We start from the raw sequence: 54,606 nt of genomic DNA, 5'->3' as shown, positions 1-54,606 counted from the left end.
CCAAACACTGCATCAACAGATCTTTACCAAATAACCTGTTAAGTGGGCAATTCTAAATTGGGATTGGAACCCATCATTAATATATATCTATTGATAAGATTAAACGTTGACACTGTCTCCAACACATTTTGACCATGATGACAGTGTCCCACAGGAGATGTTTAACAAGGTCCCGAGTAGCTATCTATAACCTTTCCCCACTCTCATGCTGTGCGGCTTTTCACTCTTCCTCATAGACCTGTGGCAGGCAGCCCTCGCGGTGATCTCCCCTGTCAATGTGTCTTTGTTAGATACTGTGTAGAAGACATGAATAACAATTATTTTTAGCTAGCAAATATAGCTAGCAATCATAATTTAACCAAGCTAACGTAAATACACACATTCTCAGGTAGATTCTGTCAATGTTACATCATTTTACGAAGTAACTAGCTAGCTATAGTTAAATTAGCTAGCTAATGATTGTAGCTAGCTAACTTTATATCTGTATCTGTATATCTGACTTGGTACTCACCTTCATAGTTGTCTATGTAGCTTCCTATATACATCTTGAACCCCTTTTCATTCTTGCTAGCTGGAGTCTTGGGGGCTGATTTAACAGTACATCAATATTAATTTGAGGCAAGTCCTGAAGACACCTAGTAAAAAACTGCAAGAGTGGTTGTAACGTTATATTGTCGATAACAACTAGACTGACCAGAAATTGCCACACCGATAGGAAGTGTGTTTAGAACGTTCGATCATGGAATGTGCATAAGGGCTATTGAGGTTGGGTTTGGATTACAATTATGTCAACAAATCTGCACCAGTCTGCACCAGTAACGCAAGCTTGGTGTGCAACGACCGGTGGTGGTGAGTATAACCAGATACTGGAAAATAATGACCTCTGGTATAACTTAGCTAACGACGTTAGCTACCTACATAACCAGCAATAACGTTATCTTTTGATAAAGTGAGGCAGGCTAGCTAACGTCAGTGTAGCAAGCAAGATAACTTGTCACCTCATTACAACGTAGTTAGGTCCTAGCTAATACACGTTTATTGTGTATTGTCTAGAAACTGATGGTTATGTAACGTTATCATTTGATAATGCTAGCAAGTCGGATTTGCAAATCAGTTCAAAACTCATACACGTGTATTCTGTATTGTCTAGGGCAAAACGAAATATGTGAAAAGTTGTATTAAAAAAAGTACCTGGTTTGATAAACTAGTAGGTGGTTAATTACACAACCAAGCAGATATAAATACAACAATTTCAATGATTTTACTGAGTTGCAGTTCATTTAAGGAAATCAGTCAATTGAAATTAATTCATTAGGCTCTAATCTATGGATTTCACATGACTGGTCAGGGGTGCAGCCATGGGTGAGCCTGGGAGGGCATAGGCCCACCCATTGGCTGGGCCTGGCTCCCAAATCAGAATAATTTTTCCCCCACAAAGGAGCTTTATTTCTGACCAGAAATACTCCACAGTTTCATCAGCTGTCCGGGTGGCTGGTCTCAGACGATCCCACAGGTGAAGAAGCCGGATGTGGAGGTCCTGTGCTGGCGTGGTTACACGTGGTCTGCGGTTGTGAGGCTGGTTGGACATACTTCCAAATTCTCTGGTGGACATTCCTGCAGTCAGCATGCTAACTAAACACTCCCTCAAAACTTGGGACATATGTGGCATTGTGTTGTGACAACTTCACATTTTAGAGAGGCCTTTTATTGTCCCCGGCACAAGGTGCACCTGTGTAATGATCATGCTGTTCAATTAGTCAGGTGGATAGATTATTTTGGCAAAGGAGAAATGCTCACTATCATTGATGTAAACAAATTTGTGAAAACATTTGAGAGAAATAATCTTTGATGCGTATGGAACATTTCTGGGATCTTTTATTTCAGTTCATGAAACATGGGACCAACACTTTACATGTTGCGTTTATATTTTTGTTCAGTATAGTAGTCATTTTGGTTGTGAAGTGCATTATCAAAAAGCGTTGTCCTTATAACAAAATGCAAATTCCCACTTGGCTGTCTATTGTATCACCCTGTCACAGGCCCTACCATCTTATGGAACAGCGGGGACTGTGAAGAGACATACGCGCACACACGCACTCTACACACACGTACAGTCGTGGCCAAAGGTTTTGAGAATGACACAAATATTAATTTTCACAAAGTCTGCTGCCTCAGTTTGTATGATGGCAATTTGCATATACTCCAGAATCTTATGAAGAGTCAGATGAATTGCAAAGTCCCTCTTTGCCATGCAAATGAACTGAATCCCCCAAAAAACATTTACACTGCATTTCAGCCCTGCCACAAAAGGACCAGCTGACATGTCAGTGAATCTCGCGTTAACACAGGTGTGAGTGTTGACGAGAACAAGGCTGACGATCACTCTGTCATGCTGATTGAGTTCAAATAACAGACTGGAAGCTTTAAAAGGAGGGTGGTGCTTGGAATCATTGTTCTTCCTCAGTCAACCATGGTTACCTGCAAGGAAACATGTGCCGTCATCATTGTTTTGCACAAAAAGGGCTTCACAGGCAAGGATATTGCTGCCAGTAAGATTTCACCTAAATCAACCATTTATCGGATCATCGAGAACTTCAAGGAGAGCTGTTCAATTGTTGTGAAGAAGGATTCAGGGCGCCCAAGAAAGTCCAGCAAGCGCCAGGACCGTCTCCTAAAGTTGATTCAGCTGCGGGATCGGGGCACCACCAGTACAGATCTTGCTCAGGAATGGCAGCAGGCAGGTGTGAGTGCATCTGCACGCACAGTGAGGCGAAGACTTTTGGAGGATGGCCTGGTGTCAAGAAGGGCAGCAAAGAAGCCACTTCTCTCCAGGAAAAACATCAGAGACAGACTGATATTCTGCAAAAGGTACAGGGATTGGACTGCTGAGGACTGGGGTAAAGTAATTTTCTCTGATGAATCCCTTTTCTGATTGTTTGGGCATCCGGAAAAAAGCTTGTCCGGAGAAGACAAGGTGAGCGCTACCATCAGTCCTGTGTCACGCCAACAGTAAAGCATCCTGAGACCATTCATGTGTGGGGTTGCTTCTCAGCTGAGGAAGTGGGCTCACTCACAATTTTGCCTAAGAACACAGCCATGAATAAAGAATGGTACCAACACATCCTCCGAGAGCAACTTCTCCCAACCATCCAGGAACAGTTTGGTGACGAACAATGCCTTTTCCAGCATGATGGAGCACCTTGCCATAAGGCAAAAGTGATAACTAAGTAGCTCGGTGAACAAAACATTGATGTTTTGGGTCCATGGCCAGGAAACTCCCCAGACCTTAATCCCATTGAGAACTTGTGGTCAAGAGGTGGGTGAACAAACAAAAACCCACAAATTCTGACAAACTCCAAGCATTGATTATGCAAGAATGGGCTGCCATCAGTCAGGATGTGGCCCAGAAGTGAATTGACAGCATGCCAGGGCGGATTGCAGAGGTCTTGGAAAAAGAAGGGTTAACACTGCAAATATTCACTCTTTACATCAACTTCATGTAATTGTCAATAGAAGCCTTTGACACTTATGAAATGCTTGTAATTATACTTCAGTATTCCATAGTAACATCTGACAAAAATATCTAAAGACACTGAAGCAGCAAACTTTGTGAAAATTAATATTTGTCATTCTCAAAACTTTTGGCCACGACTGTACATTGTAATATTGTTGTATGGTGGTAGTACAATATACATGTTGTATTGTAGATATGTAGTGGTGTAATAATGTTATATGATGTACTGTTTTATCTTTGGTTTGTGTAATGTGCCAGCATCCCAGAGTCGCCTCTTCACTGTTGACGTTGAGACTGGTGTTTTGCGGGTACTATTTAATGAAGCTGCCAGTTGAGGACTTGTGAGGCGTTTGTTTCTCAAACTAAACACTCTAATGTACTTGTCCTCTTGCTCAGTTGTGCACGGGACCTCCCACTCTTTCTATTCTGGTTAGCTAATTTGCGCTGTTCTGTGAAGGGAGTAGTACAAGGTGTTGTATGAGCTCTTCAGTTTCTTGGCAATTTCTCGCATGGAATAGCCATCATTTCTCAGAACAAGTATAGGCTGACGAGTTTCAGAAGAAAGTCTTTGTTTCTGGCCATTTTGAGCCTGTAATCGAACCCACAAATGCTGATGCTCCAGATACTCAACTAATCTAAAGAAGGACAGTTTTATTGTTCTTTAATCAGAACAACAGTTTTCAGCTGTGCTAACATAATTGCAAAAGGGTTTTCTAATGATCAATTAGCTAACACAACATGCCATTGGAACACAGGAGTGATGGTTGCTGATAATGGGCCTCTGTAGATATTCCATTAAAAATCAGTTGTTTCTAGCTAAACTCAGCAAAAAAAGAAACATCCCTTTTTCAGGACCCTGTCTTTAAAAGATAGTTAGTAAATATCCACACTGCATAGTACCTAGGTCAACCTGCAGAGACTCAACTAATCATGTTCCTGCTTCACTGTGGTACTCCCTCCATCCCAAATGGCAACCTATTCCCTATAAAGTGCACTACTTTTGACCAGAGCGGGGCACCATTTTGGATGCTCTGAGTTCACTTCTGTTCTTTTCCAAGGGGAATAGAACACAGAAGTTAGAAAAATGAGGTACAAAATGGAAGAGTAAGGCCTATGAGCACAAAGGCATGTCTAAGGCAGGTTTTTTTTCTTACTCTCATGCCGCCCTGGAAATAAAAGGTGCACACTTTGCTATTGTGCAAATGCTTCATACAACTGGCACTAGTATGGTAGCTTGAGAGATTTGAACAGATTACCCGGAATATAATATTTGAGATTGCCTTAGTTATTTATTTTGATTTAATCATCAGTCGGTTTGTCTGTCCATGGTAATATAAACTCAGCAAAAAAAAGATGTCTCTTTTTCAGGACCCTGTCTTTCAAAGAGAATTCGTAAGAATCCAAATAACTTTACAGATCTTCAATGTAAAGGGTTTAACCTGTTGGGGCTAGGGGGCAGTATTTGCATGGCCGGATAAAAAACTACTCTTGCCCAGAAACGAGAATATGCATATAATTAGTAGATTTGGATAGAAAACACTAAAGTTTCTAAACCTTTTTGAATGGTGTCTGTGAGTATAACAGAATTCATATGGCAGGCCAAAACCTGAGAAGATTCCATACAGGAAGTGCCCTGTCTGACAAATTTTTGTCCTTCTGTTGCATCTCTATCGAAAATACAGCATCTGTGCTGTAACTTGACATTTTCTAAGACTTCCATTGGCTCTCTAAAGCCGCCAGAAAGTGGAATGGGGTGTCTGCTGTCTCTGGGCAAAGAACAGCAGCAGAATTTGGAAGTGGTCAGCCTGGGGACATTGACACTGAGATGCGCGTTCACGAGACTACTCCATTTTTTTCTTTCAGCCTTTGAATGAATACAACGTTTCCCGGTTGGAATATTATCGCTATTTTACGAGAAAAATAGCATAAAAATTGATTTTCAACAGCGTATGAGATGCTAACATACGGTAATGGAATATTTTGACATTTTTTGTCACGAAATGCGCTCGCGCGTCACCCTGTCAAAATAGCTAGCCGTGATGGCCGAGCTATGTACTCAGAATATTGCAAAATGTGCTTTCGCCGAAAAGCTATTTTAAAATCTGACACCGCGATTGCATAAAGGAGTTCTGTATCTATAATTCTTTAAATAATTTATGTATTTTTTCAATGTTTTATCATGAGTAATTTAGTAAATTCACCGGAAGTTTTCGGTGGGTATGCTAGTTCTGAACATCACATGCTAATGTAAAAAGCTGTTTTTTGATATAAATATTAACTTGATTGAAAACAAACATGCATGTATTGTATAACATAATGTCCTAGGAGTGTCATCTGATGAAGATCAAAGGTTAGTGCTGCATTTAGCTGTGGTTTTGGTTTTTGTGACATATATGCTTGCTTTGAAAATGGCTGTGTGATTATTTTTGGCAGGGTACTCTCCTGACAATCTAATGTTTTGCTTTCGCTGTAAAGCCGGACAATGTGGTTAGATTAACGAGAGTCTTGTCTTTTTAAAATGGTGTAAAATAGTCATATGTTTGTGAAATTGAAGTTATAGCATTGAGGTATTTGGATTTCGCGCCACGCGATTCCACTGGCTGTTGACTAGGGTCAAGCGTCCCACCTAGCCCATAGAAGTTAAACACTGTTTCCCATGCTTGTTCAATGAACCATAAACAATTAATGAACATTCACCTGTGGAACGGTCGTTAAGACACTAACAGCTTAGAGATGGTAGGCAATTAAGGTCACAGTTATGAAAACTTAGGACACTAAAGAGGCCTTTCTACTGACTTTGGAAAAACACCAAAAGAAAGATGCCCAGGGTCCCTGCTCATCTGAGTGAACGTGCCTTAGGCATGCTGAAAGGAGGCATGAGGACTGCAGATGTGGCCAGGGCAATAAATTGCAATGTCCGTACTGTGAGACGCCTAAGACAGCGCTACAGGGAGACAGGACGGACAGCCGATCGTCCTCGCAGTGGCAGACCACGTGTAACAACACCTGCACAGGATCGGTACATCCGAACATCACACCTGCGGGACAGGTACAGGATGGCAGCAACAACCGAGTTACACCAGGAACGCACAATCCCTCCATCAGTGCTCAGACTGTCCGCAATAGGCTGAGAGAGGGTGGACTGAGGGCTTGTATGCCTGTTGTAAGGAAGGTCCTCACCAGACATCACCAGCAACATCGATTTTGTCTCATCAGGGGTGATGGTCGGATTTGCGTTTATCGTCGAAGGAATGAGTATCACACCGAGGCCTGCACTCTGGAGCGGGATCCATTTGGAGGGTGCGGTACTTAATGCAGCTGGTGGCCACACCAGATACTGACTGTTACTTTTGATTTTGACCCCCCCCCCCCCTTTGTTCAGCGACACATTATTCCATTTCTGTTAGTCACATCTCTGTGGAACTTGTTCAGTTTATGTCTCAGTTGTTGAGTCTTAAGTTCATACAAATATTTACACATGTTAAGTTTGCTGAAAACAAATGCAGTTGACAGTGAGAGGACGTTTATTTTTTTACAACATTAACAATGTCTACACTGTATTTCGGATCAATTTGATGTTATTTTAATGGACAAAAAAAATGTGCTTTTCTTTCAAAAACAAGGACATTTCTAAGTGACCCCAAACTTTTGAACCTGTGTGTGTGTGTGTGTGTGTGTGTGTGTGTGTACACACACAGTTGAAGTCGGAAGTTTACAAACACTTAGGTTGGAGTCAATAACTCGTTTTTCAACCACTCCACAAATTTCTTGTTAACTAACTAGTTTTGGCAAGTCGGTTAGGACATCTACTTTGTGCATGACAAGTAATTTTTCCAACAATTGTTTACAGACAGATTAATTCACTGTATCACAATTCCAGTGGGTCAGAAGTTTACATACACTAAGTTGACTGGGCCTTTAAACAGCTTGGAAAATTCCAGAAAATTATGGTATGGCTTTAGAAGCTTTTGATAGGCTAATTGACATTTGAGCCAATTGGAGGTGTACTTGTGGATGTATTTCAAGGCCTACCTTCAAACTCAGTGCCTTTTTCCTTGACATCATGGGATAATCAAAAGAAATCAGCCAAGACCTCAGAAAAAAAATTGTAGACCTCCGCAAGTCTGGTTCATCCTTGGGAGAAATTTCCAAACGCCTGAAGGTACCACGTTCATTTGTAGAAACAATAGAACGCAAGTATAAACTCCATGGGACCATGCAGCCGTCATACCGCTCAGGAAGGAGACGCGTTCTGTCTCCTAGAGATGAACGTGCTTTGGTGCGAAAAGTGCAAATCAATCCCAGAACAACAGCAAAGGACCTTGTGAAGTTGCTGGAGGAAATGGGTACAAAAGTATCTATATCCACAGTAAAACGAGTCCTATATCGACATAACCTGAAAGGCCGCTCAGCAAGGAAGAAGCCACTGCTCCAAAACCGCCATAAAAAAGCCAGACTACGGTTTGCAACTGCACATGGGGACAAATATCGTACTTTTTGGAGAAATGTCCTCTGTTCTGATGAAACAAAAATAGAACTGTTTAGCCATAATGACCATCGTTATGTTTGGAAGAAAAAGGGTGAGGCTTGTAAACCGAAGAATACCATCTCAGCCGTGAAGCACGGGTTGGCAGCATCATGTTGTGGGGGTGCTTTGCTGCATGGGGGGACTGGTGCACTTCACAAAATAGATGGCGTCATGAGAAAGGAAAATTATGTGGATATATTGAAGCAACACCTCAAGACATCAGTCAAGAAGTTAAAGCTTGGTTGTGTAACAGTTGGTAGGTTCCGTCCCTCTCTTCGCCCTTACCTGGGCTCGAACCAGGGACCCTTGCACACATCAACAACTGACACCCACGAAGCATCGTTACCCATCGCGCCACAAAAGCCGCGGCCCTTGCAACGCAAGGGGAAACCTTACTTCCAGTCTCAGAGCGAGTGACGTCACTGATTGAAACGCTATTAGCGCGCACCACCGCTAACTAACTAGCCATTTTACATCGGTTACACTCACCCCCCTTTTGACCTCCTCCTTTTTCCGCAGCAACCAATGATCCGGGTCAACAGCATCAATGTAACAGTTGGTAGGTTCCGTCCCTCTCTTCGCCCCAACCTGCACTCGAACCAGGGACCCTTGCACACATCAACAACTGACACCCAAGAAGCATCGTTACCCATCGCGCCACAAAAGCCACAGCCCTTGCAATGCAAGGGGAAACCCTACTTCAAGACTCAGAGCGAGTGACGTCACTGAAAATTTGTGGGCAGAACTGAAAAAGCGTGTGCGAGCAAGGAGGCCTACAAACCTGACTCAGTTACACCAGCTCTGTCAGGAGGAATGGGCCAAAATTCACCCAACTTATTGTGGGAAGCTTGTGGAAGGCTACCCGAAATTGTTTAACTTGGGTCAAACATTAAAAGGCAACGCTACCAAATACTAATTGAGTATATGTAAACTTCTGACCCACTGGGAATGTGATGAAAGAAATAAAAGCTGAAATAAATAATTCTCTACTATTATTCTGACATTTCACATTCTTAAAATAAAGTGGTGATCCTAACTGACCTAAGACAGGGAATTTTTACTAGGATTAAATGTCAGGAATTGTGAAAAACTGAGTTTAAATGTATTTGGCTGAGGTCTATGTTAACTTCGGACTTCAACACACATATTTATTTAAGACAATACAAGTAAACGTTTAAGCCGAGTGCCTGGTCTCGCTCTATTTAGAGACGTCAGTATCAAGCCTCTCTGTCAGTCTGGACTTCATCACATCATTTTGCAAGTCTCCATGTAATTCCTCCTGACAGAGCTGGTGTAACTGAGTCAGGTTTGTAGGCCTCCTTGCTCGCACACGCTTTTTCAGTTCTGCCCACAAATTTTCTATAGGATTGAGGTCAGGGCTTTGTGATGTCCACTCCAATACCTTGACTTTGTTGTCCTTAAGCCATTTTGCAAGTATGCTTGGGGCCATTGTCCATTTTGAAGACCCATTTGCGACTGTAACCGATGTGAAATGGCTAGTTAGTTAGCGGTGGTGCGCGCTAATAGCGTTTCAATCACATGTTTCTGTGAACACAGTCGAGGTTATATTACCAATGGCAGTTAGGATCGGTGTTACCTGTTCAAACGTCAACATACTATGTTTGTTAGATAAGACTAAACCTACCTAATTCTGGGGTACCCCATCGACCGTTGGTGAGCAGGCAAGAGGTGAGGCTGGAGGTAAGGTTTTTGCCAGCTCCCCATTGATGGGCATGGTAGATCAGCTCCTGGCCCCTCAAAGATACTGGTCGGTCACACACACACACAGAGCACTGATTACATTATCAATGGTGGATATTATCAGCATGGTGGAACCAACCTGATAGCTGCATTCACCTTTCTATTTCACTTCAGGTATCATGATATGTGAAGTGAAATAGAATGGCAAACGCAGTGATCAGGCTGGTTCCACCAGGCTAGGTTATGACGGTGAATTGGGACAAAACTCCAAACTGTTTTGACCAGGTCAAATGTCCTCCCTGTTCCATTTATAGGAATGCTCACAGTGAGGGCATGTCTGTGTGACGCGAGAGTCCCCTTGCTGGTCTTCTCTATGTTGCATGTTCGGCTGCAAACTGGACATCTCTCGAACAACTGCAGTAGGCAATCCTAAACAATGTACTTCCTCAGCTTTTGAGGTGGCATTGGCTGGTATTTGTATTTATTAGGGATCCCCATTCGCTGCTGCAGCTACTCTTCCTGGGGTCCAAACACATTATATACTGTACATTACCCATAAAACAAAAGATAAAACAATACATCATATTATTACACCATTACTTATCTACAATACAAAATGTATAATACCAGCATACAACAATATTACTATGTGTGTAGAGTGCTAGCAATTGTATGTGTGTCTGTACCTTTTGTGTCTCTTCACAGTCCCCACTTTGTATTTAAAATAATAATAATCTGATTCTACTGCTTGCATCAGTTACCTGATGTGGAATACAGTTCCATGTAGTCATGACTCTGTAGTACTGTGCCCCTCTCATAGTCTGTTCTGGACTTGCGGATTGTGAAGAGACCTCTGGTGGCATGTCTTGTGGGGTATGCATGGGTCTCCGAGCTGTGTGCTAGTAGTTTAAGCTCTGTACATTCAGCTTGTCAACACTTTTTTCAAAATCAAGTAGTGATGAAGTCAATCTCTCTTCCACTTTGAACCAGGAGAGATTGACATGCATATCATTTAAAGTTAGCTTTCTATGTACTTTTAAGGGCCAGGAGTGCTGCCCTGTTCTGAGCCAATTGTAATTTTCCTGAGTCCCTTTTTGTGAGACCTGACCACACTACTGAACAGTAGTTTAGGTACGACAAAACTAGGGCCTGTAGGACTTGCCTTGTTGATAGTGTTGTTAAGAAGGCAGAGCAGGGCTTTATTATGGACAGACTTCTCCCCATCTTAGCTACTGTTATGTCTATGTTTTGACCATGACAGTTTACAATCCAGGGTTACTCCAAGCAGTTTAGTCACCTCAACTTGCTCAATTTCCATATTATTCATTACAAGATGTAGTTGAGGTTTAGGGAATGAGTTGTCCCAAATATAATGCTTTTGGTTTTGGAAATATTTAGGACTAACTTATTCTATTCTGAAACTAACTGCAGCACTTTAAGTGTTTCAGTCATTTCAGTTGCTGTAGTAGCTGACGTGTATAGTGTTGTCATCCGCATACATAGACATACTATACTATACTCATGTCATTAGTAAAGATTGAAAAAAGTAAGGGGCCTAGACAGCTACCCTGGGGAATTCCTGATTTATACCTGGATTATGTTGCAGAGGCTTCCATTAAAGAACAGTGTTCTTCCTCTGTGTTTTGTTTGACAAGTAAATATTTATCCACATATAGCAAGTTTTTCCAGCAGCAGACTATGATCGATAATGTCAAAAGCTGCACTAAAGTCTAAGAAAACAGCCCCCCACAATCTTTTTATCAATTTCTCTCAGCCAATCATCAGTCATTTGTGTAAGTGCTGTGCTTGTTGAATGTCCTTCCCTATAAGTGTGCTGAAAGTCTGTTGTCAATTTGTTTACTGTAAAATAGCATTGTATCTGGTCCAACACCATTTTTTCCCCCAGAAGTTGGTAACAAGCTGATTGGTCGGCTACATGACCCAATAAAGGGGGCTTTACTATTATTGGGTAGCGGAATGACTTTTGCTTCCCTCCAGGTCTGAGGGCACACACTTTCTAGTAGTACCCTCTAATTTTTTGGGGCACTGAGAAAATGTTTGGTCTTGTGAGCGGAAACTTGAACGTTGTGAGTAATTTGCAACTTCCAGTGCGCGTTTACAGTGAACACTGAGGCTGTACCCATACAATGTTAGCCTATTGGCTAATATCTATTTGAGCATAATGTAAGTCTACCAACAAAACCATTGGCACAAATCCGATAACATTCACATGGAAATAGCTTTTGAGTTCTATGATATAGCCTACAGTAGCCTATATGTGGTGTTCATTGTAGGCCTACATTGCATGATACTTTTAAACGTTTTTACATTATGAAGGGCTTGACATTAATTCATAGTTAAAAAAAAAAGAATACTTGGTCTAACACCATGGGCCAAATAGGAGACTGTAAATTGCAAGAAACCACTTTAAAAAAATACAATTAATTGTTATTACCAACATAGAATTAGACAATGTAGGCTACCCCTCTGTTGGTTTATTTGCATATTCAAGCCTACACGTTGTGCGCTCTTGTAGGAAGCTGTACTGACCTATACTCATAACTGGGCAAATAACTTGCTAACTAGCAAAGAATATCAACAAATGTGCACACGCGGCAAATTTGATAACAAGGCTACCTAAATTCTATCAGCATATTGATTGTTGTACTCGCGCTGGCAAAACGCTGGATCATTGCTACTCTAACTTCCGTAATGCATACAAGGTCCTCCCTTTGGCAAATCCAACCACGACTCCATTTTACTCCTCCCTTCCTATAGGCAGAAACTCAAACAGGATGTACCCATGGCAAGGACTATTCAACACTGGTCTGACCTATCGGAATCCATGCTTCAACATTGTTTTGATCACGCGGACTGGGACATGTTCCGGGTAGCCTCAGAATAATATCGATTTTATGGAAGTGCATAGATGTTGTACCCGTGACTTTAAAATCTATCCTAACCAGAAACCATGGATAGATGGCGGCATTTGCGCAAACCAACGCATTTAACCATGTAAAGTTGACTGGGAATATGGCAGAATACAAAGTGTAGTTATTCCCTCCGCAAGGCAATCAAACAAGCGAAATGTTAGTATAGAGACAAAGTGGAGTCGCAATTCAACGGCTCAGACACATGGCGGGGTCTACAGTAAATCACCGACTACAAAAAGAAAACCAGCCACATCACTGACATCTTGCTTCAAGACAAACACCCATCCACTTGGGAGCCAAATGAGAGAAGCTTTTTGTGCGTATGAAATATGGGACCAGCACTTTACGTGTAGCGTTTTATATTTTTGTTCAGTGTATGTCTGCTTCAGAATACAAACCCTGCAACACCTCCAGTTGGTTTAATTTAAGATTAGTCATATTCAGGCACTGGATGGACTACCTGGAAATTGTTAATTTTCAGTTGAAAAATGTTTTACTATTGTGCCCTAATGAATGCTAATATGGTGTAGTGACCAGCAATAGCTGTTTTTAGGTTCTTCCCTCTTTTTATTAAAAAACAGTACTTTACAATAATTGTGATGAAGGCTTATTCAGTAGTGTGTCACCTTTTGAATCATAAGTCTGGGGTAGCTGACTGGTTCCATGGGCAAGATGAACATCCAGCATCACATCTGGCCATGATTAGGAGTCCCATAGGGCGGTGCAAATAAGACTAGTTACATAAGTGGTGAAATTGTGATAGCTTGTTTCCACTACTAAATACTAGCCTTCTTTGCACAAATTAATACAGTAAGACTAAGCGTTGAATTTAAAAATGACTGATTCTCTCCATATGCCTTCGGTAAATTGACTTTTTAAATGAAGGGCTTGTGATGCACTACATACCTAACGTGTTGACTTTACACTAGATAACTTGAAGTTTATAAAATGTTAATCGTTTGAAACTGTATATAAATTCAAGCAGTATCGCTACAAATAGACCTTTTGCCAATAAAGATTACTTGAGTCATGAATGCAATTTGGTTTACAGGTGTCACTTAAATACAAAGTAGGTACGAACAATTTGATGATTGTGACAAATGCAATGTGTTAAAGGGTAATCCATTTATTGTACATTCCAAAAATCCACACAACCGTTTGCCATGCGTGGCTTTACTGTAATGCAATTGGCAGAAACACTTGTAATGTACATATCCCACTTCACATATGGAACATTAAAACTAACATTGTTACTGTTTACAGTAAAATCTTGATTTAATATTGCCAGACCATGAGTAGATTTAAGGAATTATGAACTCTAGCATTGATATACCATATAAAATTCCAATAAACATTGAAGGTTTTAACCATATGAGATGACAGTATTTTATGGGAGAAATGTCCAGCTTCTTGCATTCTGCAGCAGTTTTTCCCCCAGAGGTGCCTCAAACCTTTCAAGGTAGAATGGCATCTTATGTGAGGCTGGAAAATAAAATGAAATATTATAAAAATGGACCCACAGTATAGGCTTTTATCTGCACTGGTAATTGTATGTCTTTTCTGCGCATTCAAAAAAATAACCACCCCAAAAGGTGATAACAAATCACAAAGGTGATTTGTTATGTCATTGGCCGTAACTTCTCCTAGTAGGGCAGGGGTTCCCAAACTTTAGGCTCAAGACATCACCATGTGAAAAAAGTGATGTAATAAACAGCCAATGTTTACTTTCTTTGGGGCTATTAGTCGTTTATAAATCAGTCACAGCATTTCATAGGGTTGGGCAGTTTCCAGATTTTCATACCGTCCTCCCATTTACGGGATTACCAGTTTAGTATACAAGGGGGCGCCAAAATGTGAAGACCATTGGGCATCTTACCAGAATGCTAATAAAATTAACACAAGTAAAAGCAAATTTCCAGTGAGCCTGCTAGCTAAATATACTAATGAGCGCAAATGAAAATAAATGAATTGCTAAGATGGGCAATCCAGCTCAAAGTTGTATAGGTAGGAGCTACCAAACGTAACTTTTGGTGAGTTTAGATAATTACAAGCGAATGTGAACGAGACATTGTTCATTTGCACAAATTTGACACATGCTTGTCTGCTCTGAAGCAGCATGTGTACAACGCTAGGGCAACGGGCCTGTCTGCTCTGAGAGGAGGAAGGAGCAGACAGCAGAGAATGGAGAAAAAAGGCAAGGAAATCGAGTGGCAGCTGTGCAGAACTCCTTCAAAGGGCTTTGAATTCTCAAACACTGCACAAAGCTTACAATATGATACCCCACCACCTTATTCAGTTACTTAACTAGCAAGTCAGACTAATTTGGTGCTTCTCCACTCTAATGAGAATTCACGAACAGGCATTCTATCAGCAGCCAGCGCTGTGACTGATTTAGCTTTTTTCTCAGAGGTAAAATTCAAGATTAACTTAAGCAAAACATTAGGAAATTTACATTTCAGTCATTTAGCAGAAGCTCTTATCCAGAGCGACTTACAGTAGTGAATGCATACATTTCATACATTTTCATTTCATAATTTTTTTTCTCTCCCCGGTACTGGCCCCCCGTGGGAATTGAACCCACAATCCTGGCGTTGCAAACACCATGATCTACCAACTGAGCTACAGGGAAGTAGCTGGCTACAAAACGGCCATGCATCGTTTGTTCAAAAAAACACCTTGCAAGCTCATCTACTGTGGCTGCCAGCCAAATAGCTTTGCACTTCTGTCATCTGATAAATTATTCCCCCCCTTTACCGGAAGAAATTTAGCTACCTCTGGACGGAGCCTATAATAACAGAGTTTCATGTTGTCAGAAGTGATCACTCACCTGTCAATTAGAGAGTCTCTCATTGTGGTAGCGATGGCGCTAGGCTGAGACTCGCTCAGTCTGAACACACTCTCGATGACGGACAGCTCTGTGCTGGTGGTGTCCAGCCCAGTGAAGGCACACCAGTCGTTTACCACCATCCCCGCAGCGATGACTTCGCTACCACGGTTCACCGTTCCTGCCTGTGGAGTACAGAGAGGGAGAGTTGGGAATTAGTCAAGCACTTATCACCAACTTGATGCAATGTGCCGTGCCCCCCCCCCCCCCCGTGCACTTCAGTAGATCTGAGAATAACCAATCAGAGGGCAAGGTAGCTGTATTACTACATTGCTTATATATATTTAGATCTACTTAAATATTATGGGATAGAGACAAAGTAGAAATGAGCTTAAGCAGCACCATGACCACTAACCACCAGAGGCACTTGGAGTAGGGAGGAGAGCTCATCCTGGTCTTCTATGGAGGTCTTGGGGTGTACCAGTCCCCCCTGATTGCTGAAGGCACAGTAGCTCCCCACTAGAACTTGCTCTGCTACTGTCTGACGAAACACCTCCACCTTCAGATTGTCTGCCAGGATCTCCTCTGTCTCCTAAACCAAGATGGGAAATGCGTTAACATCCCCTACGTCAGACAATGTCCTAGGGATGGGCATTTGAAGTCATTTCGGTTTGAGTAATCATGAAAATGATTAAGGTTTTAAATGTGGCTGGATAAGGCAAAGTTTGCCGTATGCTCCAATGAACGGTTGTTCTGATACAACTCTAAACGTAACATTTACACTGCACTCAATTTTTGTGTATAAATTTAACCTGCTAAATATTTGCTTTTGAAAGTTGAGTACTCATTGTAATCAAATACAAACAAGGGACATAACTTATGATGAATTAAGGCACATAGCAGCTAGTCAGACTGGTTAGCCACAGAACTTTTACTAGCCCAGGACAATATTTAGACATCGTCTCATTGTTTCCCCTCACCCTGTCCAGGTCAGGATGCACCAGGGCCACATAGTCATTACAGGCAATGACATTCCCCAGCGCTGAGAGCCTCTCCTCTACCCTCTGGATCTTCACTGTGTCTGGGAGACAATTCCTAATGTGCTGCAGCTCTTGGTCCGTGGTGTTGTTGGGCACCAGGAGCCCATGACGATTCCCTGGTGAGCAAAGTTACAAGGTAGAAGTAGTAGTGTTAGCTGTACATTAATTTATAATTTCTCCATCTTAAAAATGTCAAGTACAGTATTAATCTATTAAATAAATGATAATGAACGCTTTGACACATATGATCACATATTTGTGATCATTGTTAAGTGGTCCCTGCAGCGTACCATCGCAAATATGTGATTGGAACGTAATGAAGCAACATTCACATCTGAAAAGCATCTAAACAATGTTCTGAGGTCCTCAACTTTATTCCTCAATTTTACCTTCTATTGTAAAAGATGTGAAATTCATCATCCACTTAAACAGAACTACACTCTAGGAGCTCAGATGCAAGAACTTAACCTAATAACCAAAGTTGAGACAGACAAGCTATACCCCGATGAAGACCGCTTGTCTGTCGAAACATTGGTTATTAAATTACTACATCTGAGCGCCTAGAGTGTGGCTCTCTTAAATTTTTAAAATCACCCCACAGATCACCCCAAATACAAGACTACTGCCTAGCCGTAGTGCGAAAGCTAAACAGGGATCAAACCATTTTAGGAGGGTTTAAGTACATGGAAGGTATCGTGGGGATATGATGCAGGAAACATAACTACGATGAGGGATTTAACAAAAAATGTGGGTCAAACAGAAGTTTATACGCTAAAGAAAAGAGGGGTCTGAGCTGGCAACCCTGAGATACCATAGTTACAATTTGATGCTGTGTTCAAAACTGGGAACTCAAACCGAGCTCCAACTGGGAAAAACCTTTTTTGAACGGTTATCCAACTTGGGCCTCTTTCTGTCGTCATGATTGAACCTCGTATTTTTTCCAGAGTTCCCAGTTGTCTTGAAAGCACCATAAGTCAGTCGAGTGAACTATCCCTTAAGCTCATTTGGTCTGACAGACGCTTACGTGACAACCAGAATGCATTGTAGGATGTCAAACATGGCGCCGCAAATAGCTTAGTTTGTCATAGTCAGTACAGCCGTCTGAAAAGTATTTTACACACGTCTATTACAATCTATACAAGAATCGGAATGCATTATTTGTCACCAGTACTTACTGGTAAACAGTAAATACATTATGCTCCATACATACGGTATACTACAGTAGATAAGACATCACGATATACAGAAAATAAGGCACTTTGATAGGAACACAAGCATAACCAAAGTTATTTTTTGTAAAGAAAATGCAGCAGGGGGAAAAGTTTGGAAGGCCTGTTCTGACTAGAGATGCGCAATGTCTTCATACTTGATCTGGTGAAACACTGGGTGCGCATGGGCTCTTGTCGAAGAGAGAATTAAAGTCTCAAACAAATTGTCCACAATAGTGAAATGGGCTACTTCTTATGTGAATTAGTGAGGCAGAACACACCTCAACTCAAACTTAAAAAATTATTTGAAATTGACAAGTTGAAACAGCCTATAGATAATTAGCAGTCAGTGTGCCTTGGTTTGAGGGCAGCACAGGTTAACTGTCCTTTGCTAACTATCACATTTTGGAACATTGTCATCACAAGCAGAAAAAAAGAAAAATAAAGAAAAAAAACTCATGCTTGGGAGACGTTCCAGATATTTGGAACTCACACGTGAATTAAGTATTCCATTCTCCTGTTGAACTGATGACATTTGTGCACTTGCAGAGGATAGCTGTTTGACCTTCAATGTTGATCTGTTACAGAGCCATACTCACCCACACACATTCTTCCAATTATCCGACATCCTGCTATTGAGGCATGTACAACCGGGATGGTTTCGGACAACTCGCCTTCGAAGACACTAATCATAAATTGCATGTTACCATGACAACAATGCTGATTGTATAACAAACACTCCCCAGAGAAGGCTGACATTACTGTATGTAAGCTTTCAATAAAATTACTTGTCCATTAATGGAAATTACTCTTATGCTCGGTTTTCAGTCCCCAATTAGACAGACAGTGAGAAGAATACAGGGTTAGCCATAGTGCAGCTATTTATGGGGTTTAGTGCCTTACTCAAGGGCACAATGGTAGGCAATAGCACCTGGGATCTGACATCAGTCCTCTAGTTGCCAGTACAGTCCCCACTTTGTTAGTGTCATACAATCACACCAGGAACACTTGTGGTATTACATAACTTCAGTCCTCCACCCTTTTATGTCATAAACATTCTCAAGATGTAGTCTCGATTAGCCTCAATGCTTGGTAGACCATTATATTGGTCTCCCGTCGCTGAACGCGATATCCCCTATTTAAAAAAAGGTTAAATAAGATACCCCACAAAATACACACCAGCCCACTGGTTTACCTGTTTCAAAAAAACGTTCCCCGTCAAAGGCATATTTATAATGCGGAATGCTTTTCCAGTCAGTAGAGGTTAAATGTGTGAACCACTAAAATACAACTTTTCCAGTGCTCAACGAACTCACTCCATCACCCTAAAGTGCGCCGCCATCTCGGATCACGCAGTAATCCCGCTTGGCAACTACCACCGAGTATCTACTAGGGAGTGAGCTTTGGAAAATGTAGATTTAAAACGTTTATTTTTAGTGGTTCACACATTTCACAACCCGTACTGACTGGTAAAGTTTTCCGGATTCGGTGACAGGCAACTTTTTTTCGGAAACACTTATTCATTAAATCTTGTAACTGAAACTTTAAGAACGAAACCGAGAGGGACCTACCTGAATCTGTCCAATATAAAACTCGTTTTCGTTGCAAAACGTTAAAGGACTGGTAACGTTACATATTTTGTGGGGTACTGGAATATAGCGTTCCGCGACGGGATACCAATGTAGCTAACGTTAATGGTCGACCGCACGTAGATGCTATTCTCGATAAGAGATCTTACCTGTAGAAGTTCTCTGACCCGCCAATTGCAACTAGGCAGTATGTGTTTGTTAATTTGGCGAAGCAGCCTATTTCGTTGTTCTTCTCGAAAGATGCCCTGACAGCCATGTTGACGTTTTACAGTTGAGGCAGAACGTTTCTTAAACAAAAGACAATGGATGTGAAGATTACGCACTTAACTAGCTACCGTTAGTTAACAAGTTACTGCTAGTCAAGCCTAGCTATTAGTACTAGCCAAGTGAGCTAGGCATCAGTTAACCCAGACTGACAAATTATATTCTTATAAGATTGTGGCTTTCGATGGCTGTATTACTACAATGGCGCATACAAACGTGACAACTACCATGATTCCTTGCAATATATTACGAAGCGAACCATATAGATACGGTAGTTTAGCAAGCTAGCCGACTGGCTAGCGGGAAGTTGCCTCAAATTGAGTAACGTTTGCTAACCAACGTTTTAAGAAAATCCAGTATCACTAGCTGGTACCCATACAAACTATAGCTATATACCTACGTTTGAATAGTCACCAGATGTTTTTGACATATCGGATAATGTAAATAACAAGAACTTTACCTACTTAAGTGTGACCTCTCGGCAAGCGTGGATCCCTTCTTTTCCCCACACGTGTTCACTTAAACGTTTACGTCTTCTTCTATGATATCATGGTGGTCTGCAAACAAACGTTTAAAGTACATGCCGCCACCTACTGTGCTGGAATGTACGATCAATCATGATCAGCCCAATTCTGTACTACCATGAAAATAAAATTCAAAACCAAATAAATCCCAAACTTTTCCTGGCAAGACTTTCTCAAACTATTGCATCACTGATAAGCTTTCACTTCTTTAACCCTCTTTACTACTGATCAACCTTTTGGCCTCAATCACGCTCCCTCCCACCACATTTTCTTTAATATCAACTGTGGACATTGATATTGGGACCCCAGTGATGACTAGCATAAGCACTGGGGACATGGCTTTTAATCTTCTTCCCATTAAGCTTTTCCATTTTTAGAAATCTTATCTTGCTGAGCCTGGCTACCACACAATATTAACAATCTACCATTTCCAATGAACCGAGCTAATTTCACTTCACCTACCTCTTTCTCTACTAAATTAGTTAGTCGGATAGGGCGTGGTCTCATCCAACACTATCACCACTTTCCACTCCAAATACTCTTGCTTCCTATTTTGGCTTTCTTTACTAGACACTTTCTGTATCATGATCTCTCTTCTTCCTATGTCTTTCCACTACCGAACATTCCGGTCCTTGACCCTCAATTCTATTATTTTGTAATTTTCAAAACATTGTTGCCTTTTCTGTTGCATATTACATTGTTGCCATTTGTACCTCTAATTTGCCTATTTCTTACTTGTAACAAAAACCGAGCTATGTAGAGTAAATTAGTGATTTCGATTAAAAAATATATATTATATGGTAATTATAGGTGTTCTGTCCAGTGTAGGCTATACATCCTGTGTACTATACATTTTATCAATCATGGTGCATCTAGACAAACATACCGTTTTTTTAATACATCAGTAGCTAGGTTTCCATCCAGTTAGCGACAGACTTTCATACAAATATAAAAAGAAGATGCACATTTTCCCACCAAAGATGTGTTTCCATCAAATTAACTTGTTGCAGATAAATCAGATCAAATGTTATTGGTTGCATACACATATTTAGCAGATGTTATTGAGGGTGTAGCAAAATGCTAATTTATATGTCAAGTTATGTATCACTAGATTTGATTTATTACAAGATTAAGGGTGTACTGTGCAACTTTCATAAGGTATGGATGCCTTATATGGAATACAGTACAACTAAAGAAAGGAGTGTATTGAAAACATGTCACTCTGGCCTTGGCCTAACACACCCGAAACCAATAATAAATGCTTCATTAAAACCTCTTAGGGATCCCTTCACCCCCATTCCCGCTCGAATCCCGGTAACGGGATTGATTTGACAACATCCAGTGAAATTGCAGCGCGCCAAATTCAAAAACAGAAATACTCATAATAAAAATTCACAAAACATACATGTGTAATACATCAAAATAAAGCTTAATTTATTAATCCAGCCACCATGTCAGATTTCAAAAAGGCTTTACGGTGAAAGCAAACCATGCGATTATCTGAGGACAGCACCCCGCATACAAACACATACAAATAATATATCAACCAGCCAGATGCGACACAAAAGTCAGAAATAACGATATAATTCATGCCTTACCTTTGAAGATCTTCTTCTGTTGGCACTCCAAAATGTCCCAGAAACATCACAAATGGTCCTATTGTTCGATAAATTCCTTCTTTATATCCCCAAAATTTCCATTTATTTGGCGCGTTTGATTCAGAAATACACCGGTTCCAACTCGCCCAACATGACTACAAAGTATCTAATAAGTTACCTGTAAACTTGGTCCAAACATTTCAAACAACGTTCCTAATCCAAATTTAGGTATCCTAAAACGTAAATAATCGATCAAATTTAAGACGGGAAATACTGTGCTCAATACCGGACGAAAACAAAGTGAAGTGCGTTCCAGGTGGCGTGTACCAAAAGACTTGAGTCCCTTTGAGTGACACATGGAAAGGAAAGGAATACTTCCTAATTTCTCATAAGAAAAACATCAACCAATTTCTAAAGACTGATGACATCTAGTGGAAGCCATAGGAACTGCAAGCATATTAAAAAAGGGCTTACCATAGAAAACTAATGGAAAACAGATTGAGCTCAACATTCTTTCCCTGGATGGATTGTGCTCGGGGGTTTGCCTGCCAAATCAGTTCTGTTATACTCACAGACATTATTCAAACAGTTTTAGAAACGTCAGTGTTTTCTATCCAAATCTACTAATAATATGCATATCCTAGCTTCTGGGCCTGAGTAGCAGGCAGTTTACTTTGGGCACACTTTTAATCCGGACGTGAAAATACTGCCCCCTAGCCCAAAGATGTTAAGATCCTAAAGCTGAGTGGGGTTTGTTGGGTTGGGGTGCTGCAGGGTGGTGGAACCCTAGGGACAGGATGGGGCGACCCAGCTATATTGTGTGCAAGTTAAAACAGCTCTACAGTACTATTAGTCCTATGAGAGTAATTATATGGAGGATTTGCTGTTTCTGTGTGTTAATGTATATTTGAGGTGTAAGTCAATCAAATCAAATCAATCAAATGTATTCATAAAGCCCTTTTTACATCAGCCGATGTCACAAAGTGCTGTACAGAAACCCAGCCTAAAACCCCAAACAGCAAGCAATGCAGATATAGAAGCACGGTGGCTAGGAAAAACTCCCTAGAAAGGCCAGAACCTAGGAAGAAACCTAGAGAGGAACCAGGCTCGGGGGGATGGCCAGTCCTCTTCTGGCTGTGCCGGGTGGAGATTATAACAGAACATGGCCAAGATGTTTAAACGTTCATAGATAACCTGCAGGGTCAGATAATAATAATCACAGTAGTTGTAGAGGGTGCAGCAGATCAGCACCTCAGGAGTAAATGTCAGTTGGCTTTTCATAGCCGATCATTCAGCGTTAGAGACAGCAGGTGCAGTAGAGAGGGTACAAAACAGCAGGTCTGGGACAAGGTAGCACGTCCAGTGAACAGGTCAGTGGGATTTTGTTTTTGTTTCCAAACCTTTCCCTTGGGAATTACATTTTTTAAAAGGTGTGAACTGGGAAGGAAATTGTGTTGGGTGAGTTGAGTTATTGACAAGACTGGTGGGGGTCAGGCAGGCAGGCAGATCAGGCTGGCTGAAATTTGATTTAGAGGATGTCCTAATAAAGACAATCAAAAGTCTATGTATTTTTTCAAGAGTTGCTCATTTGTTTGGCTATTGGTTAAAGGTGCAACACAATATTTATTATTTAATTACCTTTGATCTTGTTCAGTCTTATTCATTACTTAAACATATTTAATAATTATCTCTAACCTAGCAAAATTTGAAATGGTGCTTTTTACATTAGATAAAAGTAGACTTAGAGCTAGAAAATTGTATATCATACACTACAGTTGCGGAATAATGGGAAAGTAATTCTGCTATGAAAGTTGATAAACTTGTAACCTCACTTTTGAGAAAATGTCCTTGAATGTTTTGGTACACCTACTGGAGAGCTCTTCTTTGTCTACACCCATTCAGCATTGTTCACATCTTAAACTTTAGCCCCAGCTATCTCTTTAAGGATTCTCATGTGAGGCTATGTACAAAACAACCAAAGATATCAACACTAAAGGCTGGTTTATACTACGGGTGTGTTCATACATTTTATCTGGAGTGCCAGAGTGTGCTCTGGACGTTCGTAAACTCAGAGCATTGTCAGATTGGCCGTTTGTAAATTCAGAGCCTTTCACTCTCAGAGCGCACACTGGACGCTCTGGCAGAAAAGTAGGGTTGATCCGACCGTTCTGACCTAACAACAGCAGTCAAGCACCCGAGCTAACTGGCTAGCTTGCGAACAACAGTACCAGTCAAAAGCTTGGACACACATACTCATTCAAGGGTTTTTCTTAATTGTAATTATTTTCTACATTGTAAAATAATAATGAAGACATCAAAACCATGAAATAACACATATGGAATCATGTAGTAACCAAAAAAGTGTTAAACAAATGAAAATATATTTTAGAATCTTCAAAGTAGCCACCCTTTGTCTTGAGGACAGCTTTGCAGAATCTTGGCATTCTCTCAACCAGCTTCATGAGGTAGTTACCTGGAATGCATTTCAATTAACAGGTGTGTGCCTTGTTAAAAGTTAATTTGTTGAATTTCTTTCCTTCTTAATCCGTTTAAGCCAATCACTTGTGTTGTGACAAGGTAGGGGTGGTATACAGAAGATAGCCGTATTTGGTAAAAGACCAAGTCCATATTATGGCAAGAACAGCACAAATAAGCAATGAGAAATGACTGTCCATCATTACCTTAAGACATGAAGGTCAGTAAATCTGGAAAATGTCAAGAACTTTGAATGTTTCTTCAAGTGCAGTCGCAAAAACCATCAAGCGCTATAATGAAACTGGCTCTCATGAGGACTGCCACAGGAAGGGAAGACCCAGAGACCCAGGATAAGTTCATTAGAATTACGAGCCTCAGAAATTGCAGCCGAAATAAATGCTTCAGAGTTCAACTAACAGACACATCACCATCAACTGTTCAGAGTCTGCGTGAATCAGGTCTTCATGGTCGAATTGCTGCAAAGAAACCACTACTAAAGGACAACAATAATAATAAGAGATTTTCTTGGGCTAAGAAACACGAGCAATGGACATTAGATCGGTGGAAATCTGTCCTTTGGTCTGATGAGTCTAAATTTTAGATTTTTGGTTCCAACCTCTGTGTCTTTGTGAAACGCAGAGTAGGTGAACGGATGATCTCCGCATCTGTGGTTCCCACCGTGAAGCATGGAGGAAGAGGTGTGATGGTGTGGGGGTGCTTTGCTGGTGACACTGTCAGTGATTTATTTAGAATTCAAGACACACTTCTCCAGCATGGCTACCACAGCATTCTGCAACGATACACCATCCCATCTGGTTTGCGCTTTGTGGGACTACTATTTGTTTTTCAACAGTACAATGACCCAACACACCTCCAGGCTGTATAAGGGCTATTTGACCAAGAAGGAGAGTGATGGAGTGCTGCATCAGATGACCTGGCCTCCAGAATCACCCGACCTCAACACAATTGAGATGGTTTTGGATGAGTTGGGACCGCAGAGTGAAGGGAAAACAGCCAACAAGTGCTCAGCACCTTCAAGACTGTTGGAAAAGCATTCCAGGTGAAGCTGGTTGAGAGAATGCCAAGAGTGTGCAAAGCTGTCATCAAGTCAAAGGGTGGCTACACTTTTTTGGTTACTACATGATTCCATATGTCTTATTTCATAGTTTTGATGTCTTCACTATTATTCTACAATGTAGAAAATGGTAAAAATAAAGAAATAACCTTGAATGAGTACGTGTCCAAACTTTTTACTGGTACTGTACCTCAACACAAATGAGAGAACAGCTCATTCTGACCATTTTACTTACCCTAGCAGAGCTGGTTAGGCTTTTTTTATGTTATCCAGAGCGTTGGTGACTGCAACTGTGCTACTAGCAACAATTTAATTATGCTTTTTTTGCCAACATTTACTGACATCGGTCATATTTCAACAGGTGTTGAGCGTTCGTAAATTCAGCAGAGCGAATTTACCAGCTACGTCTATTGACAGTTGTCGCAGTGACATCATAAACATTCTCTTGAAATATTTACTTGGATGGTGGAGTCTTTTGTTTAGACATGTAGCTAGCTAAACAATGAACCATGACCCCAACTCATAACGTTACTACCCTGCATGAATCTGCAGGTAGCTAACCAACCAGGTTCAATATAATCTAGCTAACATTAGGCTATAACTAGCAATGCCAATGGCTCTGATACGAATAACATTACTACACAGATCATACACAGAATGTTAGCTAGCTAGCTAACAGTACACTAACTTGAAATGAAAACGACTTTCTGACAAAATTAGAAACATGTAATATCTGGTAATGTAGCTAGCTAGACTCTATTATTATATATTCTTTCCCCAATTTTGTGGTATCCAATTGGTAGTTACAGTCTTGTTTCATCGCTGCAACTCCCGTATGGACTCGGGAGAGATGAAAGTCGAGAGCCATCCTCCGAAACAAAACTTGACACAATGCCCACTTAACCCAGAAGCCAGCTGCAACGTGTCGGAGGAAACACTGTACACCTGGCAACCGTGTCAGCGTGCACTGCGCCCGGCCCGCCACAGGAGTCGCTAGAGCCCGATAACCCTCCCCTAACCCGGACGACGCTGGCCCAATTGTGCGCCGCCCCATGGGGTCTCCCGATCGCGGCCGGCTGCGACAGAGCCTGGACTCGAACCCAGAATCTCTATTGGCACAGCTAGCACTGCATTGCAGTGCCTTAGACCACTGCACCACTCAGGAGGCTTAGCTTGACTCTCTTACCCGTCCGTATACATGGATGGACACTTCTCTCTTGCTGTCACAGATGCCATGATTGCCCTTAGTCTGAAGATGTAATCCAGAGCCTTGTCTTCTCTTTTCGACTCTGTCTGCATATTTGCAATCAAATGCCAGAATTTTCTCCATCTCCTTAGCTATCATACTCTAATTCCACTGATTTCAAAACTCCTGTTCTCCAGAAAGTGGAGATCAACACTTATGCAGTTCTACTACGTGATATATATATTTTTAAACATGTTAGAATGGATTACCTACACATACTGACCAGCTCATATTATAGACATAAGCGTGTTACATGGCAGACCAATCCGAACTCATCTCTCGGCATGTCCAGCCCACTCATTATCTCAGCCAATCATGGCTAGTGGGAAGGTTGCTGTCGTTTTCCATGGCTAAACCATGGCTCATAAATGTAACAATTTTATTTGTATTTCCAGATGGCATACAAGTTTTTTATTAAGGCACATTAAAGTTCACATGTTCTAGAAGGCATTTCTGCCCCCAAAAAGTATTTTGATTTTTAAAAATTAGATTGTGCAAAAATGTAGGAAATTAGCTTTAGATGGACAAAAAAAATCAGGGGGATATCCCCCAGACACCCCACCAGGTTGTGCCCCTCCACTTCTAATACCAAAGTGGCACCCCTGGCTGTAGATGTCTTTGAGGGCAGGCAGCAACGCGAGCAATGTAGTCAGCATGTAAGGCTGTGCATGACATAGTGAACATAGAATATATTTTGTGGATAAATTCCCATGTTCCGAATAAAAAAAATGGGTTAAAAGTTAAACGGGTTTCAATTGCATTTTTACTCTGCTGATGGTTTTCTCACAAATTTATTTTGCATTATATAGTGATTGTGCACACTGGTATTGGCACACACTCCCTAGCCAACAGCGCTAGAGCACACATATAGCTTACATGATGAAATTATTATTATGAACAAAAGAGCGAGATTCATTTTATTTGTCAAATGGAAGCCAAGCATCGATTGTCATGTCAATATTTATTGGAAAGGGGCATCATGCTCATCACCTTGCACTTTCACCACCCTGTGAAGTTAATTTATTTCATATGTAACCTAATAAACTGCATGTTCTCCCTTAGAGTCGTAGTGGGAGGACCACACAACATGTCATCATGTGACTCCAAGTTTACTTCGATATGATAGTTATTATACCACATTTTTTGCATAATTAACTTTACAGACACAAAAAGATCCCACCTTGTCTAGCGTATTTTGTTTTGTCGGCATTTTGTAATGTTTACCAGGAAAAAATTCTGTTTCCATCAGGCCTGTCATGACATTTGTTACCCGACATGTACTTTACTTGCATAAAAAGGTTGGATGGAAACCTGGTTAGTGCTGCACACACCATTCATCTTCCTAGATTTGTGGTAGACTGTCACTTTGCCTTTGACAACTCTGTGGATGAATTTCACTTGGTTTCACTCACCTCCTCTCCTCCATCCTTTCCTCATCTCTTTTTGATAAAGGTTTAAAAGGTGCCATATGTATAAATCGCTCCGCCATTTCCTGGATGCAAAAATGTGAATAGTTTGCCAAATTTCAGTTTGTTACAAAACAAGCAATGTGTGGAGAATCATTGTACCATCTAAACCGATGTGAAATACACTACCGTTCAAAAGTTTGGGATCACTTAGAGATGTCCTTGTTTTTTTAAAGAAAAGCAATTTTTTTTGTCCTTTTAAAAAATAACATGAAATTGATCAGAAATAAAGGGTAGACATTGTTAATGTTGTAAATTACTATTGTAGCTGGAATATTTACATAGGCGTACAGAGGCCCATTATCAGCAACCATCACTCCTGTGTTCCAATGGTACGTTGTGTTAGCTAATCCAAGTTTATCATTTTAAAAGGCTAATTGATCATTAGAAAACCCTTTTGCAATTATGTTAGCACAGCTGAAAACTGTTTAACCTGATTAACCTCTCTGGGGCAGGGGGCAGTATTTTGACGTCCGGATGAAAAACGTGCCCAAAGTAAACTGCCTGTTACTCATGCCCAGAAGCTAGGACATGCATATAATTGGTAGAGTTGGATCGAAAACACTCTAAAGTTTCCAAAACTGTTAAAATAATGTCTGTGAGTATAACAGAACTGATATGGCAGGCGAAAACCTGAGGAAAATACATCCAGGAAGTGGGATATTTTTGATGTGTGTAGTTTTTAATTGAATACCTATACAGTATGTATTGGGTTAGGACCCAGATTACAGTTCCTATGGCTTTCACTAGATGTCAACAGTCTTTAGACATTGTTTCAGGCTTGTTTTCTGAAAAATTAGGAAGAATGAGACCATTTTCTAAGTGGACTGTAGAATGAAGCAGAGCTGGTTTGCGCCCTTCGTTCTTTTTCCTTTCTATTGAATACGCTATTGTCTGGTTGAAATATTATTGATTATTTAGACAATAGACAACCTTGGGATTAATTATAAACATCGTTTGACATGTTTCGACAAACCGGTACTGTTAGGATGTATTCGTCTGCATGTTGTGACCGCCATTGAGCCAGTGGATTACTAAACATAACGCACCAACAAAACTGAGTTATTGGGAAATAAAGAGGGACTTTATCAAACAAAACAAACATTTATTGTGTAACAGGGACTCTTGTGACTGCAACCATATGAAGATCATCAAAGGTAAATTATTAATTTTATTGCTATTTCTGACTTTCGTGACTCCTCTACTTGTAAGCAGGGCGCTGTCCTCAGATAATCGCATGGTATGCTTTCGCCGTAAAGCCTTTTTGAAATCTGACGCAGCGGCTGGATTAACAAGAAGTTAATCTTTAAGCCGATGTATAACACTTGTATCTTTTATGAATGTTTATTATGAGTATTTCTGTATTTTGAATTTGACGCTCTGCAATTTCACCGGATGTTGTCGAGGTGGGTTGCTAGCGGAACGTCTGCGCCAGAGAGGTTAAAGAAGCAATAAAACAGGCCTTCTTTAGACTAGTTGAGTATCTGAGCATCAGCATTTGCGGGTTCGATTACAGGCTCAAAATGGCCAGAAACAAAGACTTCTGAAACTCATCAGTCTATTCCTGTTCTGAGAAATGAAGGCTATTCCATGCGAGAAATTGCCAAGAAACTGAAGATCTCGTACAGCACCGTGTACTACTATTGAGAAATTGGCAGAGTTGCAAAGAAAAAGACATATCTCAGACTGGCCTATAAAAATAAAAGATTAAGATGGGAAAAAGACACTGGATAGAGGAACTCTGTTGACGTTGAGACTGTTGTTTTGCGGCTACTATTTAATGAAGCTGCCAGTTGAGGACTTGTGAGGCGTCTGTTTCTCAAACTAGACACTCTAATGTACTTGTCTAATGTGCTTGTCCTCTTGCTCAGTTGTGCACCGGGGCCTCCCACTCTTCTTTCTATTCTGGTTAGATCCAGTTTGCACTGTTCTGTGAAGGGAGTAGTACACAGCATTGTACGAGATCTTCATATTTCACCTTTTAAACCTTTATCAAAAAAAGGGAAGCATGATGTAAGATGCGAACCTGGTATTCCAACTGATTATCAACTACTAAAAGTAATCACACACTTAAGTTGGCACCGACAGCTCTGCTTCTAGCTCCTAAGCAACTTTGCAGTATTTCATTTTTTTGTGTGTTATTTCTTACATTATTTGCCGAGAACATTTTTTGTTTTATTACATACAGCTGGAAATAACTTTTGGATATTAGAGCGGCGGTAACTCACCAGCATTATGACCAGAAATACGACTTTCCCGAATTGGATCCTTTGTTCGTACCCCCCAGGGCAATTGAACTTATCCCAGAGGCTACTCCAAGATGCCGCCGGCGGAGAAGAGGTATTCGGAGTGGACTTCTAGTCCGACTCAGGAGGCATGCATACCATCCACCGCTTCCGAGTATTTTACTCGCTTATGTTCAGTCCTTGGAAAATAAAGTAGATGAGGATCTCCTTCCAGAGAGACATTAGGGACTGTAACATACTCTGTATCACGGAATCATGGCTCTCTCCGGATATACTGTCCCCGTCCATACAGCCAGCTGGGTTCTCAGTACATTGCGCAGACAGGAATAAAGAACTCTCCGGTAAGAAGAAAGGCTGTGGTCTATGTTTCATGATTAACTTCTCATGGTGTGATTGTGATAACATACAGGAACTCAAGTACTTTTGTTCATCCAACCTAGAATATCACAATCAAATGTTGACCGTATTACCTCCCAAGAGAATTCTCTTCGGTTATAGTAACAGCCGTTTATATTCCCCCTCAAGCCGATACCATGACGGTCCTCAAGGAACTACACTGGACTTTGTGTAAACTGGAAACACTTCCCTGTCAAATCAAATCAAATTGTGAAATTGTGAAATGATGTTGTCATGTTGTGACGTTAGTAAGGATCCTCTGGAAGACCCGGTCTGGGTTTGCGGGGTGACACTGCGGTGTCTTTTGATGAGAATAAGGAGCTTGAAGAAGTGAGTTTGGTGGAGAAGCCAGATCGATGTGTGTTTTCACTTCTGGTTGTTGTGAGGTGGTCGACAGTTCCTACAGTATGGAGTGCAGGGGTGTCAAACTCATTCCATGGAGGGCCTAGTTTCTGCTGTATTTAATTTTTTCCTTTCAATTAAGACCTAGACAACCAGAGGGGAGTTTGTTACTAATTAATCAATCAAGTACAAGGGAGGAGCGAAAACCAGCAGACACTCGGCCCTCCATGGAATTTGTTTGACATGTGAGGAAGTGACTCCTGTTAAGAGTTAAGGAGAGCATGGTTAGTGTTTTCCCTGATAGGAAATGCTGGTGTGATTAACACTGAGACTCAGGGGAAGTGAGATGGGTCTCATTAGGTTCTCTGAAAGTTAAAGTGAAGCAGCTATGGCTAACTGTGCCCCTCCAGTGAGTGCTTAGGGCTGGAACAAAGAAGTGTTAGTGGAACATGGATTGTGTTCCAAGTGAGTGTGCTGAAGTTGTGGTTGACATTCACTTGTCCCTGGTGGTGGTTGCTCCAAGTCTCACATCGTTGCTTACATATCAGATGGAGCTTGTTGCTAGTGACCATGGGCCTAGTGAAGGAAGTCAAGTCTCTTTGTTTAGAATCAGAGGGGTTACAAGTTGTCCCTTGGTTTGTTCAAGTCAGAGACTTTTGGCAGGAAGAAATTACCTGAGTGCAGAATTTGATGGTTTTGGTTTTTCAGAATGGCTTTATCTCAGAGTTGAGGGTTTCTGTAGTCAGGTTGTGTAACTGCAGCTCTAGTGTTTATTAGTGATTGGAAACTGAGGCTTTGAGGGCTTTAGTGCTGTCACCAAATTCTGCCAAAAAACGGTTCATTACTCAGAGCGTCATTATCTGCTGGTAAGCAATAATTGATCAGATAGAAGTTTTTTTCTCCACTTTTTCAGCAAAACTCCATGGTGCAGCGGTCAGTCGTTGGCTTTAGTAGCCTATAATCAGTTGGAATACCAGGTTTGCATCTTACATCATTGTTCCCTTTTTTGCCTTGAAGTTGACTGTTTAAAAAAACCCGGAATATATGGCATTATTTAGAAAGTGGAAAGTGGTTTCATTTCAAGCTAAAGTGTACTGTTAGCTAGCGTTAGCTGGCTGGCTCCCTAGCTAACGTTAGGTGGCGTGACGTGATGTGTGTGATCTTACATGTTGTTTACCTAGCTAGGTTAATTGTTTATCTAGGTAGCTAGCAACATGTCTAAAGCTAAAGTGTACAACACCCGTTGAATATGGCCGGTGTCAGTAAAAGTCTGCAAAAAAGCATAATGAAATTATTGCCAGCAGAGCTGTTTTCATGTTATCCAGAGGTGTGTGCTCTGAATGCAATGAGATGGGTGGGGCTAAAGCTTAAGAGGGTGTGAACGATGTTGAACGGGTGTAGGACAAAGAAGTGCTCTCTCACCGAAACACTAAATTGCCATTTTCCCAAAAGTGATTTTACAAGTTTAATAACTTTCCCATTGTTCCTTAAATGCAGTGTATGATATACCCTTTTGTAGCTCTGAGTCTCTACTTTTGTCCAATGTAAAAAACAGAAATTCTAATTTCGCTACGTAAGACCGAATCCAGGTGGTGAGTCACATATTTGTAAGTACGGTGTCCAGTAGAGGTCGGTGTTTGAAAGCAGCTTGGAATTGAAGAAAGCACCAGAACCAGTGGGATCTCGCACGGTTTGAAAAAGCATGTGATCAAACAAAGCTTCAGACGTCATTGGGGGCTCCCGAGTGGCGCAGTGGTCTTAGGCACTGTATCGCAGTGCTAGAGGCGTCACTACAGACACCCTGGTTCGAATCCAGGCTGTATCACACCTGGCCGTGATTGGGAGTCCCATAGGGCGGCTCGCAATTGGCCCAGCGTCGGCCGGTGTAGGCTGTCATTGTAAATAAGAATATGTTCTTAATTGACTTGCCTAGTTAAAGGTTACATTTAAAAAATATATAAAATAAAGACATACTTCTGATAAAGTGATACACGCATCGCCACACTACATCAATGTTTTGATGCATGCCTTGGAGCTCCAGTATCAAAAGTAACATCACTGGTGCTTATAGTGTCCATATTTTGTCTCTTCAGTTAAGGATGTTTTATGGAAAAGAAATAAGGGGGGAAAAAATATAAAAACTATGAAAATTCAAGAAAATAGATAGTGGTGAATATGAGTTTTTGATGTTTGTGTTAAGACACTATCCAGGATACACAGCCACACTCTATCCCCAGATGGCAGCAACCGGATTTAGGTGCTGAGTTGAGCCTTTATAAGCGCATCAGCTGTAGCCAATTAGGGTGATCATCAGTCAGTGTCCCAGCTGGAATAGCTGTTGGTTTTGTTTGGGCCTTTTTTTTTTTTTTGGTTGAGTCTTTAGTTTGGGCATGCCCTTTTGTATTTTTCCTTTTCTACATATTTATGTTTCGTCACCATCTGAACAAATAATAATCCGCTTGGACTGGCTTACCAAGAGGTCAACAAGGAGCTGGCCCTGGACATAAGGTAAGGTGGCTGTTTCCTGGGTACATACAGTGCATTCAGAAATGATTCAGTCCCCTTGACTTTTTCCACGTTAGCCTTATTCTTCTAAAATGTATTAAATAAGTCTTCAAGCTACACACAATACCATATAATGACAAAGCGAAAACAGGTTTAGACATTTTTGCAAATTCTATATAAAAAAATATATATACTTTATTTACATAAGTATTCAGACCCTTTGCTATGAGACTCAATTGAGCTCCGGTGCATCCTGTTTCCAATGATCCTCCTTGAGATGTTTCTACAACTTGATTGGAGTCCACCTGTGTTAAATTCAATTAATTGGACATGATTTGGAAAGGTACACAGCTGGAACCACCAAGACCCGGATGGTCACTGACAGAGCTCTAGAGTTCCTCTGTGGAGATGGGAGAACCTTCCAGAAGGACAACCATCTCTGCAGCACTCCACCAATCAGGCCTTTATGGTAGAGTGGCCAGACGGCACCCACTCAGTAAAAGGCAAATGACAGCCCGCTTGGAGTTTGCAGAAAGGCACCTAAAGACTCTGACCATGAGAAACAAGATTCTCTAGTCTGAAACCAAACTTTTTGGCCTGAATGTCAAGCATCACGTCTGGAGGAAACCTGGCACCATCCCTACGGTGAAGCGTGGTGGCAGCATCATGCTGTGGGGATGTTTTTCAGTGGCAAGGACTGGGAGACTAGTGTGGATGGAGGCAAAGATGAACTGAGCGAAGTACAGAGCCTGCTCAGGACCTCAGACTGGGGCGAAGGTTCACCTTCAAACAGAACAATGACACTAAGCGCACAGCCAAGACAACGCAGGAGTGGCTTCGAGACAAGTCTCAATGTCCTTGAGTGGCCCAGCCAGAGCCCAGAATGGAACCCATCTCTGGAGAGAACTGTAAATAGATGTGCAGCAATGCTCCCCATCCAACCTGACAAAGCATTCCCAAGAAGACTCAATGCTATAGTCTCTGCCAAAAGCGCTTCAAACAAAGTACTGAGTAAAAGGTCGGAATAATTGTTTTTTTTATTTCACCTTTATTTAACCAGGTAGGCAAGTTGAGAACAAGTTCTCATTTACAACTGCGACCTGGCCAAGATAGGGCAAAGCAGTTTGACACATACAACAGAGTAACACATGGAGTAAAACAAACAGTCAATAATACAGTAGAAAAATAAGTCTATATACAATGTGAGCATATGAGGTGAGATAAGGGAGGTAAAGGCAAAAAAAGGCCATGGTGGCAAAGTACATACAATATAGCAATTAAAACACTGGAATGGTAGATTTGTAGTGGAAGAAAGTAGAAATAATGGGGTGCAAAGGAGCAAAATAAATAAATACAGTAGGGGAAGAGGTAGTTGTTTGGGCTAAATTATAGATGGGCTATGTGCAGTAATCTGTGAGCTGCTCTGACAGCTAGTGCTTAAAGCTAGTGAGGGAGATGAGTGTTTCCAGTTTCAGAGGTTTTGTAGTTTGTTCCAGTCATTGGCAGCAGAGAACTGGAAGGAGAGGCGGCCGAAGGAGGAATTGGCATTGGGGGTGACCAGTGAGATATACCTGCTGGAGCGCGTGCTACGAGTGGGTGCTGCTATGGTGACCAGCGAGCTGAGATAAGGGGGGACTTTACCTAGCAGGGTCTTGTAGATGACCTGGAGCCAGTGGGTTTGGCAATGAGTATGAAGCAAGGGCCACCTAACAAGAGTGTACAGGTCGCAGTGGTGGGTAGTATATGGGGCTTTGGTGACAAAACGGATGGCACTGTGATAGACTGCATCCAATTTAATAAGTAGGGTATTGGAGGCTATTTTGTAAATGACATTGCCAAAGTTCGGTAGGATGGTCAGTTTTACGAGGGTATGTTTGGCAGCATGAGTGAAGGATGCTTTGTTGCGAAATAGGAAGCCGATTTAACTTTGGATTGGAGATGGTTGCTGTGAGTCTGGAAGGAGAGTTTAGTCTAACCAGACACCTGGCTAACTTCTGGCTAGCTTCTGTTGTGGATTTCAGATTTGAGGTGAATAATACTTTTTTTTTTTTTACCTGTTGGGACTAGGGGGCAGTATTTTCACGGCCGGATAAAAAACATACCCAATTTAATCTGGTTACTACTCTTGCCCAGAAACGAAAATATGCATATAATTAGTAGATTTGGATAGAAAACACCCTAAAGTTTCTAAAACTGTTTGAATGGCGTCTGAGTATAACAGAACTCATATGGCAGGCCAAAACCTGAGAAGATTCCATACAGGAAGTGCCCTGTCTGACAATTTGTTGTCCTTCTGTTGCATCTATCGAAAATACAGCATCTGTGCTGTAACGTGACACTTTCTAAGGCTTCCATTGGCTCTCTAAAGCCGCCAGAAAGTAGAATGGGGTGTCTGCTGTCTCTGGGCAAAGTACAGCAGCTCTGTTTGTGTGGTCAGCCTGGGGACAGTGAGACTGAGATGAGCGTTCACGAGACTTCTCTTTTTTTCTTTCAGCCTTTGAATGAATACAACGTTGCCCGGTTGGAATATTATCGCTATTTTATGAGAAAAATAGCATAAAAATAGATTTTAAGCAGCGTTTGACATGCTTCTAAGTACGGTAATGGAATATTTTGAAATTGTCATGAAATCCGCTCGCGCGTTACCCTTCGGATAGTGACCTGAACGAACAAAACGGAGGTATTTGGATATAACTATGGATTATTTGTTGTTATTTGTTGTTGAAGTAGAAGTCCTGGGAGTGCATTCTGACGAAGAACAGCAAAGGTAATCCAATTTTTCTAATAGTAATTCTGAGTTTAGTGAGCCCCAAACTTGGTGGGTGTCAAATTAGCTAGCCTGTGATGGCTGAGCTATGTACTCAGAATATTGCAAAATGTGCTTTCGCCGAAAAGCTATTTTAAAATCTGACATAGCGTTTGCATAAAGGAGTTCTGTATCTATAATTCTTAAAATAATTGTTATGTATTTTTTTCAACGTTTATCATGAGTAATTTAGTAAATTCACCGGAAGTTTGCGATGCGTATGCTAGTTCTGAACATCACATACTAATGTAAAAAGCTGTTTTTTGATATAAATATGTACTTGATTAAACAAAACATGCATGTATTGTATAACATAATGTCCTAGGAGTGTCATCTGATGAAGATCAAAGGTTAGTGCTGCATTTAGCTGTGGTTTTGGTGACATATATGCTTGCTTTGAAAATGGCTGTGTGATTATTTTTTGGCAGGGTACTCTCCTGACAATCTAATGTTTTGCTTTCGCTGTAAAGCCTTTTTGAAATCGGACAATGTGGTTAGATTAACAAGAGTCTTGTCTTTAAAATGGTGTAAAATAGTCATATGTTTGAAAAATTTAAGTTATAGCATTGAGGCATGTATTTCGCGCCACGCAATTCCACTGGCTGTTGACTAGGTGGGACGCAAACGTCCCACCTAGCCCATAAAAGTTAAACAATTGGTGAGGCAGGTTGCAGGAGAGTGTTTTTAAGTCGAGTGTTTAGAAAAATAAAAAGATATGCGAAGAAAAATGTCAATATTTTTCTTCGCATATCTTATTTATATATACACACACGAGACACGGCAAGACAAGGACGTCTGACTATGCCATCTTGGATGATCATGTAAATGTGATATCAGTTTCTTTTTAATAAATTAGCAAAAAATTCGAACCCTGTTTTTTTCTTCTCTTTGCCATTATGGGGTATTGTGTTTAGATTGAGGGGGGTGGGAGGGATTAACAATTTAATAATTTTTTTTTAATAAGGCTATAACAAAACGTGGGAAAATTCAAGGGGTCTGAATACTTTCCGAAGGCACTGTAAATGATCAGTATTTTATTTGGATGGGCAAGGAGGTACAGTAGGGCGGGCCACGCCCCCTAAGGCCTGCCAATAACGGCCCTGCCCGTAGGGATATATCATAGGGAGTGATCGAATCATCACTGGTTCATACACACAGGACAGAGACAGAGAGCCTAATTAATACAACACTACTATAGAGATAGAGCCTACAAAGAGACAATTTCTATCTCCACTCTATGGGGAAATTAATGGCATTTTTGTATAAATGCAGAGCAGAAGGTTGGTGGTAAACACAGGCTTAGGAGATCTTATGTTTTGTTATGAGAATCTTTCAGCCAACGTCACTGTGAATATTGAAGCATTTATGTAATCATTATAGACACAAAGGCTTCAATTTATAAAGGTGATGTTAACTGACTGATTATCTCATAGAACAAAACGTATAAGACCTCCACCTGTGTTGACCTCAGACCTTATTTTTGGCATTTAACCCAAAACCCTATTCTTTCCCCACAGGAATGGCTGAACAAACCAGAGGTAACTCATTTCTGTTTTTTAGGACTACAAGCTGGCGAGTCCTACACCATGCTTAAGTTCCCGTGGGAAGATTCATTAAGCTGTAATGATTTCAATGAAAAAGAACTTCAGATTCACAGGCAACATTGTTAATAAATGTAGTGTATAAGAAGCGGTATTGTGTTATAGGTTTGATTATGATAATGCCCTACGCTTGAGTCTGGGTCCGCTCCTGATTTCTGGGCCACAGAAGCAACCTGGGTTGGTATTGCCTTAGAGGGTACAGTCTGCCCTTGGATCTTCCTCAAGGTCAAATCTGTTTCTTCATTAGACAGTGGATTCATCAGTGAGAGCAGCTCCTTGGTCTCCTCATCCTGAGGAAAAGAAACACTGAACACATCCTTCCCTGTGTCCTACAGAGGACTCATAACAAGGCAGTTATAGCCTACTGTAGGGGTGCACCTCAGTCTACAGTGGCTTCCTCCATCTTCTCCTTTCTTTCATTTGCACTGATCTGAACAGCAGATAGGTGAAAGCATTATGTTATTTGTTTTCACCTGTCCAGTTCATTCAGATCAGTATGAGCAGAAAACAGAATAGTGACAGTGAGCCACTTCAGACTATTGATGCACCCAAAACATTGGGTATGGTGCCATACTGTACCTTGAATTTGACTCTGTTGATGTCCATGCAGGAGCGGAGACACTCCCCCACCACCATGCCTCACACACTATGCTGCTGTCCACGTGGCTCTGCATCCCTCCCAGCATGAACTGCAGCAGCTCTGACAGGGGAAAGGACACGAGGGTTGTTACCGTTAAGCACCAAACAGAACTGACTTCAACAAGGCGGGACTAGATGGACACTTCCTATAACAAAATGCTCAGTTTTCATAGGCTTTTTTAAAATGTTTATGAATACAACATAAAACATTGTTGTACGCTCACCTGTATAAGTAGTGGACTCTCCCTGTCTGAGCCAGGTAGCCCAGAAGAATCCTCAAAACATGAGTCTGGGAATGAAGTTGAAGACTTCAAACACTAACCCTGCAAAAAGAGACAATTATGTAACTCATCTGAATGGAAAAGTGTTGCAGTTGACAATCAATGCAGGACAACACATGTTGAACGCAGCCTTGCTTACCACTGTCCCTGAACAAGCCTTCCCCAGGGCATGGGCCACAAATGTCAGGGAACAGTCTTTTCCATCAGGTAACAGTGTATTTACACACAATACATGTTTGAAGACGAGTTAAAGTTAACAACCATAACTAGACCTGTAATCAAAATGTACTATACTGCATTCAATAATTTATATATTCTGCATTGATGTAAACCTCAGCCTGACAGGTTCTCTCCAGCGCTGTCAAGAATGTTTATAAAAGATGTACTTACTCCCCAACAATCAAACAAGTATAATGGCAACATTTAGAGCTTGTCAGTGAAATATACAGTGCCTTCGGAAAGTATTCAGACCCCCTCGACTTTTTCCAAATTTGTTAAGTTTAGGCCTTATTCTAAAATTGAGTAATTTCTCCCCCCCCCCCCCAATCAACCCTATATTGACAGAGCAAAAACAGGTTTTTATAAATGTTTGCTAATTCATTACAAATAAACTGAAATATCACACTTACATAAGTATTCAGACCCTTTATGGGTTCTTGGTCACCTCCCTGACCAAGACCCTTCTTCCCGATTGCTCAGTTTGGCTGGGCAGCTAGCTCTAGGAACAGTCTTGATGGTTCCAAACTTATTCCATTTAAGAATGATGGAGGCCACTGTTCTTTGGACCCTTCAATGCTGCATCATTTTTTTTGGTGCCCTTCCCTAGATCAGTGCCTCAACACAATCCTGTCTTGGCGCTCTACAGACAATTTCTTCAACCTCATGGCTTGGTTTTTGCTCTGACATGCACTGTCAACTGTGGGACCTTTTTATATAGACAGGTGTGTGCCTTTCCAAATCATGTCCAATCAATTGAATTTACCACAGGTGACCTCCAATCAAGTTGTAGAAACGTTAAGGATGATCAATGGAAACAGGATGCACCTGAGCTCAATTTCGAGTCTCATAGCAAAGGGTCTGAATACTTATGCAAGTAAGGTATGTTTTATTTTTAATACATTTTAAACATTTATAAAAACCTGTTTTTCACTGTCATTATGGGGTATTGTATGTAGATTGCTGAGAAAATGTTTTATTTAATGCATTTTAGAATAAGGCTGTAATGTAACAAAGTGGAAAAAGGTCTGACTACTTTCTGAAGGCACTGTAACCAAATTGAATAATTCCCCCCGTGTGAACACTTATCGTTCTTGTATCTTATATACATACAGTGCCTTGCGAAAGTATTCGCCCCCCTTGAACTTTGACCTTTTGCCACATTTCAGGCTTCAAACATAAAGATATAAAACTGTATTTTTTTGTGAAGAATCAACAACAAGTGGGACACAATTATGAAGTGGAACGAAATTTATTGGTTATTTTAAACTTTTTTAACAAATAAAAAACTGAAATTGGCCGTGCAAAATTATTCAGCCCCTTTTACTTTCAGTGCAGCAAACTCTCTCCAGAAGTTCAGTGAGGATCTCTGAATGATCCAATGTTGACCTAAATGACTAATGATGATAAATAGAATCCACCTGTGTGTAATCAAGTCTCTGTATAAATGCACCTGCTCTGTGATAGTCTCAGAGGTCCGTTTAAAGTGCAGAGAGCATCATGAAGAACAAGAAACACACCAGGCAGGTCCGAGATACTGTTGTGGAGAAGTTTAAAGCCGGATTTGGATGCAAAAAGATTTCCCAAGCTTTAAACATCCCAAGGAGCACTGTGCAAGCGATAATATTGAAATGGAAGGAGTATCAGACCACTGCAAATCTACGAAGACCCGGCCGTCCCTGTAAACTTTCAGCTCATACAAGGAGAAGACTGATCAGAGATGCAGCCAAGAGGCCCATGATCACTCTGGATGAACTGCAGAGATCTACAGCTGAGGTGGGAGACTCTGTCCATAGGACAACAATCAGTCGTATACTGCACAAATCTGGCCTTTATGGAAGAGTGGCAAGAAGAAAGCCATTTCTTAAAGATAGCCATAAAAAGTGTCGTTTAAAGTTTGCCACTAGCCACCTGGGAGACACACCAAACATGTGGAAGAAGGTGCTCTGGTCAGATGAAACCAAAATCGAACTTTTTGGCAACAATGCAAATGTTATGTTTGGCGTAAAAGCAACACAGCTCATCACCCTGAACACACCATCCCCAATGTCAAACATGGTGGTGGCAGCATCATGGTTTGGGCCTGCTTTTCTTCAGCAGGGGCAGGGAAGATGGTTAAAATTGATGGAAAGATGGATGGAGCAAAATACAGGACCATTCTGGAAGAAAACCTGATGGAGTCTGCAAAAGACCTGAGACTGGGACGGAGATTTGTCTTCCAACAAGACAATGATCCAAAACATAAAGCAAAATCTACAATGGAATGGTTCACAAATAGACATATCCAGGTGTTAGAATGGCCAAGTCAAAGTCCAGACCTGAATCCAATCGAGAATCTGTGGAAAGAACTGAAAACTGCTGTTCACAAATGCTCTCCATCCAACCTCACTGAGCTCGAGCTGTTTTGCAAGGAGGAATGGGCAAAAATTTCAGTCTCTCGATGTGCAAAACTGATAGACATACCCCAAGCGACTTACAGCTGTAATTGCAGCAAAAGGTGGCGCTACAAAGTATTAACTTAAGGGGGCTGAATAATTTTGCACGCTCAATTTTTCTGTTTTTTATTTGTTAAAAAAGTTTGAAATATCCAATAAATTTTGTTCCACTTCAATGATTGTGTCCCACTTGTTGTTGATTCTTCACAAAAAAATACAGTTTTATATCTTTATGTTTGAAGCCTGAAATGTGGCAAAAGGTCAAAGGGGGCCGAATACTTTCGCAAGGCACTGTAAATATCGGATCATCCTGAAAGGGAAAGACCCCCCCCCCCCCCCCCCCCCCCTAAAAAAAATAGCTTTTTGGAATTCCAGAAAAAGCTATGCAAAAACCCAATTGTTACATCACATACCTTGTTTAACAGTTCACCAACACCATGCTGATCTGTGGAGGGGAAAAATAAGCATGGCAATATATATAAAAACTGTTCTGTTGACATTATCCTACCATGACAGTTAAGTTATGCCACTGGTATGACAATATCACTAGCTAGTTATTATGGCTATCACTCAGCAATAACAAACTCCGGTAAGAAGAACGCACAGCTCTACATTAACTTTGTCACTGAGGGTGCTCAGAAACATGCACACAGAGAGGGGGTGAAAGATTCAACAATGTGGACCCGATCAACTATTTTGCTTGCTTAAAACATGTTTGACTGACTACCTAATACAAATGGTGCAGTAATCAAATGTATTATTTCAGAAAAGTGCGTGACAACAGTAGGTACATTTAGCTAGCCAACCTCATTCCCCCTCAGCGCCATATTAAGCCCTTCTTATTTGGCTGGACACATGCAATTTTTTTTTTCTTCTGATAACTAGTTCATTGCATCCGCTGTGTGGCCCAGTTTCATAATATTACCACATGTCCCAGCTGCTTCACGCAGTTTTGAAATAATCACGAAAAAAAAAAACATGCCTTATTTTTAAGGCATTTTTCTTATGTCGAGCTAGCTTCTTAGCGCTTAGCGTATGCTCGGACAAATCCCCCCTCCTTTCCCACGGCGATTTAACCCCCCAGGCAAAAAAAGTAGGTATCATACAGCGTAACATTCAAGAGTACAAATACAAAATATCACGACTCTAAGTGCATGTTAATTGATCAAAAAGACGCCCTCACTCCTACATGTGACCAAAATGTAACGTTACAGTTTATACTGTTAAATTATTAACTCACGACGACCAGCTCCTCACTCCAGTTACCTCATCGCTCACCCTTTAGGTTATGGACGATAACTTTTATTGATTTTGTTGCCATGACATCCATACCTACGAAACCCAAAGAGGATCAAATGAAGAAAGTAGTTTTCCTGCTGGTAGACAAGAGCTCCTTAGCGGAATGAGAATGTGTTTCTCAGCTGGCGGATTTGGAATATATGCAGGCGATGCGATTCAAGATCAATAAATGGATTCACATTAAACACACTAACACATTAAAACAATAGTAATGAAATGCATTACAAATTATTTCAATGTTTTTATTCCCTCTTTTTTTTTTAATTTTTGATTTTATTTTTAAATGTCATTCATGCTGCAGTAGACACATTTTCATGGTGCAGTGGATGGGGCCATATTTACCTGATATAAGAAGCTGACACCCCAAGCAGGTCAGTGCAATCCAAACAAAAAAAAATATCGAATTGAAATTGTTATAAATTCAGTTATGCACCCATATGATTACAGGCCGTTTTCAGTAATATTCTGCCTATATCAGAACATCTGACAACTTGACAAGTTAAATGTCAACAAAAAATATATAGATATTTCCATGAAGTCCCCTTAATTTAATCAATATAGGCTATGCAATATATGGTTATTTTCGTGTATCTCATGTTTTCAATACAGCAAGCTAGCGGTCAGGCTGATCTTTGGCTAAATTTGGAATAAAAGTGATGGACTAAACACATGTCTATTTTTTTGGGCGAAATAGTATGGAACGCCGATTGGTCGTTACGTGTCAAATAACACTATTTGATGCGTCAAATAACACAATTATATTATAGAATGTTGTGTGTATTACATTTGCACGTGCAAGCCAAGCGCCACCATTACGATCACTGTCAAAGCTGTACAATACTGCATTGGTAAATTGGTAAAAAGGCATTATTTGTCTGACCGAATGGGAAAAATGTTTGTCAGCATTTGCAATTAGATCAGGATCAAAAATGTTTGCAAATATCGTTGATACCCCAGAAGTTGCTAATAACATATGTATCTAGCTAGCTTTAGCTTGGTACATTGCTAGCACCAATGCAACCAGCCTGAAAACAATGACCAGTAGAAATGAATATCCCCTCTCAACATTACTATCCCTCTCTCCCTATTACTATCCCCCTCTCTCTATTACTATCACTCTCTCTCTATTACTATCACTCTCTCTTTATAACTATCCCTCTCTCTCTATTACTATCCCACCTCTCTCTCTATTACTATCCCTCTCTCTATTACTATCCCTCTCTCTATTACTATCCCTCTCTCTCTATTCCTATCCCTATCTCTTTATTACTATCCCACCTCTCTCTCTATTACTATCCCTCTCTTTCTCTATTACTATCTCTCTCTATTACCCTTCCCTGTGGCTCAGTTGGTAGAAGATGGTGTTTGCTACGCCAGCATGGTGTGTGCAACGCCAGGGTTGTGGGTTCGATTCCCACGGGGAATGCATGAAATGAAATGTTTGAAATGTATGCATTCACTACTGTAAATCGCTCTGGATAAGAGCGTCTGCTAAATGACTAAAATGTAAATGGCAGTCATTTTCAATATTCTTAGCAATGATTGAGGAATCAGTGTGAGTAAGTATTAGCTAGATAGCCACTTGACTGTTCTCCTGTTTAAATAACCAGCTACTTAACCCTGTTATCCAAAACTAACCTTATAAGCAGCCCGCTAGCTTCATCTGGCTAGTATGGCTTGACCGGAACAGGTTATGTGCTGTGAAACTAGCCACAATAGCGGAATTTGCGTGTTGCCTTCAAAATAAGTCACTCTTTGAAATTGATACAGAAGGTTACAATTGGTGGACTCATGCCATATTTAGACTAGATAATGTTAAACAAGGTTAGTGTTGGAATGTGGAGCATTGAAATGGGGTATCAGTCTACTCAGTAACACCCACAGAACACAACTGTGTAGAGTTTACGCAAATATTAGCTCTTATTTACAAGCATTTTGCTACACCCGCAATATAAGCATTTTGCTACACCCGCAATATAAGCATTTTGCTACACCCGCAATATAAGCATTTTGCTACACCCGCAATAACATCTGCTAAATATGTGTGTGTGACCATTACAATTTGATTATTGTGGGACTTTGACTGTGGGAAATCCCTTCCCTAAAGTCAGCCTATTGTGCGTATTGACATTCACATTCCACTGTACAGCTTTACCTAAGGCTTGGGGATCAAATTAAAATGGGTTATCAGTCTACTCAGTACCCAAGTGCTTTTTTCCCCAAAGTCCTCCTTGGAGTTATCAGGCTCAAACATCCATGTTGTATTGTTTTCCCTCTGGAATAGTGTTCAATACATATATAATAGGTTGACTGGTACAATAAATGTGACTCAATTCAGTGTTTTCAGAGTCCCGTAATAAGAGCTACGACACTACTATTCTCTGGGTGTCACTGAGTAGACTGATACCCCGTGTCATTGATCCACAATCCATAGGTAAGGCTGTACAGTGAAATAAGCATGCCCACAATGTAATTCTAAAGTCTAATAAATCCAGTGTGATTTCAGATTTTTTTTTCAAATGAATAAATTATTGTATTTTGTTGCATTTATATAAGAACATTCCATCCTCGTTTAGCATGATCTATTCCATTCTGTCATGATTCAACTATTTGTATTAATTTGCATCACTTTCATTGAGAGACATTTACTTTGAAGGTGAACAGCAAATTCCACTTGTCTAAGCCTTTATTGTGGCTAGCTTCACATGGGTGGGTCCGACCACCATTAATCAAATAAGAACTGTCTTATAAATTAGGGGTATTTTAGATGGCACCTAGCTAGCTAATTATAGCTACTGAAACAGATTGTTCTTCCCCAAAAACGACATTGTCTGCACCCATCAGCTCGCTAGCTTTTTTATGACCAGCACTGTCCAGAGCTTGGGGAAGTGTCTGCGCTCGTGCGGCAGGTGCGTGAGACAACTTTACCAGCGTCATAGCATAGGTAAACGGCGAATCGTTAGTGGCAAAGACAGACCTGATATCGCCCAAAATTCAACGTTCATGGACGTCACGTGGTGAGTGGGCTTCATCAAAAACTGCATCACCTTTGATCACATGGTTTTTGTGAAGTTCATGCATGCGATATGCAGGCGCAAGTCAGACAGTTTTATCCCTATAATGCAACATACTTGGAAAGGCAGACAAAATGTATCACCTCGAACGTGCCCATTTCCATTCAATAACCCGCATAGCAACTGCGATTTCAGAGCCAATCACTTTGGGGCTCCGTGTGACGTCTTGTTTGTTGACACGTGTATTAGCTAGCCACCTGTGAAACGTCATTGCAGCAGGGGAACATCACTCGGTGGACTGTCAACCAGCTTTTTCTGCCTAGAAACACACAACTAACGGAACATAGACACATACGTATCACGTGGGGGTCGCTTGCATGGGGTAAAACGTTTTTATAGGCATCTAGTGTACACCTTTTATCATGTAGCATAGTGTTCATGAAGCATACTCAAACTCCTGAATGCATAGATCTGCTCACTTTCAACCTTAAAGATTATTTGCCACTGTGCTGTAAGGTTAGCTAGGATATTTCTCGCAAATGGCTTTCAAGTTGGCTATAGTGCAGCCACAAATGTTCAACTATAAACACATTGATTTCACCAGCTTCCTTATAATGAGCATAATATACAGTCTAGGGAAAGGTCTTCTTTAGCCTTATGTTTTGATTAGTTGTGAGGGTGAGTTGCTTTGAGGAGAAATTTTCTCCACCAATTCTTTCACAAGAGGGCAGCATAGAGAGCAGCAGGGGTTGTCAAAAGCCACAGATTGCATTCTATATGACTTATTCTGAAACTGCATGCTGCATGACTTTGTTAGGTCTACAGCAAATAATTCGGATAAAATATCCTAAGTGTTCTCGAAAGAGGTTTAGAACTCTTAGCATAGGACCTACCTAGACTGACAGATTTAATGTTAGTGTAGGTTCCGTCCCTCTCTTTTCCCCAACCCGGGCTCGAACCAGGGACCCTTGCAGACATCAACAACTAACACCCACAAAGCATCATTTCCCATCGCGCCACAAAAGCCGCGGCCCTTGCAACGCAAGGGGAAACCCTACTTCAAGTCTGAGAGCGAGTGACGTCACTGATTGAAACGCTATTAGCTCGCACCACCACTAACTAGCCATTTCACATCGGTTACACGGGGTCAAGTCCCACCTGGACTGCAGTCAGATCTGTAGTCGAATTGTTGTCTGTCAGTGGGATAGTGCCATCAGTATGTTGCCACTCCAATCTTTAGGGATTTCATATCCCGACGCAAGAGGGTATAGGTATAAATGATGATGTGTCGTAGTAACACCTGACTTTATCAAAAGGTTGGATCCCTTTGGGTTGGACCGACAGTCACAAGGCCGTCTTACATGTACTACACCCTACATTTTTTTACGTCCATTCACAAACTCTGACGTGACTGACTGAGTTTGAATCTCCTGTGTGCCTCAAGACTGTTAGCTCGCAGAGGTAAAGCTTAGGCATTCACTCGAAGAGCTAACACAAGTCTTCAGGTCTCAGGCAAGGTTACTCATTATCAAAGCATGGTTCCTAATGTCTTAAGCTCAATTTAAACCTGGTTTTCACATGTTTCCGTTGTCCTGATCTTGTCCACATTCTGATTGTGCCCACATTTTCAGACATGCATCTACACATAAAATATGTCTCTTATTCGTCTACTGTGTCTGGATTGTGACCAGTTTTCCTGGTACCTCACTGTATGCAAATTATGAGATTCTTTAAAATATATATTTATTTTCTTACTTTAAGCGACATATGGCATCAATAGGAGAGTGGCGCAGAGGTCTAAGGCAGTGCTAGAGGCGTCACTACAGACCCGGGTTCGAACCCGGGCTATATCACAACCGGCTGTGATTGAGAGTCCCATAGGGCGCGCGCAATTGGCCCTGCGTCATCCGGGGTAGGCCGTCATTGTAAATAAGAATTTGTTCTTAACTGACTTGCCTAGTTAAATGACATTTTAAAATTGCACTGGTTACATCTTGTGAACAGCGTGATGCGAACTTCGCAGATGACTGTGTGAGCGCAAAGTCTAATCTCACTCATCTCAATATCTTCGGTGCTGCACGTGGAAATGTAATTTAGTTGAATCTACCTTTTTAAGACTGGGCGTAATATGCTACTTTCCCGATAACCTTGACTTGTCCACAGCCATACAAATAAATATTCAAAGAATCTTTTCCATCCTTCAAAAAAAGAGCTGAGTATCTGTATGTGTGTACAAAATGCAATGAATGCACTGTATAAATAAAAATGACACTTAGGCCAGCGGCGGCCCACCTGTTATGGCATTAGGGTTAGCGCCCCACTTGTGATTGGTAAAACAAAAACACTTGTTATTGGTCCCCCAAAGTACACATTTTTAAATGCTCGTAGAAGTGTATTAAGTGTACATCTTCCTGTTAAAAAAAAAGATATTGTTCAAAATAAGCTGCTCAGTTAATTACTACTGTGTGGTCAGGTGCCACAAAGAGGGACTTAGGAAAATTACAATTGGCTCAGAACAGGGCAGCACAGCTGGACCTTTTTAAAGTACATAAATGATATGCATGTCAATCTCTCCTGGCTCAAAGTGGAAGAGATTGACTTCATCACTACTTGTTTTTGTAAGAGGTGTTGACAATCCGAATGTACCAAGAGGTCTGTTTTAAACTACTAGCACACAGCTCGGACACCCATGCATACCCCACAAGACATGTCACCAGAGGTCTCTTCACAGTCCCCAAGTCCAGAACTGACTATGGGAGGCGCACAGTACTACATAGAGCCATGACTACATGGAACTGTATTCCACATCAAGTAACTGATGCAAGCAGTAGAATCAGATTTGGTAAAAATATACCTGGAACAGCGGGGACTGTGTGAAGAGACACACACACACACACACACACACACACACACACACACACACACACACACACCGTACAGACACACGCACACAAGCGTAGCACACAAACTCTACACACACGTACATTGTAATATTGTTGTATGGTGGTATTACAGTCCCTCCAGAATTTTTTGTTTGTTTTTTTGTGTGATTTCTGCGGCCAAAAATGCTTGCTTGTGGTAGCTTTTCTGAAAATCTGCAATACATTTTGCGCTATTTTTTTTTTTCTCACAAAGCAATGTCATATGTGCTCAGTTTTAAGATTTGAAACCTAATATAAAAACAATTAGAAACATCGAAAGTGCTCAATTTTGTTTATTTTCCTGAACAAGAGAAAAGTAACAAGTAATTAAAGAGCAGCAGTAAAAAATAATTTATACAGGGGGGTGCCGGTACAGAGTCATGTGCGGGGCACCGGTTAGTTGAGGTAGTATGTACATGTAGGCAGAGTTATTAAAGTGCCTATGCATAGATGACAACAGAGAGTGGCAGTTGTGGGTGGGGGGGCAACGCAAATAGTCTGGGTAGCCATTTGACTAGATGTTCAGGAGTCTTATGGCTTGGGGGTAGAAGCTGTTTAGAAGCCTCTTGGACCTAGACTTGGCGCTCCGGTACCGCTTGCCATGCGGTAGCAGAGAGAACAGTCTATGACTAGGGTGGCTGGAGTCTTAACAATTTTTAGGCCCTTCCTCTGACACCGCCTGGTATAGAGGTCCTGCATGGCAGGAAGCTTGGCCCCAGTGATGTACTGGGCCATTCGCACTACCCTCTGTAGTGCCTTGCGGTCAGAGCAGTTGCCATACCAGGCAGTGATGCAATGAGTCAGGATGCTCTCGATGGTGCAGCTGTAGAACCTTTTGAGGATCTGAGGACCCATGCCAAATCTTTTTCAGTCTCCCGAGGGGGAATAGGCATTGTTGTGCCCTCTTCACAACTGTCTTGGTGTGCTTGGACCATGATCGTTTGCTGGTGATGTGGACACCAAGGAACTTGAAGCTCTCAACCTGTTCCACTGCTGCCCCATTGATGAGAATGGAGGCGTGCTCGGTCCTCTCATTCCTGTAGTCCACAATCATCTCATTTGTCTTGATCACGTTGAGGGAGAGGTTGTTGTCCTGGCACCACTCGGCTAGGTCTCTGACCTCCTCCCTATAGGCTGTCTCGTTGTTGTTGGTGATCAGGCCTACCACTGTTGTGTCATCGGCAAATGTAACGATGTGTTGGAGTCGTGCCTGGCCATGCAGTCATGAGTGAACAGGGAGTACAGGAGGGGGGTGAGCACACACCCCTAAGGAGCCCCTGTGTTGAGGATCAGCGTGGCAGATGTGTTGTTACCTACCCTTAGCACCTGGGGGCGGCCCGTCAGGAAGTCCAGGATCCAGTTGCAGAGGGAGGTGTTTAGTCCCAGGGTCCTTAGCTTATTGATGAGCTTTGAGGGCACTATGGTGTTTAACGCTGAGCTGTAGTCAATGAATAGCTTTCTCACATAGGTGTTCCTTTTTTTCCAGGTGGGAAAGGGCAGTGTGGAGTGCAATAGAGACTGCGTCATCTGTGGATCTGTTGGGGAGGTATGGAAATTGGAGTGGGTCTAGGCTTTCTGGGATGATGGTGTTGCTGTGCGCCATGACCAGCCTTTCAAAGCACTTCATGGCTACAGACGTGAGTGCTACGGGTCAGTAGTCATTTAGGCAGGTTACCTTAGTGTTTATGGACATAGGTACTATGGTGGTCTGCTTAAAACATGTTGGTATCACAGACTTGGACAGGGAGAGGTTGAAAATGTCAGAGAAGACACTTGCCAGTTGGTCAGCGCATGCTCGCATTACACGTCCTGGTAATTCGTCTGGCCCTGTGGCCTTGTGAATGTTGACCTGTCTAAAGGTCTTACTCACATCGGCTGCGGAGAGCGTGATCAGTCTTCTGGTACAGCTGGTGCTTTCATGCATGTTTCAGTGATATTTGCCTCGATGCGAGCATAAAGTAGTTTAGCTTGTCCGGCAGGCTCGTGTCATTGGGCAGCTCTCGGCAGTGCTTCCCTTTGTAGTCTGTAATGGTTTGCAGGCCCTGCCACATCCGATGAGTGTCAGAGCCGGTGTTGTCCGATTCGATCTTAGTCCTGTATTGATGCTTTGCCTGTTCGATCGTTCGTCGGAGGGCATAGCGGGATTTCTTAACTTCTGGGTTAGAGTCCCGCTCCTTGTAAGCGGCAGCTCTAGCCTTTAGCTCAGTGCGGCTGCTGCCTGTAATCCATGGCTTCTGGTTGGGGTATGTACGTACAGTCACTGTGGGGATGACGTCATCGACACACTTATTGATGAAGCCAATGACTGATGTGGTGTACTCCTCAATGCCATTGGAGGAATCCCGGAACATATTCTAGTCTGTGCTAGGAAAACAGTCTTGTAGCTAAGCATCTGCTTCGTCTGACCAGTTTTACATGTTTTATTTTTTATTGATCTAGTCACTGGTGCTTCCTGCTTTAATTTTTGCTTGTAAGCAGGAATCAGGAGGATAGAATTATTGTCATATTTGCCAAATGGAGGGAGAGCTTTGTATGCATCTCTGTGTGGAGTATATCGTGCACCAGCTGTTGTTTACAAAAATACATGGACCGCCACCCCTTACCAGACGCCGCTGTTCTATGAAATCATTTTTACATAACAAATTTTTGCTATCGTTCTTTTTTTACATCCGTTATTAGACAGTGGCAACGCGGAACATTAATGATTATGAACATGGTCTTTTGCCTGCAATTCAGTGAAGAAAATGATATGACAACAATAACGTCTAATGTAACTGGCCCCTCTAACAGTACAACTGGCCCCAGCTTGGCCGCCCCAGTTGAAATGGTCTAGAACCGCCACTGCTCAGAAGGCAGCCTGCTCTCCGGCCTCTCTTTCTCTGCCTCTTCACGCAGACCACTGGGGACGGGGCCTGTTCCTGAGGGAGCCGTATATCCTCCGGTTCTTCAGAGTCGTGAAAGAAGAAAAAGGATTCTGCTAGTCTGTGTTGAGTAATCGCAGTTCTGATGTCTAGAAGTTATTTTCAGTCATAAAAGACGGTAGCGGCAACATTAAGTACAACGAGTAAAAAAACAAGTTATAAACGGGGGGAAAAAATGAATCGGTTGGGGGCATGTAAAACGTCTGCCTTCTGCTCCGGCGCCATCTTACGCTCCATGATCTGTGATAAGTTTTACAGAGTTTAAAATGGCAAAGCTGACAAATTGCTCTCCATAGTTAGACTGAGGAGAGCAGAGTGCCGACCACCCTACTAAGGCCAAGGTTAGCGGAGTAAAAGTGAGAGTAAAACGCCACTCACCTTGATTCTTTCAGCGCTTGCCAGTCTTCCCTGCTACCACTTCAGTCATGGTGATCTGCCGCTGCTGTGGGAACTGTTCACACATTTTCATATGATTTGCTGATTCGAAGTGACTGTTGATTTATCGACTTTCTCTAGTTTCCAAAAGCATTTGGAAATTGTTTCGCACGGTCGTTAGCTGTTATTTCTGTTGGCAAATGAGATTGTTGATGGCTGACAATGAACAGAAATCAATCACCCATCATCTTCGCACTTGAATACGCTGACAGGGCAGGGGGAAAAAAAGTGACGTGTGGTTGGATTGGGCCATTTTCCACAGTAACAGTGCAGTAATTGGTCAAAATTACAAACCCTCTTTTGATTGGACCCTTTTATGCGCTAAAAGTATGGGGATTGGTCAAAATTGCGAGCTCTCGCATAATATCAAATTTATTTATGAAGCCCTTCTTACATCAGCTGATATCTCAAAGTGCTGTACAGAAACCCAGCCTAAAACCCCAAACAGCAAGCAATGCAGGTGTAGAAGCATGGTGGCTAGGAAAAGCTGCCTAGAAAGGCCAGAACCTAGGAAGAAACCTAGAGGAACCAGGCTATGAAGGGTGGCCAGTCCTCTTCTGGCTGTGCCGGGTAGAGATTATAACAGAACATGGCCAAGATGTTCATAGATGACCAGCAGGTCAAATAATAATAATCACAGTGGTTGTTGAGGGTGCAACAGGTCTGCACCCCAGGAGTAAATGTCAGTTGGCTTTTCATAGCCGATCATTCAGAGTATCTCTACCGCTCCTGCTGTCTCTAGAGAGTTGAAAACAGCAGGTCTGGGACAGGTAGCATGTCCGGTGAACAGGTCAGGGTTCCATAGCCGCAGGCAGAAGAGTTGAAACTGGAGCATCAGCACGGCCAGGTGGACTGGGGACAGCAAGGAGTCATCAGGCCAGGTAGTCCTGAGGTATGGTCCTAGGGCTCAGGTCCTCCGAGAGAAGAGAGAGAGGGAGAGAGTTAGAGGGAGCATACTTAAATTCACACAGGACACCAGATCAGACCGGAAAATACTCCAGATATAACAGACTGACCCTAGCCCCCCGACACAAACTACTGCAGCATAAATACTGGAGGCTGAGACAGGAGGGGTCGGGAGACACTGTGGCCCCGTCCGAAGATACGCCCGGACAGGGCCAAACAGGCAGGATATAACCCCACCCACTTTGCCAAAGCACAGCCCCCACACCACTAGAGGGATGTCTTCAACCACCAACTTACCATCCTGAGACAAGGCCGAGTATAGCCCACAAAGCTCTCCGCCACGGCACAACCCAAGGGGGCCGCCAACCCAGACAGGAAGATCACGTCAGTGACTCAACCCACTCAAGTGACGCACCCCTCCTAGGGACGGTATGGAAGAGCACCAGTAAGCCAGTGACTCAGCACCTGTAATAGGGTTAGAGGCAGAGAATCCCAGTGGAGAGGGGGGAACCGGCCAGGCAGAGACAAGGGCGGTTTGTTGCTCCAGTGCCTTTCCGTTCACCTTCACACTCCTGGGCCAGACTATACTCAATCATAGGACCTACTGAAGAGATGAGTCTTCAATAAAGACTTAAAAGTTGAGACCGAGTGTGCGTCTCTCACATGGGTTGGCAGACCATTCCATAAAAATTGAGCTCTATAGGAGAAAGCCCTGCCTCCAGCTGTTTGCTTAGAAATTCTAGGGACAGTTAGGAGGCCTGTGTCTTGTGACCGCAGCGTACGTGTAGGTATGTACAGCAGGACCAAATCGGAAAGATAGGTAGGAGCAAGCCCATGTAATGCTTTGTAGGTTAGCAGTAAAACCTTGAAATCAGCCCTTGCCTTAACAGGAAGCCAGTGTAGAAAGGCTAGCACTGGAGTAATATGATCAAATTTTTGGGTTCTAGTCAAGATTCTAGCAGTTTATTTAGTGCTTTATCCGGGTAGCCGGAAAGTAGAGCATTGCAGTAGTCTAACCTAGGAGTGGACAAATTTCTGATTTTTGCAATGTTACGTAGATGGAAAAAAGCTGTCCTTGAAACAGTCTTGATACGTTTGTCAAAAGAGAGATAAGGGTCCAGAGTAACGCAGAGGTCTTTCAGTTTTATTTGAAACGACTGTACAACCATCAAGACTAATTGTCAGATTCAACAGAAGATCTCTTTGTTTCTTGGGACCTAGAACAAGTATATCTGTTTTGTTCGAGTTTAAAAGTAGAACATTTGCAGCCATCCACTTCCTTATGTTTGAAACACAGGCTGCTGATTGGTTGATTTAAAATTTTTAAAAAATTGCATTGAATTATGCGATCACGCCATCCTGGAGGGACTGGTATTATACATTTTGTATTGTAGATATCTAGTGGTGTAATGATGTACTGTTTTTATCTTTTGTTTTATGTGCAATGTAAGTACCTTAATGTGTTTGGACCCCAGGAAGAGTGGCAGCAGCTAATGGGGATCGCTAATAAATACAAATACTACTCTGCCCCTCAGTGACTGCCAGCAGCTCTGCCTCCATGGGTGCATAGGCCATGCCAACATTGCTTGGATTGTTTTGCCAGCTATTTGCTGTAAGGGGGAACTGCATAAATTATAACAGCACAAAGTAAATGGACC

At 41.7% G+C, this 54,606-nt stretch overlaps 1 protein-coding gene and 1 long non-coding RNA gene across 3 annotated transcripts; both read right to left on the bottom strand.

Moving 5' to 3' along the window:
* Positions 1–13,782: 13,782 nt before the first annotated feature.
* if6 (Eukaryotic translation initiation factor 6) lies at positions 13,783–20,154 on the bottom strand. Of its 2 annotated transcripts, none has more exons than XM_014131589.3 (7): positions 20,066–20,154; positions 19,487–19,624; positions 18,348–18,433; positions 16,481–16,656; positions 15,916–16,092; positions 15,504–15,685; positions 13,783–14,158 (listed from the first exon to the last, which is right to left on the bottom strand). In XM_014131589.3, the coding sequence occupies exons 2-7, from the start codon at positions 19,591–19,593 to the stop codon at positions 14,149–14,151; spliced, it is 738 nt and encodes a 245-aa protein (XP_013987064.1). In that variant the 5' UTR covers positions 19,594–19,624; positions 20,066–20,154; the 3' UTR covers positions 13,783–14,148.
* Positions 20,155–34,085: 13,931 nt separating this feature from the next.
* On the bottom strand, positions 34,086–42,752 carry LOC106565023 (uncharacterized). Its single transcript, XR_001319583.3, has 5 exons — positions 42,693–42,752; positions 41,866–41,897; positions 38,745–38,843; positions 38,461–38,581; positions 34,086–38,171 (listed from the first exon to the last, which is right to left on the bottom strand). It is a non-coding gene; the product is annotated as an uncharacterized LOC106565023 (long non-coding RNA).
* Between the last annotated feature and the right edge of the window lie 11,854 nt (positions 42,753–54,606).

Source organism: Salmo salar, chromosome 12 (assembly GCF_965601325.2).
Source record: "Salmo salar chromosome 12, fSalSal1, whole genome shotgun sequence".
Taxonomy (NCBI): domain Eukaryota; kingdom Metazoa; phylum Chordata; class Actinopteri; order Salmoniformes; family Salmonidae; genus Salmo; species Salmo salar.
Note: the sequence above shows the minus strand (reverse complement) of the source record. Positions and strands in the feature narration are given on the sequence as shown.

Excerpts from the sequence above, each read along its gene's own strand:
- if6 (XM_014131589.3), bottom strand. The coding sequence starts at position 19,593 with ATGGCTGTCAGGGCATCTTTCGAGAAGAACAACGAAATAGGCTGCTTC. Across the intron at positions 18,434-19,486 it reads GGGTCAGAGAACTTCTACAG|TGTCTTCGAAGGCGAGTTGT; the intron begins GTAAGATCTCTT and ends ATTTATGATTAG. Across the intron at positions 16,093-16,480 it reads TGCATCCTGACCTGGACAGG|GAGACAGAGGAGATCCTGGC; the intron begins GTGAGGGGAAAC and ends ATCTTGGTTTAG.